The sequence below is a fragment of the Miniopterus natalensis genome, chromosome 9, assembly GCF_054644295.1.
Source record: "Miniopterus natalensis isolate mMinNat1 chromosome 9, mMinNat1.hap1, whole genome shotgun sequence".
NCBI classification, from domain to species: Eukaryota; Metazoa; Chordata; class Mammalia; order Chiroptera; family Miniopteridae; genus Miniopterus; species Miniopterus natalensis.
The window spans coordinates 27,554,365-27,625,844 of NC_142089.1; the positions used below are offsets into that span (position 1 = coordinate 27,554,365).

The 71,480-nt window shown below is 43.7% G+C and overlaps 2 protein-coding genes, 1 long non-coding RNA gene and 1 pseudogene across 3 annotated transcripts; 2 read left to right on the top strand and 2 right to left on the bottom strand.

Moving 5' to 3' along the window:
- The first annotated feature begins 2,342 nt into the window (after positions 1 to 2,342).
- CMPK1 (cytidine/uridine monophosphate kinase 1) lies at positions 2,343 to 34,949 on the top strand. The gene is made up of 6 exons (XM_016199302.2): positions 2,343 to 2,567; positions 26,260 to 26,406; positions 29,812 to 29,964; positions 31,224 to 31,300; positions 31,546 to 31,642; positions 32,731 to 34,949. Exons 1-6 carry the CDS (start codon positions 2,397 to 2,399, stop codon positions 32,770 to 32,772), a joined length of 687 nt encoding a protein of 228 aa, XP_016054788.2. The 5' UTR covers positions 2,343 to 2,396; the 3' UTR covers positions 32,773 to 34,949.
- On the bottom strand, positions 14,142 to 20,164 carry LOC148092423 (histone deacetylase complex subunit SAP18 pseudogene; annotated as a pseudogene).
- A 24,965-nt stretch (positions 34,950 to 59,914) lies between the features above and the next one.
- On the top strand, positions 59,915 to 60,808 carry FOXE3 (forkhead box E3). The gene has a single exon (XM_087820856.1). It carries the CDS (start codon positions 59,915 to 59,917, stop codon positions 60,806 to 60,808), a length of 894 nt encoding a protein of 297 aa, XP_087676982.1.
- An 8,038-nt stretch (positions 60,809 to 68,846) lies between these two features.
- LOC107526780 (uncharacterized) lies at positions 68,847 to 70,612 on the bottom strand. Its single transcript, XR_001602223.2, has 2 exons — positions 70,202 to 70,612; positions 68,847 to 69,120 (listed from the first exon to the last, which is right to left on the bottom strand). It is a non-coding gene; the product is annotated as an uncharacterized LOC107526780 (long non-coding RNA).
- Positions 70,613 to 71,480: the final 868 nt, after the last annotated feature.

A 71,480-nucleotide genomic window follows, 5' to 3' on the forward strand; every position in this document is an offset into this window, starting at 1 on the left:
AGGGAAGAGCTCTTGGGGGTGATGCAGAAATTGTGAATCCCAGCCTGACCTGGGGACTGGCTTATGGTAGTTTGTGCACATGACTCACCATGTCTATACATACTGGATTACAATCCTTTCTTTTTTCCTGAATCTTTTTTTTTTTTTTTGGTGATGGAATGCCTAGTTGATTCTGTTTTTTCGTTTTTTGTGTTTGTTTTTTTAATCCTCACCTGAGAATATTTTTTTCCACTGCTTTTCAGAGGGAGTGGAAGAGAGAGAGAGAAACATAAATATATGAGAGAGACATCGATTGGTTGCCTCCCACTTGCTCCTGACCAGAAACAAACCCAGGACCCTGCAGTCCTCAGGCCTATCCTCTCACCACTGAGCCAAACCAGCCAGGGCATGATTCTGTTTTATAGTTGACAAACTCAAACACCAAATGAGTTCGTAATATTGCTCAGAAGTCCTACTGCTTAGTTTTCTTTAGAAAAACCAATTTTCCCCACTCTCAAAGATGTCCATTTCATACCTTCTCTCTTCTCAAACATCCGACTCCCTTCCTCTTACCCTCAGCTGATATTGCCTTTTCTTTACTGAGAAAATAAAGTTACCAAACAGGAATGCTTCCTTACCTTCAAATTTTCCTGTAACTGTACCTTTCTTGTAACTCCTATTGTAAACGAACTTCTTGGTCTCTGAGACGTTTTAAGTAACCTAAGGCCCTTCATGTGCCCTTTGGAACCCATCTGATTTTTCTTCTCAAGGGGTTACCTCTCTTGCTTTCTTTCATATCAATCTTAGTAACTTAAATACAAACTCTAGTACAGCATTGCTCAATAGAACTTTTTGTGATGATGGAAATGTTCTGTATGTGCACTGTCCAGTACAACTGAGCACTTGAAATGTGGTTAGTATGACTGATGAACTGAATTTTTAATTGTATTTAATGTAGTTAATTTAAATAGCCTTATGTAGCTAGTGGGGGCTACCCTATTAGATATTATCACTCCTAATGTCATCCCAAATAAACTAAGCCTTTACCCCTTATTCACTCTATTGTCTTCAGTTCCTCACCTCCTAGCCACTCCTCTTTCAATCTACCTTCAAATTAAACTACCTTGCCAAATCCAATCTTTTTGTACGCATTTCCTTTTAACACAGTGTTGACCACTGTGTCACCAAAATCCCACCCCAAGTAGTCTGGGGAAACACATCACATCCTTTTTTTTTTCTTTTTTTTAAATAAAGGGAGCCCAAGGTGAATGATAAGAGAGTAAGAGAAAATTTCACATTTGTATATATTTTTATTGATTTCCAGAGAGAGAGGAAGGGAGAGGGAGAGAGAAACATGGATGCAACAGCGAGGTGGGTTGGCTGGGCCGCACCCGCCCCTCACCAGGAGGGGGGCAGAGGGCATGGAGCCCGGCAAGTGCCCGTCGAAGCTGAACCAGCCCCCCCCCCCCATGACACCCAACCAACCGAGCCACACTGGCCGGGGCTGCGAGGCTACATTTTCATGGTTTCCCTCCTACCTTTCTGGCTCTTCCTTTTCAGGCTCCTCCTCCTCTCCAACTTGTAAAGGTCTGTGTTCGTCAAGAATCGTTCCCTCGGCTCTTTTTCTTCTCCCTTGAGATTTTTCCTTCATGCACGGGGCAGAGAAATGGAGTTATAGTTAAAGAGCGTCCCAGTGCAACTAGAATGTAACCCAACTCCTTTCCATAGCTCAAGGGCCTGGACGACCTGCCGCCGTTCTCTCACTTGTCTTCTCTAACAAGCAATTTCAGGGGGTTCGCACTCGCTTTTCCGTTTTTGTGGGACACTCTATCTAGTCTTTGCCTGGTTTTGCTTTCCAATCCTTACGTCGGGCTTAAATGTCACCTCTTCAGATGTCTTCTCTGGCTATTTTACCCAAATTATTCATCCCTTGATATGCCTTCAAATCTCATTACTATTTGTATTTATTTTTTTCTTTGTTTGTCGCTATTTGTATTTATTTACTTATTCGTGCGTTGACTTGTTCAGGTCGGCGGCCTCCCCACTGGAATTTAAACTCCCCGGGAACAAAGGCAACAGGTTCTGCTCTCGAGCGTGTCGCCTCAGACCAAGCACAGGCCTGACCCAGGGATGCGCAGGAGGAACCGACACGTGGAACCAACGAAAGAGCGGGCAGAGGAGCGGGGAGGAGAAGGGGCCCAGCCCTGCCCGGCCCAGCCCAGGGGGGCACCCAAGAGTCCCAGCCCCGCCAGCAGTGAAGCCCCTCCCCTTCCGGCTACGGCGCGCACGCCCCGGCAGCCAAGGAGGCGGGGCCGTGGCTAGCGCTGGCTCGGCCCGCCCCCTTCCCTCCGCTCCGCCCTGCGCCTCAGCGGGCCAGGCTGCTGTCAGCTTCCTTAGCGCCGGTCGATACGCTGTGTATGCTGAGCCGCTGCGTCCGCCCGCTGCTGCACGTCCTGGGCCTTCGTTTCCCGTTCGTGATCCGCCGGTCGCTTTTCCTCCGCCCTCAGCGCCTCATGAAGCCGCTGGTCGTGTTCGTTCTTGGCGGTCCCGGCGCCGGCAAAGGGACCCAGTGCGCCCGCATCGTCGAGGTGAGGCCCGGGCAGCTAGAAGTCTTCAGGGCTTGACCGGACACCCGGTAGGCTTGTTCCTTCGCGCCCGAAGATCCGCGCCCCCCGGAGCCGCGGCGCTGCGGACTACGAGTCCCGGCGACCGTCGCGCATCCGCCTGGCGGTGGTTGGGGGTCCGCCGGCGCGCAGCACGTCGGGACTGGTAGTTCACCTCCGCCCGCCTTGGGGGCGCGGGGAATGGAAGGGGCTGCTTGGGGTCGCTTTGTTCCTGCGCCCCTCTTATATTTTGGGACCAAGTTCGTCTCGAGAGTGGGCTGGGAGAGGAACCCCGGGAGGGTCAGCATCCGGGGGCCCTCAGCGCGCAGAGGTCAGCATGTCTCTGGGAGTGGAGCAAGTGAATGCAGCAGGAGCGCGGATTTGGCTAGAGGCGGCGTGCGCCCACAGAGGCTTGCCTGGAGGAGAGACCGGTTTTTCTACTCTGCCCCTTCCCGTGGGCTCTCTAAACTAAGAACCCTCAACTAACCAACCTTTACCCTAGAAAGCAGTCCTGGCGGACAGGCTGTTACGTTAGATTTTCCGTGATCTGCCAAAAGCACATTCTGGCCCTTTGAATTGGCAGTACCAATCCTGACGCCCAGCCTGAGATCGTGTAGGGAAAGCGACGGGGCCCAGTACTGAGATCAAGCTTCAACCTCAGGCCCTGCTACCAACTCACGCTTTGCCCATGGCCAAGTCACTTCCTCTCGCTGAGTCTCAGTTGCTCTCTCTAGCACATAAGAGTCGTACACCTAGTTTTAAAGTCACTATAAAATACCTCCCAACTCTGAAATTGTGTTACTTTTTTTTTTTTTTTTTTGCTTCAAGTGGTGATAAGGTTACCATTTCAATTCTGTTAACAATTTTCGAACAGATACGTGGTTACCTGCAGTGACAGTGAGAAATACTTATTGCAGAGTATGGGGAATACTTGGGAGAGAAGAAAAACAAGCTATGTAGAAACAGAAGAGGCTACCAGAGATGCTGTGGAACACCCAAACAGTCCCTGTGAAACTCGGTGACCATCAAAAGTTTTGACCCAGAACTTCTAAAATAATTCCCTCCTCTGTTGCATGATGTGGCTTATTTTTCGCATTGGGCCTTTACTCCTCTCCTTCTGTGTTCATACAATTCACTTCTGTCCTATATTTTATTCTCTAAAGAACATCCAGATTAAGTCGGATGGTAACATCTACTTCATTATATATTCTACAGGTGTATTTATCATTATTGATTATTTTTAGGAATAAAAGTGGAACTAATTAAACCAAAAAATACATAAATATTTTTTGTCCCATTTTTGTTGGTTCTTTTCACTGTTTAGAAGACAAGTGGACAATGGATGATTTCAAGTTTTTGTTTTATGTATGAAATGACTCATATGTAAATAGTATGAAAGAGGAAGGAGCAACGACTTTAAAATCAAACAGATGTGGGTTCAAACCCTAACTGCCATTTACAGTTTCTTTAGTTCCAGAGAAGTTACTTTTAGCTCAAGTTTCTCTGTAAAAGGGAGAAATAATATCTATCTAGAATGGTATTCATGAATACTAAGTGAAGTAAAATCTCTGGCACACATAGATGCAAATAATTTTTTTCTCAATATTAGCCTTCCTGTACTTAATTTATGAGATTGGTTATTTTTACTTTGTAGTTGCGTTACTTTTTAAAAATTAGCTTATGACCGTTATATTTGAATGCATTTCAATATTTTGTTTCTGAATCCTAAAGTGGCTTTAAATGTCCACACCCAAACTAATAGTACCTGTGTTACTGCACTGGATTAAAAATAATCTCCACATTCTGTAACTAGTATTTATTATCATCTCTGGTCAGTAAGGGCTGATGATATTTTAAACATGTTAATTAGTATTATAAGATTTCTCTGATGAGATATGTTTTATAATCTTATTCCTTAAGATTGCAGCAATTATATGAACTTAAACTTTTAAACTGTCATCTTTCATGAAAATAGTTACTCTTGATTCCAATTACCATAAACATTAAGTTGATATCTATAAATTCCAAATAGTTTATAATTTAGTAATTACTATCCTCCAGTTGACTAAATAAACAATGGAATATCTATGGTCAATTAAATCAGAGGGTTATTTTTCTTTCTTTTTTTTATGAGTCCCTTGTATTTTGATTCAATATTTTATTATACAGGCAAACATTAGCTGAATCCCAAAAGATTGTAATTTTTGGAACTGAATTTTTTCCTGAGGGAAAAAGCATTATAAACAGGGTTAAATTTCCCAACTGTCATGCCAATGCTAATTTAGTTCACAGAAGCCCTGAAATGTGGCTGAAATAGAATTCTTTCTTTGGGAAAAGTACATTGATTTCCAACTCGGGCTGCCAGAGTACATTTTAGGGCCCTGGCTACTGATACAGTATCTTCTGAAAGTGTTCTGACCTGGGAAGGAAAGGTTTGAGGGGTTTAGTTTTGACTTTGCCCATTTATTTGGTCTTTTTCAGTTTTGTTTTATTTTCTAACTAACTGTTTCTATTTTCTGTGTCCTCTCATACCCATTTTGTTTTTGAAAATTAGCCATTTTTAAAATCAGTGCATTTCTTTTACTTAGTGTTCGGGGTAGGGTTGTTGTGGAATAACTTGTTACTAAACAATCATGGGGATACTGCCTTATTTTTGAATTTTTAAAATGAAACATTATTTATATTGTTTTGACTCAAGAAAAATCATGGTGCCATAACCTAAACTTGTCTTTGAAAATAAGAACTACAGTTTTGCATGTGTTAGCTGGAAGAGATGTTTAAACCAACTCTCTTTAAAAGATGATGAACATTTTGCTTACATAAACACATTATGGTAAAGTTTATATCCATGCCAAATTGCTTTCTATAGCACCCCAAAGACATTCTTATCTTCTGTGTCATAATGTCCAAGCTTTGCAGGTAACTCATACTTTGGCAACCCTACGTACTATCCTTAGAATGTTTGGGGTGATACTGACTTTAAGCATGTAGAAATCAGAAACTTGATTTTACTTATCTTTGTGTCTCAATGTTGAACATTGTGCCTGGCACATAGTACATGCTTAATAAGTGTTCTTTGAACATTTTTAGAAGATACTAGTTTGTACTAAAGATGTAAAAAATTTTTAAATTTGATCCCCAGGGGGCGCCCAAGTAGCAGTTAACTCTCCCAATTTCAGGATAGAAGGGTTTGAAGGAGACCTAGTTCTGTCTTAACTCAAGTTTCTTGTGTAACACTTTTGTTTACTCTCAGTGAATAAATGGTATGGTTGTGAAAATCTGAGCATTCTAAAATTTCCAAGCTCCTGATTACAAATCCCTGAAGCAGATTACCATTCATAGAAGAAACTAGATAGGAAAATCCACTGGACAGTAAGCTGAAGAATAAGCCTTCCTCCTTTTGCTGGGGTAAAGTGGAATAAGATAGGCTTTTTGTTTTGTTTTGTTTGTTTTGCTTTGTTTTAAGGAAGTTTAAATCATCTGTGATAAAGATAGTTCACAGAATTCTTGACTTCTGAAGCACCACCTTTTCATTTAAAGAGGTTTTAGCATAGGATTTTTTTGTTAAGAACTTGGAGGGAAGACTGTATTCAGATGTTACTACCCTTCCTTTTGAAATCTTCCTCATTTTTTTTTTCCTTTCTGTTTTATGTTACAAAAGTTACATACTAGTTGGGAAAAGTTAATCTCTAATCTGAGGTCACTAGTATTAACAGTCTGGTATTAACTGCTTCCCTGTCTCTTAATATTCTTACAAATAAAAATTCAAATATTTATTGTTTTTATCTCCAGGTGAGATTATTCTGTTTTCTACAGAATGTATTAAGGATATCTTTTCAGGTCTTTATATATAGATTTAATTCATTCTTATTAGTAGGTGCAGAATATTCTATAAATTGGACATTACATAGGATAGTTGTGCCATTCCCCTATTAATAAACATTCGGGATAGTTTCCAGGAATTATTTTGCTGTTGCAAACAGTGCTTCAGTGAACTTCCTTGTAAATGTAACATTGCATATGGATACTTTATTTTTGTCAATAAGGTTCCTAAAAGTAGGTGTGACCCGAAAAGTTGTGGTTGGCTTTAGTGCAAAATAATTCACATATCACTGAGGCACATCTTGGAGTGACTCATTCTGAACCCTTACATAGGATTGCTGAGTCAGGTGCATTTTTAATTTTAATTGATAACTATCAGATTACTTTTCAAAAACATGTACTTGTCATATTTATATCAGCAGTGTATTGATTCTTTACCAGCACTGGATGATTATCATTTTTATTTTTGCAAATTTGTAAATTTTTTTCTAAAGTTTTTCTGAGTAAATTTCTTGTTTTTTCCAAGAAGCTTATTAAGGTGAAATGGCATAAGTAGTCTTTTTTTTTTTTTTTTAATTCTCTGTATTTGTCATCTATTTAGAAAACATTTTTTTGAGAGCTAGACTCTGTGATAGTTGCTGAGATGAATGAGGCATAGGCCCTGCTATCAGAAGTTTATAGTAAGTGGGAAGACAAGGAATTTAATCAGTGACTACTACAGGATAGAGTGGTAACTCCTATGATAGAAATATACCAGATATACCATTTAGATGAGGGACATTATCAATTACAGTCGAGCGGGTTATGGAAGTCTTCCCAAGGCAGGTGATATGTATGAGCTCAATTTTGAAAGACAGTAGGAAAGAAGCAACTGGGAGATGTGAGGGAGTGGAGAACACTTAAAGCACAGTTACCCTTGCACAGGGTAATTGGAGGTTTCATTTCTGAGAAAAGCCTAAGGAGAGTAAAGTGCTATTGAAAAATGAAAAAAAAAGGAAAAAAGTGCATTGACACAGAAATACTTCCTGAATGCAAACTGTGCTGTATCTGTGTGCAGGGATATAGGTTTCTAGGGGCTCTCAATTTAGAGTGGAAATAGACACACAGTTAAATAGAATTTCATGAGAAAAGATATGAAAGATTTTTGCAAATATTAAAGTTTAACATTAAATTGTTTTAAAACATTTTATCTTTTAGTTTTGCTTTCCTAACTAGATTGTAACGTCCTCAAGAGTCGGGACCCTGTCTTTCCTGTCTTTTACTCCTCCTACTGCATGGTGTTTGAAATGCCTACTCATCCTTCAGATCTTAGCTTAATATAGAAATTCCCAAACACTAAAGATTCCCTTAGCGTCTCAGTAAATTTTTTCACAACCACTCTAATCCAAAAGAAATACTGTACCTAATAGTTATATTTATTAAATAATTAGCTTCAAACAATACTTAATAAGTATTAAGAAAATACTTAATAAGTGTGTTAGAACAATTTAGTAGCTGTTTGAAGAAATAATACATATAGTTTAAAAGAAAAAGTGGCAGTTTTCTTTCCATAATTATTTACTAATGGGATATAAATGCCTATTGGGCACTGCAGTTTCTCATATCTTGGAATCAGATTGGACACTTCATCCTCATTTCCTTTTCCTTTTCCACAATTTTCATGCAGTACTTGTTTTTATCACAGCAGCTGTCCACCAAAAAATCAGCATCACAAAGATGTATCTTCAAAAAGAATGTGCCATGATCTGAAACTGAAACTGAACTACCCTGAGCTGCTAGTTCACATGATATCTAACAGACATCAAATATTGCTATTCCCATTAGAAATTTAAACCCAGGGTACTCTCGTGAATTTGCTGCTGTACTCCAGGCACTTTGGCATACAGCTCAGGAACCATGAGCAAAAGTTTCCTCTGAAACCAGCCCTCACATGTTTAGACTAGGTCAGATTTCTCTACTGTATGCTTCCAGAGCATTTCACTCATATCTAATCCATTTGTAATTCTGTGGCCTTTTATAATAGTTACCAGTTTTTAATTCTATTGTCCTTTATTATATCAGTTTGTAATTCACCTTTATTTTTTATAATTATTTTATTGTCTCCCTGCAATATTATGATTTATAAGAAAAAAATATATTTAGTCATTAAGACGACCAAAATATATTTGTGATATACAGTCATACACCACATAATGACGTTTCAGTCAACAACATATCACATATATGATGTTGGTCCCATAATACTATTTATTGGGAGCTGATAAGTTCCTATTGCCTGGTGATGAAGCTGTCATGTTTGTGGTGATTCTGGTCTAAACAAACCTGGGCTGCCAGTCGTATGAAAGTATAGCACATACAATTACCCGTATAGTACATTATACTTGGTAATGAAAATAAACAACTATGCTACTGGTTTATGTATTTACTATACTATACTATACTATGCTATACTTTTTATTGTTATTTTAGAGTCTATTCATATAAAAAAAGTTTGCAATAAAACTACGCGGTGTTATTCCAGCAGCAGCCTCCCACATCTCCTGTTTGCTGCATTTCTTGGTTATGTCATTTTGTCTTGTGCTTGATTTAATCTCATGTTTTGCAAATTTAGTGTAGCCTAAATGTACAGTGTTTATAAAGTCTACAGTAGTCTACAATAATGTCCTTGGCCTTCACACTCACCGACTCACCATAGCAACTTCCAGTATATTAATGATTGTCTTTCTGAATTGAAACTAAGAGCTTTAGAGAAGTTGCTCTAGTAGAAGGACTTTTAGACCAGGTTAGAGAGAAAAGGTGGAGACGGGTGAACTGTTTTATTCTTCGTGTTATGTTGGTCCGATCACACTGACTCTCATTAACCTTAAAGCTAATACTTTTAGCCCAGTTGCCATATGAAAATATATTTGCTCTAACATTTCAGTTGCTTTAACCTGACAAATCAAGAACATTTTTACAGACTGAACATGTGATAAGAGCATTTAGAACTTAATAGAGAACAGGTGTAACTGGACATATTTATTGTTTGCTGACAGTGTTATGTTGCTTGGTGAACGAAGCTAACAAAACATCACATTGGTAAAGGAAAAAGCACCTGTTGTTAACTACAATTCTCAGAAACTTTCACTTTAAGGGACTGTGTTCCGTGAAACATATGCTCCATGCCTGGTTTCCGTCAGTCTTCTCCAGAAGACCCATAAGTTGGTTCCATTCATCATTAGGCTATATTGTATTCTCTGTCAAGAAGCAATTAAATATGCCTAACATGGGGCACTGAAAAGACTGCTTCCCTGCCCTCTTTCTGTTTGGAACTTCCATAACGTATTAGTCATTGATGTTTGCTATGGAAATCGTTGTGTTTAATTTTACGTGTTGGACTTAAGATTTAGGTCTAGGTAGATAATAACATGAATTTCTGTTTTCTCGGTGTCTGCTGGGAGTACAGACAGCCCAGATGATGTTTTGATTATGTAATTGGGAATTGACTTAATGGTTGATTGAGGTTTTTAAATAGTGGAAAATCTTATTTGCTACTTAATGATTATTGAGTGAGACAAGTGGAAAGTAGAAATGGTGTCAGAAGTGGAGAATGACAGAATGAAGCAAGGAGGGTTGGAATCTGGCCGAATGGTGGGTCAAATATGCCTGACTCTTTGTGTATGGATAAAGTTCCGCATCTCATCTCCATGCCAGGATACAACAAAATGATGAAGCCCCTCAAGTCTGAATCTCCTTTTTAGTTTCCACCATCTAATTCTGTATTCAAAGGCCAAAGTAGCTTGAAGGCAAAAGACTCCATCTCTGTATCTGTCATTTAGGAATTACCTCAGGGACCCACTGTGGAATAATAGAGCCACTGAGAGTCAGGAGACCTGGTTTCAAGTGCCAGTTTCCTCTGCACTAACTAGCAAGTCAGCTTATCTCAATTTCCCCTTTTGTAAAATGAGGGATATGGAAGTAGGTGGTCTTGCCAGCCCTAAAACAGACCTGTATCTTAGGCTTCAGTGTTATATACCATGTAACCCAATATAGTCCCACTCAAGAGGCAGATTATCCAATCACTATGAATATGTACCTTCTTTGCCGTTCTGTGTTATATGAATGAGAGCAATAAGGAGTTGTATTTGTAAATTCCTGCTGTATTTCATGTTTTCATAGAACTTCAGAATGATAGCAAAGAATGTGTAAAAGCAGGAGAAGAAATAAGCTTTTTGAAATGGAACAATTGTGTATGTATGTTTTTTTATTTTAATTAAAACGATTTAAGAAATGGGATGTTAGGGCCAACTTTCTTACAATATAATATAGTATTAGAAAGAATGTAGACTTTGAAGTCAGATGTTTGTTTGAATCTTAGTCTACGACCAAGACTACACTTCTTAACTTCTGATTCTGTATCTTCATTTGTAAAGTAATGATAATAGTGCCTACTCCACTGGGCTGTTAGAAAGATGAAATGAGATAATGCTTCTACAGTGTTTAGCACAGTATATGGCATTCAGTAAGTGTGTACATGGTAACATTTTTTTTTTAGAACAGATCTATAGGAAAGAATTCAAAGAGTAATTTGGATAAGTAGTTTTGAGGAGCATTATATTCCCATTGTTTACTACAGCATAAGGAAATGATTACCCACACTAAACAGTTTACAGATTTTTAAAAATCTGCATAGTATTTTCTAGTGTATTGAATGTGAAAGATTTTTCTGCTTAAAATGTTTGTAGTTATCTTAAATTTAAGAATTTTAGAAAGGACAAGTGGATTTAAGGAGAAGTTTATAGTATAAATGCTAATTATATTTAAAATGGGTTACTAGATGCCAAATGGACCTAATGACTTAATGGTCAGGTAAATATCATAAGCTAGTACTGTATATATACCTTAATTGTCCTGTTTTTAAAAATGTGTATATTTTTTATTTTGCTTCTTTTTTGTTATATAAATAGTATACATACATTATAGAAAAATTAGAAAGAAGAGTATAAAAACTACTAGTAATTTTGTCATCCAGAGAAATCCACCAATAATCAGTATTTTGGGGTTTAGTCTTCCAGACATTTTTTTTAGTAGACTCATACTTTTTGAAAACCTGCTTTTCACTTATAAAATTGTAAACATATGATCATGTTAATAAATGTTTTACCATATAATCTATATAACAATGCCATAATTTATAGATTAGGTACATTATTTAATTCTGTGTTTTGGAAATTTTGTGGTTTTTGATTTTTCAGAAATTGTGTTCTGTGTTTTTTAAAAAAATAACTTGAGGTGTTAGCTGGGTTGCTCAGTTGGTTAGAGCATCATCTGTATGCACCAAGGTTGCAGGTTCCATCCCTGGTCAGGACACATACAAGAATCAACCAATGAATGCATAAGTAAGTGGAACAACAAATCGGTGTTTCTCTTTTTCTCTCTTTCCCTCTCCATCTCCCTCTCTCCCTTCTCTCTCTCTAAAAATCAATCAATAAAAAAAATTAAAAATGAAAAACAAACAAACTTGATTGACATATAGCAATTCATATAAGATACAGTTCACCCATTTAAAGTATGATTTAATGATTTGGTATATTACATTAATTTTTAAAAATTGTGGCAAAATAAAACATGAAATTGCCATTTTAACCATTTTAAATGTACACTTCAGTGACATTAATAGTATTAAAACGTTGTACAGCCATCACCACTATTTCTAAAATTTTTCATCACCCCAGACAGAAACTCTGTACCATTAAGCAATAACTCCCCATTCCTCTCTTCCCCAGCCCCTAGTAATCTCTAATCTACTTTCTACTTCTATGATTTTGCTTATTTCTGGTACTTCATGTGAGTGGAGTCAAATAGTATTTTTCCTTTTGTGTCTGACTTATTTCACTTGGCATAATGTTTTTAAGATTCATCATGTTAGCATGTGTTGGAGATTCATTCCTTTTTATGGCTGAGCAATGTTTCATTGCATGTATATATCACATTTTGCTTATCTACTCATCTGTTATTGGAAAAGGGCTACTTACACCTTTTGGCTATTGTGAATTATGTTGCAATGAATATTGGCATGTAAGCATGTTTTCAGTTCTTTTGGGTAATAGCCAGGAGTGGAATTGTTGGATCATATGATAATTCTGTTTAACCTTTTGAGGAACTGCCTGACTTCCAAAGTGGCCCCACCATCTTACATTCCCACCTGTAGGTATACGGTATGAGGGTTCCAATTTCTCTAAGTACTGGCCAACATTTATCTGTTTGTTTTTTTACTAGCCATTCCAGGAGGTGTGAAGTGGTATCTTATGATGTTGAGCAAATTTCTTGTACTTACTAATCATTTGTGTATCTTCTTTGAAGAAATGCCTAATAGGATCCTTTGTCCTACCCCCAGAATATTGCATTTAAAAAACTGTCTTTGCCCATTTTATTATTGGGTTATTTATATTTTTATTATTGTTGTAGAGTTGTTTATATATTTTAGATAGAAGTCCCTTATCCAGATATATGATTTACAAATATTTTCTCCCGTCCTGTGGATTGTCTCTTCATTTTCTTGGTAGTGTCCTTGGAAACAGAGTTTTTAATCTTGATAAGGTCTTACATCTGGTATATTAGGACATAGTATGCTTTTGTCCTTTGCCAAATCAGTACCAACAGGAATCCCCAGTTTGGGGTGTGGTGAAGAAGGAAACTTTATTCAGTGCAAACAGCTCAATTGTGATACAGCACAGATGTGAAAACAGCACAGCTGTGGAACAGCTCAATAGTGTTAAACCTTAGGACCCAGTACTGCTGTGAGGCGGCCCTGGGGCCAGGCCCCTCTCTGGCTAGACAGCTCTGCTCTGCTCGGGCAGACATCTTTAGGGAAACACAATCTTCAGTCTTTGGGGGAAGTCCCAGCCAGAGGGGAGCTGACTTATATAGACAGAAGTCCCCACCCCTGGTCCCTGATTGGCCTGTCCTTATGCAAATGAGGACCCAGGTCGTCATAGTTTGATGGGTTGGTGAAGATGCTCAGATGGCTGAAACACAGTGGGGGAAGGCTGTTTAGTGAAGGAGGTGGGCAGCTTAGTGCAGGCTTCTCCCTGAAGTAAGTAGGGTTTGTGTGAGAGCCTTCTGTGTAGAAATGGCTGGGAGGCTCTGGTTTTGTTTTTGTTTTTAAACTCAGCCACCAGGAGCCTGTCACAGTAGGTATTCTCATTATCAGTCCACACTGTCTATTGCCTGTGGGGCAGAGATCAGAAAACTGCCAAAGAGGTTTGTTAAGTGTCTGTATTATGCCTGGTACTGAGAGTTGGGATTGGAAGAGAGAAGGGTTAGTGGTGGATGGCAAGGAAGAGTGTAACAGATTCTTATTACTTCCTTGACTGATTCCAGAGCATAATTTGGTTTAAGTCAGACTAGTGGGGAGGGAGAAGATGCCTATTTTGCAGAATGGTTTCCAGCGTTCTTCTTGTTGTATAATTATGACAAAGGAAAATTTTTTTTTCCATAAAATTTCCCTATAAATTTAGCACTTTTTAAGATATTTCCCTTACTTAAAAGGTAGGCTGTAATCAACAACCAGGAGTCCCTTATAATATTCTGCTCTATGTTATATAAATTGGTGCAGTTATCTGTGGTCAACATTAAATTCCAGGCTAGGCTAAGATTTGAAGCCATCAAAAATATACCTTCTTATAGATTGAGCAAAATGCATTCATAAAGGTAAATTTTATACCAAAATTTAAAAAAATGTGTACTACTTTTTTTTTATATAGTCAATAACATTTTATATGGCCTCCCTGGCCCTGAAGGAGGTGGTGCTCCATTTGGAGGGGTGATTGCTATGTCCCGATAATCTCCTATCTGAAACTTCCGTGACTACAGGGTCATGGAATCCTCAGTCCTCTTTCTCCCGGACATGGTGCTGCCAATCTCCTTTACTCGATAACCAGGTCTTTTAATATCTGTAAAAACAATTAAAAAATTGAAGTGTGTGCCCTTTCTAGCTTCTGGGTAGACTTCTTGTACTAAACTAGTCAGTTCTTTGAAGGTTGCATCCATCCAGGTGTAGATCTGTAGCTTGCTAGATGGCACGTTCCCATGGGAGAACTCATTCATGCGGTGGTGGTGCCCATTGTTGGTGGTAAAGAGGCACAGCAGCAGTGGGCATGTCTTCTCCCCATTGGCTTCTCTGGCTCCTTCTTAATTTCCTCCTGGGTGACGTGTGACTCCCAGTATGTAATACCTTTTAAAGCCAAATAATGATTTTTCTCACACTTTCTTCTATTAGCACAGGTTGCTGTACTAAAAATGAAGATAATTCTTTGTTGTCTAAAGAAGATCAGTTTTCTCTAAAATATTGAGAGAGATTGCTTGACACAATAAAGTTCTTGAAAGTGCTCCAAGGGGTTATTCTGGAGACTAGAAGTAGTGTGGATATATTGTCTTTGCCATGGAGGTAGCATTTCCAGAACATCTTGCTTATAATTTTGAACTCTACCGTCTAGAGCAGGGCTTCATTGAAATATGTTTCCTTTTAAATCTTTGCTGCTGCGCCTTTTGGATCCTCTCAATTGAGTCTCTAAATTTCCATCTGTTTCTAACCTATAAAACTGGACTGTTTTCTGTCTCCTAGAACTCTTGACTTCATGCCCATGCAGTGTGTTTTTGTGTTGCTATATTATACTTTTGTTTCTCTTTTGTTTAAGGAATGGATCACTTTCCAGAGAAATTTTTATCCAAACATTTGAATTGATTTTTGCTGCTATTCTCTGCAATTGTTTTGTTTTACATGTTTTACATTTTAAATAAGTTTTTGATTGTGCAGGTACTGTTTCCCTTTTTTCTTGAAATCAGATGATGATTTTTTAAAAAGTCCTTGCCTGAGGCTATGTTACTGATTTTTATTTTTATTTTTTTTTTAAGAGAGAGAGGAAGGGTAAGAGAGAGAGGAAGAGAAACATTGATTTGTTGCGTCCTGTATGAGCCCCGACCGGGGATCGAACCTGTAACCTAGGTATGTGCCCTGTCAGGAATCAAACCTGCAACCTTTTGATGCACAGGATAGTGCTCCAGCTGATCCACCTGGCCAGGGCAATGGTGCTTTTTATATAGGGATTTTTTATCCTTAATGTGAGGCTACTTTGAATTTCGTTTTGCTGTTCTCAGGATTTGATATTAATAAAACATTTAAATCATTAATCTTGCTTTGTCGTATTTGCCACTTAGAGATGTGTGAATAGTATATATCCCTTTCTTTAAAAAATTAAAGCTTTAAAAAGTTTATATGTGTGTTGTAAGAGATTCGAACAGTGCAAATGTTCGTAAGGTGAAAAATGAAAGTTCTCCTTAATCATAATCACTTACCATTATTTTGTATGTGCCTTTCTGATCCTACATAGATATAATGCCTGAGCATGTGTGTATACACACGTTGCCTATTGTTTTGTGACTTGCCTTTTTTTTTTCTCTGAACAATTTATCTTGGATAGCCTTCCATGTCAGAACATACAGATAGTTCTACTTCATTCATAATGTATACAGTAATCTGTCTATTTAGCCACTCATATATTGGTGGACATTTAGATTTCTGTTTACAAATGATGCTGATGTGAACATTCATGTACAGATGTCTGTGCACACGTGCAATTATTTCAGTAGCACAACTCCTAGAAATGGAATTACTGAGCCAAAGGGTATGCAAACTTTAATTTCAGTAGACACTGCCAAATTGCCCTCTAAAAAGGCTGAGGAGATGCTGTTCCTCCCCCCTACCCCCCGCCTCGGGCCCTCATCCTTGCCATAGCCAGATATAACATTCTTTTTTATTTTAACCAATCTGATGGGTGGAAAATGGAATCACATTGATTTAATTTGCATTTTTATGATTAGTAGTAAGGTTGAGCCATCTGTTCCTTTTTTTCTCTTATGTGAATTGTCTGTTCTTATCCTTTGCCCATTTTTGTATTGAGCTTTGTTCTTTATTTGTTAGTAGGATCTCTTTATATATAATGTATATTACCCTGTCACCTTCATATGGTGAAAACATTTTCTTCCAGGCTGTCATTTGTCATTTGGTTATGTTTATGATATTGTCCTTTGTTCAGAAGTTTTTATTATTTATGTGTTCAAACATAAATTTTAGCTGCTTTGGTTCTTATTTCTAGAATGCCTTTCCCTATCTCAAGACTGTTTTTATCTAATGCTGTCATAGAATTTTGTTACTTGTAGTGTGTTGTCATAGAACTTTAATTCACCTGGAATTTAGTTTTGCATATGGTATGATGCAGGGATCTAATTTGATTTTTTAAAAATATTTTGTATTGATTTTTAGAGAGAGAGGAAGGAAGAGGGGGAGAGAGGAAGAAATATCAATGTGAGAGCCAAACACTGATCAGCTGCCTCCTGCATGCCCCTGTAACCTGGCATGTGTCCTGACCTGGAATCAACCGGCAACCTTTTGGTGCACAGGATGATGACCAGCCAACTGAGCCATACTGGCCAGGGCTCTAATTTGATTTTTTAATCATATGAGTAGCCAGTTGAACAAGTATCATTTATTAAACATTTCATCTTTTTTCCTATTAATTTTTAGATGTTGACTCTATCACTTACTGAAGTCCCATTTATACTTGGGTCTGTTTCTGAACTATGTTGAGTTTCATTGTTCTATTTTTATACCAGTGTCACACTTTTTTTTCTTTTCTTTTTTTTTAATCCTTACGCAAGGATTTTTTTTTCATTGCTTTTCAGAGAGAGTAGGAGGGGACAGACAACGATGTGAGAGAGACACATCAACTGGTTGCCTCCCGCACTCACCCTGACACGGGCTAGGGATTGAGCCTGCAACCGAGGTACATGCTCTTGGCTGGAATTGAACCCAGGACCCTTCAGTCCTTGAGCCAACACTCTAACCACTGAACCAAACCAGCTAGGGTCACTTTTAGTTACTATAGCTTTATAATATTTTATAAATTGTTACAAAATAATTTACATTTTATAACAGTGGGACAGGTTCCTTTTTGTAGTCATTAATATTCTTTTTAGTTTTTGCCATTCTCTCATATTTACTCTCTCTTATAAACTTGAGAATCAACTTAGGAAGTTTCAGTTTTAAAAAATCCCAGTCTAGTTTTGATTGATGTTGAAATAAATATAATTTGTGGAAAATTTAAATGTTCACAGTATTGAATCTTTCCATTCAGAAACACAGAATGCCTTTTTATGATACTGGTTTAAGGATTTCTAGTTTCTTCATACAGTTCTTACACATTAGTTTTAGGTTTATCCCTAAATTTAAGTCTTTATTGCTGTTTAGAAAAGCTTAGGTATAATTGACTTGAACAGGATCTTTTAAAAGTATATTTTCTAATTAGTCATTCTTAGTTGGGAAAGCTATTGATCTGTTTGTTTATAAGAAGGTAGAAAGCAAGGTGAATTTTCTCGTAAATTTTTTAATGTACTCAAATACATTTGTGATACCAATTATTATACTCGTTCTATAGTTACTCTTTGACATTATTCTGTTCTTGTACATATTTCACTTGCTATTGAGCCCGTTAGGTGGTTCCTTTATTGGTATGTAATTTGTAGTTTAGCCACTGATTATTTTGGACTTTGCTCCAGGACTAACCTATATGAGTTGGACTCCTCCCTGACCTATCTGAGCTCCCTCACATTAGGTGTTGAATCTACTAGCACAGACCACACTTTTAGGAGTATGTTCTTCAGGAGATGCTTCTTGCTCTAACAGCTAATGGTGATATTTACTATTTAGTATAGATATTATTTCTGGTAGTATAGGTATTTTTATTTTATAAATATGAAACATATCTAACAAAGGTTAAATAAATTTCCCGGTATCACATTGGGTTGTGACAAAATTTAGTTATAAAACTTTATCTCTTAACTTCTAGTTCTGTGTTATGAGTATATGACTATGCAAGGTTATGTTCTCTAGATCTGTGTTGAATTCTGTTTGTTTATCTAAAAGCATTTTTGCATTCATTTGATAATTTTACAGATGCTCAAATGTCATGTTTGCACATATTATTGAATTCAGATTTTGGTGTTCTTTGCATGTTTTTCTCAAGTGCTGATTTGTAAATCCAAATAAATTCTAGTTCTTAAAGAGAACCTAAGCTATTAAAAATGTTGTGGTTATTTTGTGATGAGGCTCTTTACAAATTGAATTCTCAAGTAGTTATTTCTCTTTGGGTAACTTTCTTTTGGTATTCCCTGGGTAAATGATACTCTTATTTTAATGTTATTTACCTTTTGAAAATAAGAAAAAAAGCACAGTAGAGTCTGCTTAGTGTTTAAAAAACCTTTTTCATAATGTGAAAGTGCAGAGGCTAGAGCTACAGCTGAGCACTTTGATGTATGTCCTTTGAGTGTTCTCACAGTAACTGAATTAACTGATTTCCAGGCTTTGAGACCACCTGTAACAATATTTGGGTTGTAGTGATATGAGCATGTAGCTTGTAGGCTCTGCAGTGACTCTGAGTAAAAATTGATCATTTAATTAACAAGATCAGATGAGTGTTTCCTAAGAATCACAAGACCTCTGTCCCTATCCATGTTGGAAGTTTTCAAATTATTGCCTCTAAACTCTTGGAATCCCTGGAGGTTTCTGAGCCAGGACTTCATCTTTGGCCATTTTCTGTCCCCTTCTGGCATAGAGAATGTAGACTGATTCAGAAGGGCTGAAATAAAAGAAATAAAAATTCTGGAAGTGATCAACTGGGATGGAATTGGAACGTGACCATTTCAATTCATAGTTACTATAGGGGCCTTTTGGTATGTAGATCAGATACCAAAATCCTCAATTATCTGAGAAAGCTTCTACAAAATATTAGAGAGATATCCAGGCCTACACAAATGAGGAAACAGCCTTTTTGGTGGCTTCTAACTCATCCTTGATTTAAGTTTTATTTATTGCTATGTCTTCTTGCCACTGCCTCTGAAGAATCAGCTTCTTCCCCAGGCAGACAGTGCTGGTAAAGACTGAATTCCATAGCAAAAGTTATGCATATATGAAGAATCGCCTTTATTAATTAATGGTGGGGTTCAAGTCACTTTATATATGCAAGTCACTAATACATCCTTTGTGAGTATAACCTTTTTACCTTCCCTGAATCAGCACATTGCCTGGCACCTTCTAGACAATAAATATTTATGGATTTAAAATAAGTTCCAAGCATTGCCCGAATTAAGGCTTTCTTATACGAAGAGCAAAACATTGAAGAGAATGAAGTAGTGCTGAAATTGTCTGCAGTTTAATTGATTTATTTCCCTCCTCTTTTCTCCTTTACAGGATGTAAGCTTTTAAAATATCACTCTTTAATTAGAGGAAGAAGTATGCTTCATGTTAATTTGGAGTCTGCCTGCTGAAGCTTTTTGCTTAAGAAAAGATTTAGCTGGACTTATAACTTCCATAGTTTATATTAATATGTAGATTTGCAATTAAATAGGCATGGTCAAATGCAGTGCACACATTTGGAAATACAATGAGGGCAGACTAAAAATGAGATGGAAAATCTGCTAGCAATTTAAGTCAAATATTACACTTAAGTTTTTCTCCCACGGCATAGTCTTTTTTTTTTAAATAATGTTAACCTTTCTTTAATGTTGATTATAGGAAAAACCTTTTTCTAACCCTCTAAACAGTTGACCGGTTTTAAGTACTATCTATACACTGTATAGTTGTCCTTGCAAAGAAAAAAAGTAAGTTCCCTAAGACTGGCAGATACTGTTCCTGGAATGTCCTTACCAGACATTTCATTTAGCATAATTGGAAAAAGTTCTATTGGAAATGCCTTTGAAATAATGATAGTCTACATGAATTGTTGCTGGGATGTTGTAGGCCCTAAAGCTGTTGTTTACAACAAGTACCAAACTGGTGAGTCTTGGATGGCTATGAATAGTACCTGCAGCATTTCCAGGTGTTCTGCTAAAGTGGCTTTGTTGACAGTACATAACCAGAATTTAGATTTTAAGGTGTGCTAATCTTACAGGGACTACAAAATAAACTCAGTCTTAAATGCTTCATAGATGTGTCAACTATTTCAAGGACATCCAGTAATTTTAACTCAATCAGTTGCTTAATTCTTTTAAATTTATTTAAAAAAAACTTTTATTGAACTTACAAGGTGACATTGGTTAATAAAATTATGTAGGTTTCAGGTGTACAATTCTATAATACATTATCTATATATTGTACTGTGTGTTCACCACCCCAAGTCAAGTCTGCTTTCATCACCATTTATCCGCCCTTTACTATCTTCTACCTCCCCCCACCCCCTTCCCTCTGGGAATCACCATACTGTTGTCTGTGTCTGTGAGGTTTTTTTTCATTTGCTTAATCCCTTCGTCTTTTTCACCCAGCCCCCCAGTCTGTTCTCTGTATCTCTGAGTTCATTTCCATTTCCATTTTGTTTTACTTTGTTCATTAGATTCCACATATAAGTAAAATCATATGGTACTTTCTTTCTCTGACTCGCTTGTTTCACCTAGCATAATACTCTCCAGGTCCACTGATGCTGTTGCAAAAGGTAAGATTTCCTTTTTTACCCCCAAGTAGTATTCCACTGTGTAAATATCCCACAGCTTTTTTATCTACTCATCTGCTGATGGGCACTTGGGCCGCTTCCAGATATTTGCTATTGTAAATAATGCTGCCAGGAACATAGGGGCACATATATTCTTTCAAGTTAGTGTTTCAAGTTTCTTCAGGTATATTCCCAGAATTGGAATCACTGGGTCATAAGGCAGTTCCATTTTTAACTTTTGCGGTAACTCCATACTGCTTTCCACAGTGGCTGCACCAGTCTCATTTTCACCAACAGTGCACAAGGGCTCCCTTTTCTCCACATCCTCGCCAGCACTTGTTGATTGTTGATTTATTGATGATGGCCATTCCGAGTGTGAGGCGATACCTCATTGTGGTTTTAATTTTCATTTCTCAGATGATTAGTGACATTGAGCATCTTTTTATATGTCTACTGGTCACCTGTATGTCCTCTTTGGAGAAGTGTCTTTTCAAGTCCTTTGCCCATTTTTTAATTGGATTGTTTGGTTTTTTGGTGTTGAGTTTTATAAGTGCTTTTAAATTTTGAGTAGTAACTCCTTATCAGATGTATCATTGGCAAATATGTTCTACAATTCAGTGGGTTATCTTTTCATTTTGTTGATGGTTTACTTTGCTGTACAAAAACTTTTTAGTTTGATATAGTCCCATTTGTTTATTTTTTCTTGTTTCCTTTGTCAAATGTGATATATCGGAAAACATATTGCTACTAGAAATGTCCAAGATTTTACTGCCTATGTTTTCTTCTAGGATTTTTATGGTCTTGAGTCTAACATTAAATCTTTAATCCATTTTGAGTTTATTCTTGTGTATGGTGTAAGAAGGTGGTCTAGTTTAATTTTTTTGCACATATCTGTCCAATTTTCCCAGCACCATTTAGTGACTGGACTATATTTAGGTTTTTCCTATAATCACCATTAAAGAAAGGTTAACATTATTTAAATAAATTTTTAAAAAGACTATGCAGTGGGAGAAAAACTTAAGTGTAATATTTGACTTAAGTTGTATGTTTTTGCCCCCTTTGTCAAGTATTAATTGACCATAAACACATGAGTTCATTTATGAGCTCTCTATTCTGTCCCATTGATCTATAAGTCTGTTTTTATACCAGTACCAGGCTGTTTTGATTACTATGGCCTTGTAGTATAGTTTGATATCAGGTAGTGTGATTCCTCCAATTTCTTCTTTCTCAAGATTGTTATGCTATTCCGGGTCTTTTGTGGTTCCATAAAAATTTTTGGAATATTTATTCTAGTTCTGTGATATATACCATTGAATGTATCTGGATAGGAACTGCATTGACTCTATGGATTTCTTTGGGGAGTATGGACATTTTAATGATGTTACTTCTTTCTCTCCATAAACACTGTATACGCTTCCACTTATTTGTATCTTCTTCAGTTTCTTTCTTTAGTGTCTTATAATTTTCTGAGTACAGCTCTTTTACATCCTTGGTTAAATTTATGCCTAACTTTTTTTTTTTATGCAGTTGTAAATGGGATTGTTTTCTTAGTTTCCCTTTCTGGTAGTTTATTTTGTAATCTGCTACTGGTTTCTAGATATTTATTTTGTAATCTGCTATTTTACTGAACTCATTTATCAGTTCTAGTAGTTTTTTGGTGTAATCTTTAGGGTTGTCTATATACAGTATCATGTCATATACAAATATTGACAGATTTACTTCTTCCTTCTGGTTTGTTTTAAAAATATATTTGTATGTAATATCTCTGTTATGCTCCCTCTATGTAATACAAGGCTCAGTAGCAGTCCAGTGGCACTTTCTGATTGGCACACTAGCAGGAGGAGGTGCCTGGCATCTGGATCTCTTCTTGCTTTCAAGGACTTGCCATTTACCTTGAACTCTTTATTCGTTGTTGTTTTTGTTCACATAGATCCACATTAGCTAAATTTAGAAAGAAGGAAAGACAATTGCTAGGAAGTGAGAGAAATTGATCAAGATGATTTGAAATTTTATACCATTATCACTTTTTTATATTATTTTAAATTTTATACCGTTATTTGTCAACATTTGCCTAGTTGTCATAATATAGAATGCCATTTTGTACTTACGGAGAACATGGTGCTTTTTTTCTCCCTCCAAATCTTAGTGTATGGTTCGTAAAAGTTGAGTTGTTTTTCAGCGTGTTAAAGGAGAAAAAGTAAAACATTAAGACTGTTACTCTAAATGAATTACTTATACATTTGTCTCTAGAAAACTATTTTTAGTTGAATAGTAGCTTGCAAGTAATTATAGTTTATAGTATTTATAACCTGCTGTGGTTTTGAATGTTGCTCTTAAGACTAGTTAGTGACCCATTAGGTTTTAATTGCTAGGAAGTTTCAGAGAATGTGAAAAAGTTTTGTTTAAGCCTAAGAAATATCCATTCTTGCTTTCCTCAAAGTTGGCATCAGTGATTTCTTAATGACAGCTGAATGCTTTGAAAACATGCTCTTTAAAGTGTAGCTATTAGTAAAATACCATAATAACTAGTATGTAAATGATAGTTGCTTTTTTGTTGTAGGAACTGTGGTAAGGGGACAGCTACTGCAAAATCCTTAATAAAAATATAGTATAAAAAAGTAACTGGTAAGTGGAAGATCTTATTTTATTTTTTAAATATATCTTTATTGATTTCAGAGAGGAAAGGAGAGGGAGAGAGAGAGAGAAACATCAATGATAAGAGAGTCATTGATCGGCTGCCTCCTGCACACCCTGACTGGGGATTGAGCCCGCAACCGGGCATGTGCCCTGACTGGGAATCGAACCCCGATTGCCTGGATCCTAGGTCGACGCTCAACCGCTGAGCCACGCCCGGCCGGGCAAGTGGGAGATTTTAAAAAATGGAATGTGGATGAGAAGTAGAAAGACATGTGTAGGCTTAATATGTTATATTTATTTAATTTCCTTGGACTTTGCAGGTAAGGTGTTCTCTCTTTTGACAGACTAATTATTTTTTAAAATATCACTGGTACCTCTACAGTTTGCAGTGAGTTTCACTAAAAAAGTGGTATGCCCAAACCCATTTTAATGCAACAACATAAAGCTTGCAAATTTGAGTCCTGCAATGTTAGGAAACTGTATATGGACTAATTTCTAAATTACTAGCTGGGCTCTAAACGTCTGTGTTTTTCGTATAGCAGAGGCAGCCCATACACAGCAATTGTATTGGTGTTTCACTTAGCACTTGCCATTGTTTAGCACTGTTTGTCTCCACATCTATTCAGTGTTACCATCTGCTGTAATCTCTAGACCAGATGAGAGCAGCCGGCAAGCATAGACTTCCAAGCAGGAGCCAAAGTAAGCAGTGGGAAACGAAGCTGCTATAAAAGTTTGTGGACAGTGTATGCAAAATGCTTTTTGAAAGTTGTACATAATAAATGGGAAAGTACGTAACACCTCATTTTTTATAAAGTCCTTTCTACATCCATCTTTCAAAAGTTTGCTTATACTTGGTGAACAAAGTAGGCATTTAAAAATGGTGTGGTGTGGAAATAACTTTAAAATAACAGTTTACATAATTAAATATTTTCTCTACATGATAGGGATATTTTAAAAGACCTATTACAACAACTAAATACACTTTCGGTCATTTCTTTTAATGGAAGGAGTTATATGACTAAAAGAGACATGAAAGATACAGTTTTTGTTTATTAGCACCAAACTTCATGCCCAGTTTTAGTCAGCAAATAAACTGTTTAGAATTTGTTTACCTTTGCTGACTACCTTACTGTTAACTTACTTTAATAAGCAAAAACAAGTTTAACCAACAATTTTTTGAAATAGAAAAGGGGTAAAGAACATACGGCCTCTGCAATCCAAAATAAGAAAAACTCACCACAGCCTGGGTAATTGAAAGAGTTAGTTTTTGTAAAATGTGCAATTGAAACCTCTACTTTAAAAGGGGGGGTGGGAGTGTGGGCTGTTTCAAATATTAACACGGAAATTAAAGGTAAGATTTAAGTTATAAATATTTATTGTATACTATACAGATAGGATAAAAACCCACTTAGGGAATCTGAAGAACTTAGGATGATGTGATTGTTGTAACTGAACATTGAATGTATTTCTGAGTGTTTGAAAGTAAAAACATTTGAAAAGTAGATTCTCTGGTTCTTTTGATTTAACCAAAGAGAATGTGCAAGTTCATGCAGAGAAAGCTTTTCAGTATTCGAGGGATCTCTTAGGGCTATGTTGCTTCCTCACCCTGACCTTGGGCAAATGGCAGAACAGTGCCATAGCATCTCACATGACTTAGCTCAGCTACCCTATACTGTAACCTGTGACCTGATAGAGCATTTGTAAGTACTTAATAAAAATGACTAATCACAGTCCTAATACCAAACTTAATGACCTTTCATAGATAGGAATATATATTATCTCACTTAAGCGCCTTGATTAGTTTTTCTATCAAAACCATTCAAGTGAATATATATACACATATTATAATATAAAAATGGTGTGTGTGTGTGTGTGTGTGTGTGTATAAAATGTAAAAATACTTCCAGATTATTTAAGATAAATATTTTCATAATGGCAAAGAGGTAATTGATGGCTTTTATCCCCTACTGTGTGTCAGACTCTCTGATATGCAATTTCCATATATTACCTCAATCATCCCACTAACTTATAAAATAGGTAACTGTATTCCCATTTTAATGAAACCTCTCTAGAAAGGTAGGAAATGGACTTTTGAGAGTAATAAGGAAGATACTGGTCTCGGTGGAGAGACAGTGATACTCTCCAGAGTGGTCAGGAAAGCTAATTTTGTGTAGGAACTGGGATTTGTGCTGTTTACTGAGAAGGGGAACAAAACAGAAGAATGGGGTTTGTGTAAATGCTGATGAGTTCAGTTTAGACATGCTGAGTTTAAGGAAGGGAAGCAGATTTTATAGAATGTGGGTAAGGTTTTTGGGTTTTGTTTTGTTTTTTTGTCTTGAATCTTATAGATATTTGTTAGGCACTTCTTTGAATGTTAATAACATTTAAACATTGATTGTGTTTGTGAAGGAATATAATGAGATATGGTAATGCCTTGAATAATTAAATAAATTTTGGGAGGATTTCATGGTTTGTGAACATTATAGCTACCATGCCCTATGTAGGTAAAGTATATTTTTTTAAGCAAACTGAGAGATTGCATGAAATCTCTCTTAAAATTTTAAATTATTTAGTATACAAGCAAAGCTTTTTATTGTAAGAAAAATAGAATATAGAAATTAAAACTAAGGGAAAAAACCAGCAGTCCTACTGGGTTGAATGTACTCTGATCCCCCTCCCCCATGTGTTGTTTCTTTCAGAAATATGGCTACACACACCTTTCTGCAGGAGAACTTCTTCGTGATGAAAGGAAAAACCCAGATTCACAGTATGGTGAACTCATTGAAAAGTACATTAAAGATGGAAAGATTGTGCCAGTTGAGATAACCATCAGTTTGTTAAAGAGGGTAAGGAGTGTGAATGCCAACCAGTTTAAATCAGCAAGGAAATGAGAAATTCAATCTACCTTTTCTTTGAGTAATGAAAAAAATCAGAGTATTGAATTTCTTGCATGTAAAAGATGCTCATGGTGTTTAAGAATGGAAATTCCACTTTCACTTGAGAAGAAATTGGACAGTAGCAAGTATTCTCTACCGTGGTCTAGGATCAGCTACGGCTCAACTTAACATTCATATGTGTGCATTTAACAGTTCCTTTAACATTTCTGTTTCTTTTTCTCTTTCTCCCCCTCTTCCTCCCCCTCCTCCTCCTCTCCCTCCTTTTCCCCCTCCTCCTCTCCCTCTTCTGTTCTTTCACAAACTCCCTCCCTCCCTCCCTCCCTTGACCTTCCTATTGTTGCCGTTCTCTCAGTCTTGATATCTCCTTTTCTGGTGCATGCATCAACATCTTGAGTATGAAATGCTAAGACTAACAGCCGTAAAACTAAAATATGTCCCACCTGAAAAACATATACCTTGCATTTTCATGATAACTCTCCACTATGGGTTCCCAAGACTGTAGTCATTAACGGATATTTTCACATAAAAGAAACAGTAAAGGAGAAATGCAAGAATGGGATCAGTGAGAAATAGTTAAAGCCGGGTGGAAAAGAGATATGTGAGCATCTGGATGGAACCAGAAAAACTTGAGGATGAAGAGCAGCTCATTCACACACATTCTTACCCCTTGTCTCAGAGACTAGAGTAACCTGCTTCCGTTGCAGGGTAAATAAATCTCCTTATTCTCTGGGTGCAATGCCCTTTTTCCACTTTATAGCTAAGCATTGTGAAAGACTAGTCTACATTTTTTACTTTTTCACTTTTTACTCTTAACCCTTAGCAGTCAGGTTCTATGTCCATCTACATTGAAACTATTCTTGCTGGTGTTACCAATAATTTGTATCAAATCTAGGGGGTATTTTTAGTCATTTTTCTTGTAGCATTTAACTGCTTAATGTCTTTTTGCAACTCGCTCCTTTGTTCTCTGTGACACCATTTTTCTTGATTCTCTCCTACTTCAGTGACTCCTATTTCCTAAGTCTCCTTTGATAGCTCTTCTACAAGTTTCCTAAACCATATACTTCTAAGGGTTTCATCCTGGGTTCTATCATTTTATATATTTCTTGCTGGGTGGTTTTAGCCACGCCCAAGGCTTTCAATGTCAAATGATGCCAAATCTAGCTCTCACACATTTTCCCCCTTCAGACCTATGTTTCTAACTAAATGCCAGGCATCCATCTGAATGTGTCTAAAAATCACCATGTCACCATCTTACAAGTGTCTCAAAATCACCATGTCAGAGACTGAATATATCATCTGAAATGTGATTGCCTTTATTTCCTCTCCTGGTAAATGGTTCTGTCAGCCCATCTACCCAGCTGCCCAAGCTAGAAATCTGGGTGTCATGCTGTATTTTCCACTGTCCCCACTTTCCCAGATTCACTCGGTGAGCAGATCCTTCCATTATCTTTCTCTGTTATCACTGTCACTTAGTCTAGATCCCCTTTTCTTCTTGACTATCACTAGACCCTCTTCATTAGTCTTTTTGCCTTAAACTTCCTTGTCCCCTTCTAATTCATCCTTCATGGTGCAGTCAGGGTGGTGGTGGTTGTTTTTAAAAGATGATGTGAGCGTGTTCTAGAATTCCTCAGTGGTCCTGTATTACTTCCAGAATAAAAACCATATCGCTTTGTGTGACATAACAAATTCTTCATTAATCTTGCTCCTATATACTTTCTAGTCATATCTCCTACCACTTTCTACACATATCCTAAGATTTAGTTGTACTAGCCCCTTCAGACATATCAAAACTGTTATGCTTTCTCATTTCTGAGCCTTTACACCTCTAGTTTACACCACTTGAAGTACTTGGACCCGTCCCCCTGCCATTTCACTATTCAGAATTCAGCTCCGCTGCCACCTCTTGGGTAAAGCTTCCCAGTTTCCCAGGTAGTTTGTACTTCCTTCTTTGTTTTATCATAGTAATCTTTAATACCTTATCATAGAACTTAGCACTTTTAATTACGTATTTGTTACCCACTGGACTGTGAGCTCCCCAAGGGCCATGACTTTACTTTTCATGTTCCCTGATAGTTGGCCTCAAAAAAATGTGTGTTGAGTGAGTAGAATACTGATGTATCTCTTCAGATATCTTCCACTACCGTACTTGGGGTAGAAATGCTATAGCAGGGGTCCAAAAGAATTCTGTGGAAGTTTTGTGAATATTGGAGAAGCTAGATGCTGGGATAAAGCCAACCCTCAGATAAAGTAATCAGGGGTCCTCACAGCCATTGCTCTCGAGGAACTAGAAAACAGATTGAGCACTTCACGGGACTGGATGTTAGTTTGCTTTGGAATAGAGGCTCCTCGGGAGTTTGACTAAGTCATGCATGTGTGCTTATCCCATGGGGATTGGTAGTGGTAAGGATTTGGAGATTAGAGCTCTGCATCTCCCATTCACATATTCCCATGCTCTACCCAAATTCAGACTTTGGAAGAAGATGGTGAAATGTGCTCTTCTTGCTGTCTTTCTCTGAATGTATTGTTTTCTTTGCTGCCGGTGTTTGGGGGTAGACAGTGGCATTTAGGTTTAAATAGCTTCAGTTTAAAAAAAAAAGGATATTGACTCCTACACTAATCATTAATGCTAGCAGTCTCTTTATATTTTTCCAAAGCTTTTTGCAATTGGACTTGAATTATTACAGAGAATCTGAGTGCCTTTAGCGGCAGCATACTTCTCACCACAACAGAGTGACTTGGGAAGAGGAAAGGGGAGTCAGGATAGGGTCTCTAGTGGCTGAAGCAAAGATATCGATTAATACTTATTTTTCTCTTTTTGCTGTTTATAACTTTGTGAATGTGTATGTGAAAGTAATACATGCGTCCTGCAGAAAATTTAGAAACTATAAAAAAATTGTGTGTTTATATGCATAAAATGGGGGAAGGGTACATACCCATAATTCTACCAGCTTGAGGCAACCATGTTAATATAATGGATCTTTTTCTTTTTTAAAACTGTTTTTATTGATTTTTTTTTTTTTTAAGAGAGGAGGGAGAGGGAGAGAGAGAAACATTAATGTGAGAGCGAAAATTGGCTGCCTCCTGTACACCCCCTACTGGGGACCGAGCCTGCAACCCGGGCATGTGCCCTGACCTTTCTAGTGACCTCTCAGTGCATGGGATGATGCTTAATAAACTGAGCCACATCGACCAGGGCGGATCATTTTCTTTAAGTCTTTGTTTCTATGCATCCTTCATGTTTTACTTATGACTTAAGGAATAATAGTAAAAGAATCACCAGTATATCCACTACCCTGCTTAAGAAATTGCGTTTTGTTAATGTAGTGTTGACCCTAACTCTTCCTTTTCCTTTAGGAAATGGATCAGACAATGGCAGCCAATGCTCAAAAGAATAAATTCTTGATTGATGGGTTTCCAAGAAATCAAGACAACCTTCAAGGCTGGAATAAGACCATGGATGGGAAGGCAGATGTATCTTTTGTTCTGTTTTTTGATTGTAATAATGAGGTAATGAACATCTTCATCTGCCCATATGGGCTTTAAGCAACTTCATGTCAACTATTGAGAAATACAAAGTGACTTTTTACTTATATTTACATTTTATATTGGCAGCAGTATTTTTTTGAATTGGAACATTGGATGGACAGAACAGCACTGTCTTGCTGTTGGTGTATTAAATACTTATCAGCAGCCTTGTGGACCTAAAATTTGCTTTATTTTTTAAATAAGGAGAATTTGTTTCACTTTGTTTTTAAGTAAAAATTGACTTGTACAATAATGTTAGGTAATGAAGCTGCCCTATTACTTCTTAGGTATGCACTATTATCAGAGAATATCTTGCCTTAGGATGGTTGTTTACTGGAAAAGAAGCACACATTTTGGAGAATTTGGGAAAACTTTCTATTTTAAGGAAATATTTAAGATAGCCTGATTTGTCTTCATAGAGTAAAACGATCTTGGGGGGAAAAAAGCAGGAAAGCGTTCTTTTTCTTTCTGGCACTTCTAATAGCATACTTAGACATACCTTTGAATAACTAAATTAATTTCTTGGAGTCATTTAATTAAAAGGCCTGACTGTTTCACGCCTGTAAAGTTCATTAAATTAATGCCAACAGCCTGAAAGAATAAGAATCTGAAGTACTGCCTTGAAGGAAGTTGCTGGTTGAATTGCAAATGTGCCTCTGGTGGAGCCTTCTTGCTGAAGCCTTTGAGTTGTTTTAAAATGTAACTCTCTTCTTCCAACCCCCAAAAATATGTTTTCACTTATTCTTCAAAGTTAACTTTAGAATGTTACCACAGCTTTATAACTAAGGAATGTTTATTCATGATTAACAAGGGATACTTTATTCAAATGCAAATATGTTGATTCTTAAGTATTTGGATATTTATGGAATTATTGAAAAGTAAGCAAAAATGGAACAAAGTCAGAGGCATGTAATTCATACCTAATAAGTTAATAATATATCCTAGATGGAACCATACACATATAGATCTTCTTTTTATTGCGGTTTGAAAAAAATACACAGGAAAACCTGAGTCATGAATTAATTCTTATTATGCTCTGTACTTATTTAACCTAGTTTATATAAATTGAACCACATGTTTAAATTTAAAAGGACTTTACATGATGATTAATGAATTAGACACATTTGGTTTAATGCAGGTCTTTTTTAACTCTTCAAACTTTATTTTCTTTTCAGGTTAAAAGAATGGCAAATTCATCTCTTTCCTTTTTAAAATAACTTTTTATTTATTTCTCTTTTTAGATCTGTATTGAGCGATGTCTTGAGAGGGGAAAGAGTAGTGGTAGGAGTGATGACAACAGAGAGAGCTTGGAAAAGAGGTACTTTGCACTTTTTATACAAAAAGCCACCTCAGCCTCAGTTTGGAACTTGAGTAGCACGTTAAGTACTTGTCTCATTTTGGTCCAGGAAAGAAAATGTCATGCTTAAATAACGGGAAATGGCTTATCTAAGAAGATGCTAAGGGAGTCAGTTGGGTCAAATCCAGTGTTGTCCTTGATCTAGCCTGTAAGATGGGGAGAATGGATGGTTACTTAGAACCTTGCAATATTTGCCTTTTTTGCAGAATTCAAACCTATCTTCAGTCAACAAAGCCAGTTATTGACTTATATGAAGAAATGGGGAAAGTCAAGAAAATAGATGCTTCTAAATCTGTTGATGAAGTGAGTATCCCTATCCTGCCTTTGAAAAAAAGAAAAAAGTCGAGTAAAACTAACAGAGGGCGTAGGCAGGAGGAAAAAAATACTGTGACAGAATAGTTTGCTCCTCAAGACACTGGAGACTAAATGAAAAATTGGGCTTTTTCTTCTTGAAGAGAGTCTAAGATGCATTTATAGCTTCAGACTTGTTCTTCATAAGAAATGGGTGGTTTATGAATGCCAAACCTTATTTCTCAAACACTGGAAAATTGGCATTTGAGACTATAGTTTGGACCATGAGCATTTTAAAAAAAATTGTAATATCACCGACAAGTCACCTGGCTCAGGAGCCCCAGGCTGCCTTCATCCCTACTATCACAGAGCACATAGCTGGGGCGGGGGGCATAGCGGGGGTAAACGGTGATGGACGGAGACTTGACTTGGGGTGGTGGGCACACAATACATTGTGCAGATGTTGTAGAATTGTGCACCTGAAACTGGTAGAGTTTTGTGAACCAGTGTTGTCACCCCAATAAATTCAATAAAAAGGAAAAAAATCACAGAGCTCCAGAGATACAGGGTTTCTGTGGCTCAGTGCTGCTCTCTTCCTTCATAAGTCAGCTGTCTCTCAACTGTGGTTTGCAGGCCTTCAGTGCCCAGCAACTGTTTCTAGTGCCTTTTAGTGCACCCAGTATTTCCCCAATTTCCTGGAACTTCTTCTCTGGAAGGTTTTTATTATATAGTCATTTTTGGTTTTTTATCCATTGCCACTTTCTGCAGCGGTGAGGTAATATCTCAGAGAACTTAAGTGTTTTAGAATCAGAACTAGGAAGATAAGTCACTTGCATTTTATCAGTTTTTGGTAGCTGATTAAGAAGTTTTGTATTGTCCCCAAAACACTAATAAAATTGCATGCAACATGTTCACAATTTTATATGTATTATTTATAATATTATATTACTGTCTAAAGTAAAACAGATGAAACTAAGAAGGTCATAATATGTTTTTTAATGATCTGTTTTGGAAGTTAATATAAAATTGATGTATTTTAAGCCATATGGTATTTTAACAATATCTGCTTTTAAAATGATTACTGTCTTTTTCCTTTACAGGTTTTTGATGAAGTTGTGAAGATTTTTGACAAAGAAGGCTAACTCTAAACCTGAAAGCATCCTTGAAATCATGCTTGTATTGCTTTGATAGCTGCTATTACAATCCCTTTTTAAGGCAATTTTAATCTTTCATAACTACATCACAGTTAGTGGCCAGAAAGTATGTAGTAAGACAAATTAAATTTTTTATCTTTAATTTTTTTTTGTCACAAGAGTAGACAGTGAATTTGGGTCTAACTTCATCTTAGCTATGGTGCTCACAAAACAAAGAAGGGCATTAGCTAGTTCTTTGTTTTTATTCGGTAAGAATATCCCTTTTGTAGTTGTACCTTTTGTGAGCAAAACTGCTTAGTATATGTATATCCCTTTAATAATTACGGTGTGTCAGGATTAGGGATTCCTCACTTTCTCTTTTTCTCATAGGTTTTAAATTTCCAACCTGTTAAGTGAATTTGTGGACCAAATTCCAAAGGAACTTTTTGTGTAGTTAGTTCTTGCACAATGTGTTTGGTAAACAAACTCATAAAATGAATTGCTAGAAATATTTTAGTATTTATCCAGTAACTGACCATATCCTATAGAAAGGTAAGAAAACTTAGGCTACATTTTAGTTTTACTACAACTTGTACACAGTTGTGTGACAGGGCATAGTTTTTGCTTCCAGGGATTGGGATGGGGGTACTGGGGGTTCAGAGCCTGGCAGAATTGTCAGCTTTATTCTGACATAAATCTGAGGGTAAAGGGCAAGGAGCACATCTAATAACATGTGTTCCTTATGCTCTATTATATAGTGTTATTAATGATTAAGTTGATCTCAACAAAATTCCTAGCATTGCAACTTTGAAATGCATGCACTAGATTTATGGTAAAATGGGGGTTTTGGGTTTGTTTTCTAGACTAAATATAAGGTTAGTATAAAGTAGAAGGAATCTAATGGTTAAATTTCTCATTTGTATTTTATTTTCTTGAATTTTTTTTCATAGTTATTTGTTTAAGAAGATTTAAAAATCACTGCACTTTGGTCAGAAAAATAAATATATCTTATAAATGTTTGATTCCCTTCCTGGCTACTTTTATTCAGTAAATTCTTTTTTTGGCATCATGTTGAAGCATGGAAAGGTACAGAATAAAAAAGAAGGCTGTAGAGCCCAAAGAAATTTTTTCTTAAATCTATTCTTCCTTTAAACATCTCTGAGGAATTTTCTCCTTTCTTTTTTTCTGCCATCACCAGTGCCAAGTGGTATTCAGCGGTTCTTACTATGAGACTTATTAAAATGTTTCTTATCTTCACCTTTTTGACTTTGTATAATTATTAATATAATTAAATTTTTATATTTAGAACAATTGGGAATAGTGAGGACAATTTGTGGATATTCTTATACGGGGCCGGGCAGAAGTAGTTTATAGCTGTTCATATGGAAAAAGACATGCAGGTCATCATTATTACAATAGCTTTATTAGCTTCCACAGACACTCACAACTGTAAACCTACTTTTGCCCACCTCTGTATTGTAATAGATTTATTTATTTCTATGTGTTATGAAATTCACTTATCAATGATGAATTTACAATGTATTTGCCATTATAAAAACAAAGTATCCATAAGTACTCTAACATATCAGCCACCAAAATTCATATTGACATCTTGGTTTCTTGGAAGAGGTTGAAAGAATTCTTATCTAGTAGGTCGGTCCAGCCAGGACAGAGGGTTTATGGGCATTTAACCAAATGGCTATAGTGCAAAGCAGGGGCGAAGACTTAAGGGTTGAGTGATTCCTACTCACAGGCGTGAAGGAGCCCGTCAGATGCGGACCTCAATAAATATTTACATTGGTATTGTGGAAGCAGCCGTAACTTAAGGATTTTAAAGATTGGTGAGACTAGGTGCTTTGCTTCCTTTCATCAGATATCTTTCTGTGGCATTTGAGAACAAGAACCAAGAAACGTAATAATTACTAAATTATGCTTTTTGTTTGCTTTTTAAGTAGAAAAACGTAGCAATATCAAGTTTAGGAACTGATTGAGATACACCTGACTTCACTAGTTAGGTCATTCTGCTTGTTAAAGATATGTCACCAATAAGTTTTTGACTGTCTTGGAAGACCCCAGTGGAAGCCTTGCTATTAAAAAAAATGAATTAATTAACATTATTTCCATTCAGTGATGTTGGATATATATGAATTATTTGTGAATAATCTCAATAAATTTTGTGCTATGGCCTTTGTTGTTTGCTGGTTCAGATTTCTGTTCTCAAGCATATGGAAGATTTAACATGTGCGTCCTCACATAGCAAAAGCAGAGTTCAGGATCCGGGAGAGTTTTCTGCTCTGTGTATTGTTTGTGAGTCTTGGATTAAGCCGAAAGCATGACTGCCCCACTCCTTCAAGAAGTAAACTGGATTGAGGCACAAGCAGCCTATTTCATTGCCAGCTTGCAGCGTCAATTCCTTGTCTCCCTGAGGGGGAAATTCGTAGCAGGCAAGCAGTGTGTCTCAGGATGCGGGGTTTTCTGTGGGTTTGTGGCTTTGTCCATGTAATTTAAGTGGTGGTCTGACATTTCAGTGGTCCCTGGAGATAATAGTGGCTGAAAGTATTGGCCAGCTAGGTTAGCATCTTTTCCCTGGAGGTTTAGTCTTTCCTCTTCAAACACATAGTAATTGCACAAGCCATAGTGCTACAAACACATTCTTTGCCTTCCAGGAACTTTCTAAAACTAACACCAATGCGGACAGACCTTCAGAGGCCTTGTGTCGGCTAACGCCAGTCATTCTTACACAGCCTACTGCGCTTCTCCCCAGCCTGCGTGCACGCTTCAGCTAAATTAAGTACTCCTTCATTGTAAGTAGTTTTTTTAATGAAAGAAGGGAAGCTCATTTCTTGCGTACCAAAGGGAAAAGGTAAAAATGGCCCTAATCTATCCTGTTTTTCCATCCTCCCGGACCCCAGTGTAAGTGTTCCCTTGGATCCAGGCCTGCTTTCCTTTGAACGGGTATGGTTGCCGTGACTGCGATGTTAGTTCCGGACCTCGGTTACGTTCTGCAGGTCACCGTCTTTCCTGGTGAGAGCTGGAGAACTAATTGAATTTCTGACTACCACCCTATACCCTGTCAGCCACACCAGCTGCAGGCTATCTGCTCAGACTTGTGTGGGATCCTTGCTGTCCCTCTTCATTAGAGCAGAACCTGCTTCTTTTGGGTCCCTTTTTCCCAGAGAGGCTTTCCTTTCATGACTGTCCTTATAAGACCCTGACGTAAAACAAGAGGGCTTAATTATTTTAAACTATTTAGGGAGGCGGGGTTACTGATCAACATTTCTCCAGATGAGGTTCTTTTAGCCACAGAAACTTTTTTTCTATTTATGACACATTTTCATGTAACTGCAACTTCCTAACACTGGTCTTTGACGCCCTAACCAACCAGAGGAAAAGCATCTGCAGAGGTACCACTACATTCCAGCCCTAAAGGTAGATAATTGAAGCAAACTTTAAGAACTGTCTTCTGCACAGTGGAATCAAGCCATTAAGCAGCAGACCATAGACACAGTAGATGTAGTCTCATTTGTTTGAGTAACCCCATTTAAAAAGAGTAAAATTGGAATAAAGCCATGTATGTGAGCTTTAAGGAATGCTCATGTACTGTCTGTTAGAAGGCTTCTTGGAAGAAATACACTCTCAGTAGCTGCTTCTGAAAAATTTAGGGGAAAAAAATGATAGTCGACTCAAGGTGGACTTCCAAGAAAAGCCTTGAATTGCATGTTTCCTTGCTGGTTTGTAAACCCTTGCAGCCCTTTGAGTACTGGGTGGAACTGGCCCTCTCCCAGCCACCTGGCTCTAAGGGCTTCCAGAGCCAGCGGGGAAAGCCGTTGAGTTAGTTCAGCAGTTAGTACTTGGAAGCACAAAGCTGTTGGGCATGGCTCACCCTAGGTTTATTATTTTTATACAGTAAGTCCTCAACAACTTTAAGTATAATGAAATCCACTTTAACATAGGCTAATTGATAGAAACGAGTCAAGTTCCAACGTTATAACTAAATGACACTGAATGAAACACTATTCGAGGAGCTGCCGTGGAGGAACATTGCCACAGTGGCTCCAAAGCAGCTTCGAGAACTTGGCCAGGGTATCTTTGCTTGTGACGAGGCTGCATCACAATGGCCTATGAAAATGTAAACCTTTTTTCTTTTTCATTGCCAGTTAACATGCACAATCGGCACTTCCATTATTATATCCTCACTGGGATAGTGGTCAAGATGGACACACTGGAGTTTTAGATTGAGTCAAAATAGTCCCACTTCAAAACAACCGAGTCAGAACAGCTGCATCAAAATGCCCCTTGTTTTGAATGTTTTGAGTGTCAGAATGCAGACTGTATTTCTTCCTCTGTTTTAGGGTCTTAGGTCCGGATCAGCGCTGTTGAGGGAAAGAAGAAAACTACTGGACTTGAGGCTGGTGCTACTGTGTGTTAATGGAAGATTCGGAAATTTAGGGGATGGGAGGAGGGGAAGGAGAATAAAACCACTTGAATAGGGAAACAGAAATTGGTTCGGTCCAGTTTTATGTCATACATGATGGCTGTTGGAAGAGCTCACTTAATTCTACCCGTAGTCACTCCCACCAAACACCACTTCTTAGTCTGTCCAAAAGTCTCCATGATCATGGACCACATTCCCATTTCTCTCCATGGGTATTTTATTGACGAAAATGAGTTTCAGGAATGTGACACCTTAACACTATCTTCATTTATCCTTAACTTGTGGTTTGTGTAATTTTATAGCTGTTTCTGAGTTTAGGTGGTGTATTTGACTTAAGAGAGTAGCTGTTTAGAGTCATCAGCTAAATCATTGTTTTATACGATGACACAGATTATGGCCAATTGCTGAAGTAATAGCTAGGTGCATAGAGAAGGCATTCACAGCCTGTAATTACATTCATGCAAGGATCTGCCATCTTAATTTAGCTGACTGGTCATGTTAGCAAGCGAAATTTCAGAGGTGCTAACCCTTGCGACTGAGATCGGAGAGTTTGTTACAGAAAACTACATCTTCCTTAGGCAGTGTTTGAGACAGATTTATTAGGGACACAACCATGAGTAATACACAGCCTTGCCCTCAACATGTTTACTAGTTAAGCTCAAATCTAGCTTTCTTAACTGCATTGTGTTTCTGTATATTGCTTTTAATGTTTTAATGCAAGCTTTTTTACATTTGTGATCTCAGTTTCCCCAACAAGGCGGGTTAATATGATGATTTTCCTGTTTCATGGATAATTAAACTGAGGCCCAAGGTGTCTAAGTCAGTTGGCCCAGCTGCATACTTCAGCTAAATGAAGTACGCCTTGATTCTAAGCATTTTTTGTTTGTTTGTTTGTTTGTTTGTTTGTTTAAATAAAAGAAAGGTCTTTACAGCTAGTTAGTTGTGAATCTAGAACTGGAACCCAGGTCTCCACGCCTTACCAGATCTGTCTCCTGTCTTTCTAACAGCCCATGCTGCCTGCCCATAATGAAGCCCAATTTTAGGTGACTTCTAATACCCACCACCCTTCCTCAACCACTAGCTTACTGCCCTTGTTTATTTTCTCTGCTGCACACACGTGCGATTTGTGAGGTTGCTTTGCTTACTTATTGCTGCTTTCCTCTGCTACATGATAAGTGCCAGGACAGCAAAAATGTCTGTCTTCATCTCCGTTCCCCAGTGCTTGCGCATAGTAGGCACTCAGTATTTGTTGAAAAAAATAAACTGAAAAGGAAAATTGTTTTTGTCACTGTAGCTAGAGTTTGCATCATTGAACTTCAGCTCCCAATTGGGTGGGTTTGCAGCCTCCTCAGGATCCTGTTCTCTTTCCCCCTGAAGACTGGAAGCGGATTACAGTACTAGGGGTGGGAAACCAGATGAGTTTTTGACCCCATGAGCCTCCCGCTACTTTCAGCACACAGATCGTAGAGAGATTTAAAGCGTGTCTATCTTGGAAGGAAGGCAAGGAAAGATTGAGACCAGAAAACAATGTTTTGGTGAAAATCTCACCCAGCTATCCATAGTTTAGTTGATAGATTTTTGACCTAACGTACCTCTATCTTAATGTTACTGTGCTATGACACAGAAAACCTCTGCTTTATGAACACTTTTGATAGCTCCTGGTTCATTTTACAGATCTGTAAGCTCTTAGTGTACATTTCTGCTGGAAGCCTTCTAAGACTACAGTGCACACCCAGCACTTTCACTGACTATTTATTGAATTGTGAAAGGATGAAGTGACAAGCGTTCTCCTCTGTGGTTATGCATTATATATATATTTTAAAAATATTCCCTTTTTTATTTCAGAGGAAGGGAGAGGGAGAGAGAGACAGGAACATTATGATGAGAGTCATTTATTGGCTGCCTCCTGCGCACCCCCTACTGGGGATGGAGCCCGCAACCCGGGCATGTGCCCTGATCGGGAATGGAACGTTATCCCCTGGATTCTAGGTCGATGCTCAACTGCTGAGCCACGCTCGCCGGGTGCATTGTAGTTCTTGATCAATGGAGTCTTTGGAAAAGAGGTTTCAGAGATTTTAGTTTATAGTTCTCCAGTCTCTTAAAGACCTGCATAGAGTAGATTCTTAATAAATTTTATTGTTAATACATTGTCTATACATTTTACTGGATCTTAAAAGAAAGAGCCCTCTAGATAGTCAGAAGCAGAACAAGGCCTAGCACCCAGCTCCTCTTTCCTCCAGCTCAGTTCCCAACACCGCATGCTTCTGCCTCCATCATTCCTAAGAAACACTTGGAAAAGTGTCAGTCAGTATGCTGAGCATGTATTTGGAACCACATTAAGAAACAGACCAACCAGTGTTTCTGGCCCCATCCCCAGAAGTTCTAACTTAATTTTTTTTTTTTTAAATGTATCTTTATTGATTTCAGAGAGAGAGAAACATCAATGATGAGAGAGTCATTGATCGGCTGCCTCCTGCACACCCCTGACTGGGGATCGAGCCCCCAACGCAGGCATGTGCCCTGACCAGGAATTGAACTGCCGTCTCCTGGATCCCAGGTCGATGTTCAACTGCTGAGTCCATGCCCAGCTGGGCCTAACTTAGTTTTAAAAGCTCCCCAGGTGAATCTAAACCAGTGGTTCCGCAACTTTCAGGTGTATAGGAATCATTTGGAAGGCTTGTTAAACCCAGATTGCTGGGCTCACCCCCAGAGTTTCTGGTGCAGTAGATCTTGGGTGTGGCCCAAGAATGTGCATGTCTTATAAAGTTCCAGGTGATGCTGATATTGATACTTTGAGAACCACTGTACTAAGCAAAGTGACCAGAGCAGGTATTTGGAAACTTCCAGCCTTGTGACTTTACGGGCAAAGGACCAAGTCTTCTTGCCTAGCATAGAGTAAGTAGATCCTTAGTGTTTGATAAACTGGTAAATTGGTAACAACAAACAGGAAAGCTCACTAATCAAACAGTTGCCTCGTCTTCATCCTTGAAGCTCATGGGTTGAGGAGGGAGAAGTACTGCAAGGAGATCACAGATGTTCTCCCACTAATGAGGTGGTTAGGGAGTATACCAGCTTGACGTAGTAGGGCTGATTTCATCTCACTTGGCAGCTGCCACTGTCTTAAAAGATGAGAGCCCAGGGGCCATCATCAATCTCCAGACCTCTGAAGGGAGATGGAGTACATGTGGACAGTGTGGGCTTGAGAGCAGAGCTAGGACGGTGGAATAATGCAAGAAATACCTTCTAAAGGTAGAGCCTCCAATAGTGAATTGGGGTGCTTCGGTGTGTGACGAGCCCCATTACTGCAGGCGTGCAAGCCGAGCCTGGACGCCTACTTGGCAGGATGCTTGAAAGTCCTCTAGCCCTGGGATTCTCTGGTTTGGCACCATCCTGCTCTAGTTGTCGCTATCTAAGTCTGAAGTCTACCTGGAACCCCACATTCTCTGGGCCCTCTCATAACCCAGGACACAGAACAGATCCCTGTCCATTGAAGTGGGAGGAAAGGCCAAGGAACATCACGAGAATCTGTGCCTTCCCATACGAACCCAAATACTGAGAAATTTCCTTAAGCTTCTATTTTTGCCTCCTGGGTGCCCTCCCCAGTGCCTGGGATAGGCAAAGTTTGCTGGTGGCCATGCTGCTGATGGTCAGGAGGTGCCTGGTTTGTACCGGAGGAGGGGAGTGGTGGCCCTCCTCTACCAGGAGGGGATGGGGGCCCATGTGCCAAACAATGGGAGATAGGATGGGGGAATATGTTAAGTAACAGGCAAAGGAATGTGGGGTTATCGTGTCTGTTTAGCTGGGTCCAGACTAGAATGCTGGGTAACTGCTGGGCTGGATGAGTCAGTTTGACAAAGGCTTCTCAGATTTGGGAGGCCATTCTACTTCCCCCTCTTCATTCTCTTTCTCTTCCTCACTGTAAGCTGTCCCTTGAGTTCTATTCTGAACCCTTAATGTTTTTTCCATCTCACTGAGGACAGTTTGCAAACCCTCCCTGGCTTGGCCTGGATGGGACTGGGCCCAGGGCCGGCTCAGGCAAGCTGGGGAAAGGAGGTGGCTCCCAGCAATAAGCAACCCACAGAATTGTGTCTGTTATTTAAGAAAAGTTTCTGGGTTTTCGGCTAATTGCAAAAATACATAATGGATGCTTTTCGCATCTGCTAGTTATTCTGGAACAGGCCTGCATCCAAGAGCAAACTTTAAACAAACAATAAGATTATGATGCTTAACTATTTCAATGTGTAACAGAAAAGAAAGCCAAGGCCCCAAAAGTTACATTAACACACATGCACTCAGACACAAGCAATCACACCAGTAGATACATGTGCATACAAACATCTAGATGTACATGTTGGCACCAGTGCGCACAAATGCTTGCTTGCGTACCAGCACCAGTACACACATACATGCACAACTCCCACACGTGTGCAGTCACTGGCTCCAATATACATATCTCAGACACAGAAATGCACATACACACATTGATATATATGTATATACACTTACACAGTTCAGTCACACAACCCCAGGCACACGCATTCTCACAAATTATTTTTACTGCAACCAGTGGTCCTCCTGGGTGGGAGGGTAGGAGAGTGGTAAAGGGAGCTTTCAATTCAGGGGATCCCTGTGTCTGGGTAGAATTGGGTGCAGTTACTCAGTATGGCCACCAAGGGGCGCCCAAGATCCATCCTGTATCCGCCTTTCCGGGCTTACGCGGGCCGGCGGATGGTTTCTGCGCTCAGGAGCGTGCTCCTTCCCGTCCTGGATCCCCGCAGAGAACTGGAAGGCTCTTTGCTCCCAGCCCAACCTTCTCCGATCCGCTGCACTCATTCTCACCTTTTCCCTCTCCCAAACCACTGGAACAACCACAACTCTCCTCCCTCCCAGCTGAATGCTTACTTCAGAGCCCCCGCTCAGTCCTGAGACTGCTCCTTGGAGAACTGGCTCTGTCCGGTCTTGATTATAATGTGGCCTCTACAGAATGCTTCCCTTCCAGGAGCAGCTGTCAAAATCCCACCTATTTTTCAGAGTCTACTTCAGCACCTCCCAGAGATGGACTGCAAAAATTAACAATGTGGTAAGTATCTAATGAAGGAGTTAATGCCCAACTGAGCATTTCACTCCGCCTTCCCCACTCACCCCAGCTGCAGAGGCCTCCCACCCCTCCGCACCTTCCTCCCAACTTTTCCATGTGTGGTTCTATGAAACAGATCCTGGCTTCAAAACACAAGCTAGGACAGAAAGACCCAAGATGTCACGCATGAAGTGCATCCCTTTCCCATCCCTGACTGACAGGTAGCTATCCTAGGACCAGAGAACTCACCCCTCCCTGAGCACTCCTCTTCACTGGGTGCTCAGACTTCCAGCAAGTTCCTCTGTGCTCCTTCTCCATAAACATTTTCAGAGCTCCTTCGTGACAGGGGTGGTGGCAGGCTCTGAACAGACAAGACTTCTGCCCTTCAAATAGCTAACAGTCGGTGAGGGCATTTGGTGAGGGCATTTAACCAGAGCAGCAAGCGGGGGAGAGCGCAGCAAGTACAAAGCACAGGGGAGGGAGGGGTGAACTTCCCAGAGGAGTGAGGCGGGAGTCAGGGAAACATTTACAGAGGGGGTGAGAGCTGAACAGAGACTCAGGAATGAGTAAGGCCAATCATTGCAGTTCTGTTTGTTGCATGTTTACTGTGTTCGTGACTGCTAATCCTCATAGAGGAAAAATTCTAAGCCAGGTCTGCCTGTCTGCAGTCTGACAGCTTAACCACTAGGCCAAAACACCTCTTATGACATAAACAAAATAAGAGTTTGGGGGCAGGCTCGGTGGGGGGGAGATGCCAGGTGTATTAGTTTTCTATTGTATAACAAGTCATCGCAAACTTTGCAACTTTAAACAACATCCACATGTTAGTTACCTCACAGTTGTGTTGGTCAGAAGTCTGGGTTCTCTGCTCACAAAGCTGAAATCAAGACATCAGCCGGGCCTGGCTCTCATCTGGAGGCTTAGGAAAGAATCCACTTCCAACCTCATCCGCACTGTTGGCAGAATTCAGTTCCTTGGGATTGCAGGACTGATGGTCACGCTGCTGTGGTCAGCGGGGCCTGGTCTGCAGCGGAGGAGAGGAGGGGTGTATTCCAGGCCACTAGCATTAGCGGGGCGCTCTTGGTGCGAGAGGCTGGGCTCAGGTCCGTCTCACATGTCCCCCTCACCTTTTTCCAGACAACGAAGGCAGAGAGAATCTCCCTCATGCTTGGAATCTCTGACTTCCTTGCTGTCACCAGCCGGACAATCGAGTCTTCTGTGCTTCGTTTATAGGTGCACCCCAAAAGTTAGAAACTAATAAATTGTGTTTTTCATGTAATTTTGTTAGTATCATTCACTGCAGAGCTGGTAGGTACTAGGCTGCATTTCCTTTCTTATGACACTTTCTTTTCCCCAGTTCCCGCCCTTATCTTTCCCTCGTGTTTATATCCAGCCTTTCTTTCATCCAGGCCCCTCGCCCCAGAGCCCTCTTTCCAAGGCCCTCTGCTCTCTCCAGTCTGGTCTGCTAGTGTCCAACCTGCTGCACAGCCGCCACCCTGACTTCTTTTCACAGCTTTCTGTGTGGCATCCTCGCTTTTCTGAGACTCACGTTTTTCTCTTTCGTGATTTATTTCCGTTTGTCCAGGGCACACCCTCCAAGTGCCCACTTAAGGAAGGGTGCACGGGACGTCAGTATCCTCACTCCTTCTATGTCTCCACGTGCCCTTGTTCTATCCTTGTAATGGATGGCTCAGCCTAGGTGGAATTCTACATTGAAAACTATGTTCTCACTCTGGCGTGTGTGGCTCAGTGGTTAGCACGTCGGCCCACACACCGCAGGGTCGCAGGTTCGATTCCTGGTCAAGGGCACATGCCTGGGTTGCGGGTTCGCTCCCCAACCCCCTGGTCGGGGCATATGTGGGAGGCAACCAGTCAATGTGTCTCTCTCACATCCATGTTTCTCTCTCCCCCCCATTCCCTTCCACTCTCTGAAAAGCAATGGAAAAAATATCCTCAGGTGAGAATAACAAAAAAAGAAAAAAGAAGAAAGAAAGGAAGAAAGAAAGGAAGCTGTGTTCTCTCAGCACTTTGAAGCATTTCTCCAGTGACTTCCAGCATCCAGCTTTGCTGCCAAGAATTTGAAGGCATTCCAGTGCCCATCCCTTTGTGACCTGTTTTTCTTTCTTTTCTTTTTTTCTCCCCTTTGAAAGCTTTTAGATCCCTTCTTTCTCCCTGTGTTAAAAAATGTCAGGATATTGTACTCGAGTGTGGGTCATTTTTTCCTTTCATTTTGGGGCACATACTGAACTCCTTTAACATGAAGACTTAATGAATTTTGTTTATGGGGAGTTTTCTTATGTAACATTTAAATAATTCTCTATTTTTAAGCTGTGTTTGCTGAATTCACAGTTGTTGGATTTTTAACTTCCTTTATGTCTCTCATATTTTCTCTCATATTTTCTACCTCATCTTTTTATTTCACTCTCTGAGAAATTTTCTTCAGTTTAAAACATTCTGTTATCTATTAATTTTTAAAGCATATATACAGGGTATCCTGAAAAATGTATACACACTTTGAATAATTGTAAAGGCAGTGTTTATTAAGTGGAATGTATTTTAATACATTCCATTTTCAAAATGTAACAATCAGCTGTTAAGTATGTATACATTTTTTGGGACACCCTGTATATATATATATACACACACACACACATATATATATACACACACACACATATATGTATACACAAATATATATGTGTATGTACACATATACATGTACATATATTTATTTAAAATTTCAAGAGCTCTCTCTTGTTCTCTGATGGTTTCTTTTTTCTTCATACCATCCAGTGGTTTTTTTTTTTTTTTTTTTAAATATATCTTTATTGATTTTAGAGAGAGGGAGGGAGAGGGAGGGAGAGATAGAAACATCAACGATGAGACAGTCATTGATTGGCTGCCTCCTGCACGCTCCCTACTGGAGATCGAGCCCTCAACCTGGGCATGTGCCCCGAATAGGAATCGAACCACAGTCTCCTGGATCATAGGTCGATGCCCAACCACTGAGCCACACCTGGCCAGGCCTATCCAGTTTTTATTGACTCTCTGTGAGGATGTTAATAGAATAGAAACATTTTTTTTAGTTATTTTCTGTTTTGTTGTTGTTTGTTTGTTTTGCATTATTTCCATTTCCTCTGAGGTCATTTTGTTTGTTTGTCTTACTCTCTTTCAGTTGGAGGCTTTCCTCAAATGTTTGGTAATCTGTGTCCATTTACATCTAAGGATGAAGAACTGAAAAGCTTGCAGATTAGCTAGTGTGCCTCAGGTTGATGAGGCTTCACTATAGCAGGGGACTTCCTTCCCCCTCCCACCCCAAGGCCAGAACATGAAGGTCTTTCTTCTGGGGACATTAGATTTCTCTGGGAAGCCCCTGACCTCTCACTTGACGAGCAGACCCTGGTCTCTCGGTGCTCTGTGCCCAGGGAGGGGGAGAGACTCTCCAACATTCAGATTTTCAGTTATCCCTGTTTTTAAGCTCTGCGTCTTGCTGGTTCCGCCAAGGATTCCTCTCGGCTCTTCCTTTCTTGTCTCTGCCCATGCAACACAAGGGCTTTCTCTGCCTGCTACAGCAGTTACCACTCCCCCATCTGCTTTCTATTGTTCTGAAATTTGTTGTTAGCATCTTGTCTACTGAGGTAATTTCACCCATTATCTTTATGGCTGTGGGTTTATATCTCTTTTATTCCTCAGAAGTCATTTTAGAAGGCTCTCAAGAGAAAGGGGGATTAGACAAGCAGTCAGTTTATCATCTGCAGTGACATGTCAGCCTAAGCACTTTCCGCTCTCCGTCTCCTTACCACCCTGGCCCAACCGTGTCATCCTCAAAGTGTACCTCTGAACGCCCGTGTTCACTCCCTGCTCCTCCTGTAGTCCCAGGCACCTCTTCCTCACCTTTCTAGGCAGGACAGTCCTTTCCCCTGAAGGCGCATGTCAGGCGAGGACTTCTAGGAACACGGTCCGACTGGTTCAAAGCTGAGAAAGGAAGCGTGAATAGTGAGATTTCAGTTCTAGGGCGGTCTGGGGAAGCTGTATCTCAGACATGAGCACAGTTCTTATATGTTTTAAGGCCCCCAAATGACACCACATTACTCACTGGTGATAATAGCACGAGAGTGACTCTCCAAGGCTGAGACAGGCCAGCTGTGCTAGAGAGGCTGCTGCCACCCCACCCCACCCCACCCCACCCCCTCTGTCCCCAGGCCTGGGCATGAAGCCTGTGATCGCTGAGGGGCCATTGCTGCCCCTGACCTATGAGACTGTAAATACTGTTTGCCCTGGAGGTGGCCCTGCATCCCAGGCCTCCATGGGACAGACCTACTGGACCTGGGTGATAGCCCTAAGACTGGCCCGCCTGGTGTGCCCGAGTCCTGGAGGGCTCCGCCTAGGATCCCCAGCCAACAGGATGCGACCAACCATCCTGGTTTGCTCACTACTGAGGCTCTTCGGAGGATGTGAGGTTTCAGTGCTAAAACTGGAAAGTCCTGGGGAAATGGGGAGGATGAGTCACCCTACCAGCAGATGACTGTTCCTCTGCCCCCTCCTCCCAGCCCCCTCTCTTCATGCAGGTTTCCGTAGAGGAAGGTTTGGGGCCTCGCTGACTGTTCTAAGCTGATTGCCCAGGATCCTAACCAGGCTCCTCTCGCCAGCTCCCAGATTATAGGCTCACTCCCACTCTCTCCCCATCGCTCCTCCGCAGCCTCTCTCACAGGGCCCCTCAGCTCTGCTTGTGCACCAGAAATGAAAGGTGGCGCCTCCAGAGGCAGCTACGTCCCTCACAAAGTGCTTTCCTGACACTTCCCCTCAATGGCCCCAGCCATGACCTGGGGAATCACACAGATCACCTTGGGTTCCTCTTCCTCACATCAGCAACATGATAAAATACTGATGATAAATAACACTTACAGACCACTTTACTATGTGTTGGGTCTCGTGCTGAGCTCTTACTATGTATCATCTCATTTCATCCTCAGAACGACCTTAGAGACAGGCATTATTCCCATTTTATAAATGAGGAGATGAAGAGGCGAACTTGCTCAGCGTCGTTGCTAGTAGAATTGCTGGACTAGAACTCAAACCCACGAGCATCTGATCCGCAGTCTGAGAATTTTAAACGGACTTGAAATGCCCCATTTAAGTCCCACCTCCTCCAGAAAGTCTTTCACAGAAAATCTAACTCAGTGGTTTAGCCCTTTAAAAGACATTACATGTTTACTTGAGAAGTCCAGGGGGGTAGTCCCGAGGCTGGTGCAATGGCTCACAGGTAACAAGGACCGTGACTCGCGCCTCCTACCTCCTCAGCGGCCTCACGGTGCAGGTATAGTGGGTCACACTTTCCAAAGATGGATGGTATGGCATCTCCCATGCTGTTTTCTCTTCTGCAATGTGACCTCCCCATTCACTGATCAAGGGGGAGAGTCCAACGCTCTTCCCCTTGAATCTTGGCTGGCCTTAGTGACTTGTGTAACCAGTAAAATGTGGTGGCAATTCGAACTTTCAAGGTTAGGTCATAAACCTTGTAGCATCTGCCTGGGCCTTTTAAAATGCTTAGTGCTTAAACACTTGCCCTGAAAAACCAGCTACTATGCTGCAGGGCACCCAAGCCCCATGGAGAGGACACGTCCTAGTCAAGGGCCCTAGCTGAGCTCCCACGGGACATCCAGGATCAACTGCCAGCTGTGTGAGTGAGCCATCCAGGACATTCCACCCAGTCAAGACTTTATTTTTATTTATTTATTTTTTAAAATAGATCTTTATTGATTTCAGAGAGAGGAAGGGAGAGGGAGAGAGAGACAGAAACATCAATGATGAGTCATTGATCAGCTGCCTCCTGCACGCCCCCCACTGGGGATCGAGCCCACAACCCAGGCATGTGCCCTGACCGGGAATTGAACCCTGATCGCCTGCATCCTAGGTCGATGCTCAACCACTGAGCTACACCCAGCTGGGCCCAGTCAAGACTTTAGATGGCTCCTGCCCCAGCTTCCACCAGGCTATAACCGTGTAAGAGAGCTTAAGTAAAAATCATCTAGTTGAGCCCAGTCAACCTACAGAATGGTGAGAGATAAGAACAAGTTGTTTTATGATGCTGAATTTGGGGGGTGATTTGTTACATGGCAATAGGTAACTCGACCAGTTGGCTTTCTTCCTCTAGCATGTTGCCTCAAGGTACAAGATGGATGCCTCAGCTCCAGCCATCATGCAAACAACCACATCTACAAGCAGAAGTGAGGGAGTGAGTATGGAGCAAAGGCTTTCTCCTCGAGTGGCTTGAAAGGGGAGGAGAATCTTACCAAGAAGTCCCCCAGCAGAATCCCCCATGTGTTTCATTGGCCAGAACTGGGTCAGGTAGCCTCTCCCAACCACTAGAGAGGCTGGGTACACTCTCTTTAGTGAGAGATAAGCAAGAGAAAAGGAGGCAGGGAGTGACTGTTGGGTGGACAACCAACAATGTCTGCTATACTTGTTGCCGTGGTGGTTGTTCTAGGGGAACAAAGAATCAGGTGGGAAAATGACCCCATGCTAAAGAAGGAGGCTTCACTGCTCCTTTCAGAAGCGAAGCTGCCTCAGTGGGAACAACTTTATTGAAAGCTCCCTCTTTCAACAGGAAGCATAGTGTAACGGCTGGAGTCTTGCTCTGGGAGGCAGGACCTGGGGCTACTGCTTGCTAATGCTGTCATATTGATGGGTCATCTCCCCATTCTGTGCCTCAGTTTTATCATCTGTATGATGAAAAGATTCCTTCTAACTCCTTCAGGCTAGGAGAAGCCAGGGAAGAAGGGAAGTGCTGGATGCTTAATGTGCATAGAGGCTGAGCATCGCCCAAGTCAAGCTCAGCACAGCCTGCCTCTAGCCACAGATGCTGGGATTTGCCAAACAAACCCTAATCACTTAATGAGGAATGAAAATGGTGTCTGGTTCCTCCACTTAATTGCCCCTTTGAAAACAACATATAGTAATCACCATAATCGCCTCATAAAAACCAGAGAATTTGATGACTGACATGCCTCATTTCTGGGAGGAATTAGAGGCAAAATTAAAGCGAGGAATTCCTGGCCTTCCTTAGCCTTGGCTCCCTGGAATCCAGGACTTTGCCCACAGAGAGCCTGCCACCTTGGACAGCCTCCTGGCTCCAGCCAGACAGTGCTCCACTGCCAATGTTTCCTAGCAGACGTGCTCCCTGGGCCTCCTCTGTCTTTGGTACTGCCTGAGGAGGTAGACCAGATATATCAGGAAGGCCTGCCACCCTTAAGAGTTGGATGGAGGCCCTGCAGAAGCACATAGGAACTTTTCTGAGTTCACTTGCAAGATCTGAGCTAAAGGTCCAGGAGGAGATGTCAGGGGACACACAAGCTGTCCCTGGCCTATGGGAAGCCACAGCTCATAGGTTCTCCTAAAGCCATCCAGTCTTGACCTACAAGGGGTGTTCTGACCTCTGGAACATTTACTAAGATACCCTGACAGCAAAAAGACTCCCACTTGGCTCAGCAGGCATCTGTTCTCTTTCATTTCCTCATAATGACACAGAATCAGAGTGTCAAGGTTAGAAGCATCCTCTGGATTTGCCCCTCTAGCTTCTCACCTTGATAGCGATTCCCCCCTCTTCCCTCTCACTCTCCTCTACTCATTCACTCAAAAATATCTCTTAAATCCCTAATGTGTGTCAGAAACAACAATTCTTTTTTTTTTTTTTTTAAATATATCTTTATTGATTTGAGAGAGAGGAAGAGAAAGGGGGAGAAAGATAGAAACATCAATAATGAGAGAGTCATTGATCGGCTGTCTCTTGCACGTCCCCAACTGGGGATCGAGCCTGCAACCCGGGCATCGAGCCCTGAGTGGGAATCGAACCACGATCTCCTGGATCCTAGGTCGATGCTCAACCACTGAGCCATGCCCGGCTGGGCCAGAAACATCAATTCTTACTACAGTAGCCAGACTGGTCCTTTTCAAACCTAAATCTCCGTCACTTTCCAATGGCCTCCAAACCAAAGGGAAGGCCAATGCCCTCCGGGGTCCTGCAGGGCTCTGTGCCCTGCCCCTTGCTCACTCTGCCCCACCCACCCTGGCCTCCTCGCTGTTTCCGCAAAATGCCAGGGAACCTCCTGCCTTGTGGAGAAAGTGAAAGTGAATCTGATATGAAGAGGATATATGAGTACTTGGTTCCAGATATTTCTAAATCCAATTTCATCCTTGCCATGATTTATGAGCCAACTTCCTCCCTCATTTCCCTTACATTAAAGTTGGTGTTCTGTCACTTGCAGCCAATGACCCCTGATAATACCTTCTCCCTTCCTTCACTAAGCCTCTGCAACCGGCCCCCTTCATCTCTGATGCTTTATTACCATAGTCATCAATTTATTCATCCTGTCAATTAGTCAGCACCCATTGGGCATCTGTTCTGTTCCTGGCCCTTGGTTGGATACTGGGACTGTTGCTTGAGGAAATAATTCACATTTCCATGTCTCAAGACTCACAGAGTTAGACATTCAGTACTGAGTCTGGTAGACGGCTGTGACTGAGGGAAGCATAGGAGCTGTAGGAAGTCAGAGGAGGAGATGTATCCCTGTTTGGAAGGCTTCCTGGAGGAGGAGGCCCAAGGTGAGTTTTTCAGATGGGGGTGGGGGTGGAGAGTGGACAAAGGACACTTCAGGCAGAAGAACCTACTTTGTAAGGGTCCAAAGGAGAATGAAAGAAAGCAGCAGCCTGGAGGCAGAGGAGAGGGACACAGGAGATGAACTTATTTGTATTTTCCACCCATGTAACTTCTGGAAGGGGGGGAGCACTCATTTTTTAAGTGTGGAAAGTCCCCAGGGTGGAGTCTCTGAGCAGGGATGAAAAGCAGTGACATTTTACCACAGTAAAGCACTGGAGCGATAATTCTTCCCCCATAAGCTACCCCACCGGTCCTCGGTCCCACCAGAAAAGCCCTGCTCACAGTCGCATCCAGCAGCTGGTCCCAAGTCTGTCGGATCCATCTAAAAATAGGAAGGCAGGGAGTCTAACACCAAGCAGACGGCAGAGAAGCAGCCCAGGCAGGCCTGGGAGGAGCAGAAATATCCCCCCGTCGTAGGAAACATACTCATTACGTTCTGAGCAAAGGCGGTTCACAATGCACCCTGGAGAAAATATGCAGTTATTGCCCCCAAACATGCCAAAGCCCTGCTAATGACTGCACGCCTGCTCGGGAGGCTTAAACCGTTCCAGATGCTGCTTCTTGCCTCTGGGAGAGCTCTCCCTTCTTCCAGCCTGAAGAGCTCTGGGCTCTCCGACCTGCCCAAGTCTCCCTCCCCTTAACCCCTCCCCAATTGTCCCCACCCTGAGAATCATCCAAGGTAGCAGAACATAAATTGAACATTTGGTGGGAGGTGACTAAAGAATGAAAGCCTCCTCTCCCGGTTCTCTAAGGGAGAAACTGAGGCTGGAGCTGGTCAAGATGATTGCCCAGGTCCCCCAGCCAGACAACCCTTCGCAGGGTGTTATTTCCTGGTCTCTGCTTGGGGAACTTCTCAGATGGGAACCCGTGCTTCTTACTGTGAAAATACTTGGTCTTTTCTAACTACCCCTCTATGTGTTCGGGGATTCCTGTGCCTGGATCCACAAGCAATGAGTCCCAGGCCTTCAAGGAGCTGAGAGCCGGTGAGCAGGCAGACACCTATGAGCGTATACAAGGCAGAGAAGAGTGCTTTCTGCAGAAACTGCCCTGTTCAGTTGCCTCCAGTCTGGGCTGCCAGCCTCCTCTCTCCTCTCTTTGTAGCAGACATTGCTCAGGGTCCTTTACCTCCTTCCTAAGGGAACCCAGTTTTCCCGGGATCCACTCTCTTCCACACAGCAACCTGCCTCATGGGAAAGTGACCCACTCCCAGTCCCTGGAGTAAGCAGGTTCTGATTAGTCCTGGTCAAACCAGTAAGACTTTCCTCCTTGCCAGTGACTGGTTTAGGAATGAGAAAGCGACCCGATTCTGGCCAACATTGGGGAGGGAAGGGGAGCTTTCCTGTCCTAAGAAATTTAGGCATGGGAAGAGACACCTGTCTGCTGGATACCTGGCACTCAGGTGTTGTAGTTCTGGGTGCTGTAAGAATCTTGTCACCAGCCTGAAGATGAAGCCAATCTGTGAGGGACAGCACAGCCAGGAGGACCACTGAGAAAGGGAGCCAGAGGCCTAACCACATCCTGCCTCTGACCTTCTTGTCAGGGAGAAAATATATTTCCCTACATCCTAACTCACTTTGAGTTGAGGTTTTCTGTTACGTGAAGCCAAAAACAGCCTAAATGATAAGGCCCTTCCGGTCCACCGTCCACATTGCCAACGCAGCGGCTATTATAAAACAGGAATCTCATCACATCACTTCCTGACTCCAGCCCATCAGTGGCTACTTTTAGCAGTTAGGACAAAGGCTTTATTTCATGTCTCTTCTCCCTGCACAACACCTCCACCTTCCTAGACAAATGTGAGCCACTGAGAACAGGACCTTGGTCTTCATCACTGCTCCCTGGGGCCGAGCAGAGAGTTGGCTACAGAGCAGGTGCTTAGAAATACTGTGGGATAAATGCAGAGAAAGAGGAGCTGCGGGCAAAGCCTACGCTCCACCTTTGGCTCTGCACTGACTTGCCTGGGGACTTTAGGCAAGTCACTCCCCTTTCTGGACCTCAATACCCGAAACCGTAAGAAGGCACATTGGACTAAAGCAGCAGCTGAAGAAAGGGAGTGAAAATACCCCTTGGCTACTCTGTGTGACAGTACTTGCGCTTTTGGGATCCACTAATGGCTTAAAAACAGAAACGACTGCAAAGCGTTGAAATGTGGGCACTTACCAGTCACAGCAGCATCAATAACCACTCGAAAGACATTCATATCTGTGTGTGAGACACGCTGTGCTTCCTCTTTACACACAGCCCTGGGTGCCACGTGGCTCTCAGATGCCTGGCCTTTGCTAAGGGGCCTGTGGGGCCGGTTGGGATTCACTGGCCCGGATGATCTCGGGGTTCTTCAGGCAAGAGGGGCTGATGGGTCTAACAAGGGCCGCAGGAGTTGTACGAGTCGCTCAAGATCACGCAGAAAACGAGCGGTGGATTCCAGGGCGCTCTCTGCCAGCCTGGGCTCCCTGGGCTCAGCCAGCCTGTCTGCAGCGGCAGCCCCCCAGCCTTCCTGGAGATGAGAAGCGGGGAGGTCCAAGAGCCCCGAGGCTGCCTGGAGTGCAGACGAGGCGGACGGCAGTGCGGCGCGCTGACAGCCCCACACGACACGGAACACGCTTCCGATGCTGGCATGCGGTTTGGGAGCGGCTGGAATGACACCCTCAGGGCTGAGCCGACATCCTCTGAGTCTGGGCCCTGCTAAGGCCAGGACCACACGGGCGGTCTCGCTCTGGGTCGCAGGGCTGAGCAGAGAGGCAGGGAGGGCAGGAGGCAGACTCCGAGCTGGAATCAGGCACAGGGACCTTTTGTCTTTCCAGACACGCGGGTATTTGTTAGCTCTTTCATTCGTTCATTCGTTCGTTCATTCAGCAAGGTAGTCAGTCAGTCACTCAACAAATGCTCAGAGGCGCGCAGCTCGCAGCCTGGCATAGGGCCCAAGGATGAGCTGGGCACAGAGGGAGGCAACCCAGAACGTGCTGAAATCTCTGGGTGCGCTCGGGCCAGAGGCGCCGGGGGCTTTTTGCCTGGGGAAAGAAGGAGAAATTGGGAAATGTTTTCTAAGAATAAAGTGGTTATTTTCTGCGAGCTGTTCTCAAGGGCCCAGGAGGAGCACACCAGACAGGTCAGGGAAGACTGGAGCTTCTGGCAGAGGGGCGGGTGAGAGGAGGGGCAGAGTTCCTCCTCTGCATCTGGATGGGAAACCCTCAGGGTTTTTGTTCGCTGGTTTGTTATTTGTTTGACAATGTGGAGGTGCAATCTTTCAGAGGTTCAGATGGACTTCTTGTTAATGAAGATCTTAGGAATCAAGGGGCTGATAGGAAAAATAAATGAGACTGTATTTGTATATAGAGATGGCAAAGCGGGTTGTGCTCATGTGGGTTAGCAAAGGCTCCGAGTGGGAGAGGACCTGGCCTTGGGCTGAAAGCAGCTCTGTATAGACTGTGTGTGTTCCAGGGGGAGCCGGGCCCAGGGGGGTGGTGAGAAATGAGGCAGGCGGGGCTGCAGGCCGTGTGGCGCCTGCCAGCCATGTTAATGACCCGGCTGACTCCTGAGATGATGCGGAGCCACTGAAGGTGCTTAAGTGGCCGTAAGGTCATGCTAGCTGCTGAGTAGAGAAGGAATCAGAGCGGGAGGCAGTGAGCCAGCCAGGAGGCGGCTGCAGTGGGCAGTGTGAGTACCAATACTGGCCTGAACGAGGACTGAGACAGGGGACAAGAGGAGAGTGGATCTGAGAGAAATTTCTGAGAAATGACAGGTCTCAGGTGACTGGACATGGTCGGAGAGAAAGGAGTGGAGAATGATGGCCAGTTCTTGGACTTGAGACAGAGTCGGTGTTTAAGCCATTCTCTCAGATGGACGGCTGGGGGTTTCTCTCTGTTCTGGTCTGCAGTGAATGGGACCGAAGGGACCAGGGCCCCCCTCTACTCTCTCAGCCTCCAGCCTCTTCCCTCGCTACCTATCTGCTTCCACACTGATCTAAACTAGTGTCACCATGTCATTCCCCTGCTGAAGTGTTTTCAAAGGCTCCCTATTGTGTCTAGAAAGATCTGAGCTCCTTAGGTGGGCAAATAAAGTCACTTACAATCTAGCTTCTTTGTCTCGTTTCCTTGACCCTCTACATTAGCCACGGTGAATAGTAATAGTAACAACAACAACACAACAGCCTACACTTACACAGCATTGGCATGTGCCTGGCAGCGTCCTAAGAACTTTACATATATTAGCTCATTCTTAGTGGAAAAACACTGGAAGTCTCACACTTCCCAGAATGGACCATATCCTCTCTTGCCTTCAGACCTTTGCACCTGCAGTTTTCTTGTCCTGGTGTCCAACTGTCCTTCCAGCTGTCTGACACAGATTTATTGACCATCAGCTTGTGTCAGGGACTATACTAAGTGAGACATAGTGCCTGAGTCTAGTGTGGAGACAGGACACATGAAGAGTCAATAAGGTAAGTGCAGTGACGGAGATGTGATGGGAGCACAGAGAAGGAGCCCCTAATGCGGCCTGGCCTCTGCCCCACCTGACCAGCTGAAGCTCTAACCCTCCAGGAAGTCTTCCTGGCTGCACCAGACTGGGTGAGGTTCCTCTTCTGGGCCTCTGCAAGTTGCTTCTCTGCCCATATTACACACTGACCACCCAGAATGGGGAGTGACTGTGTGGCTGCCCCCTCCTGAGCACAGTGAAGGCAGAGAACAATCTGACTTATCACTGACCACATCCAGGGTGATCTGGACACAGATCCTTAGGATCTGCTGAATGGAAGCTCTTGAGGAATGAAGAGTCACAAGGAAGGCCATCCTCTTTCTGGGTTGTTCCCTGATGCTCTCCCCAGAGTCAGGGCTACCCTTGTCCCTCTTTTTGAGCCCAGCTCAGGCCCCTGGGCCCAGAGGGTGCTCCCTCCACAGGAGTCAGGCCCTGCAGATAAGGCTGGGGCTGCTGCTTTCATCCCTAGCTCAGGAGCAGCCTGGTTAGAAAAGGCCACACCAGGATGGTGCCCAGCATCTCCCAAGCCAGGCTGGAACTGTCCACCCCAGGCTTCTGAGGAAGGAGCAATATCTTGGTCAGCTCTAGTTGTGGAGGTAAGAGGGAGGGGTCCTGCAGCAGCCCTCAGGGTCCCTGGGTGGCAGGGGGTAGGATGGGCGTTTTCTCTGAGATTTCCTTTCTTTCCTGAGCCCCTTCTGCAGCCTTGGGGCTATGGGATAAGTAGATGTTGTGATGTGTGTTTTTTTTTAAAGAATAAATGACTATGCAGCAGTCCAAAACTAGAGGAATATTCTTCAATATTCCAGAAAGCCTTATGGGCCTGGCAATAACTCAGGCTGGCCCTTTTGCCCTTTGTTGGGTTAACACAGCTCTTTCTCCCCAGAGCTCTGGAGGGGAAATCACAGGGCCCTCCTAGAGGGGCTGCAAATCTCAGGGTAGAGACCTGAACCGACTTTCAGCCTAAGCCCCTTCTCCCAGGCAGAGTGGTTGGGAGGCTCTGGCTCCCAGCCTCTGCTCCTTGCCTGGAAGTGCATCTTGGCTGTGGTGCCTCTGCTGAGGTGGGGCTGGGGGCAGGGAGCCTTGGGGGCCAATGCTAACAGCTTTGCACAGGGTGGGAATTTCCACTCCTATCTAGGGAGCCATCAATGCTGTGTGCCCTGACCTGGGCCTTTGGCCTCCAAAGGGCAGTGGGAAGGCCGGCCCCAGGGCCAATCCCTGGCCATTAATCCCTCCTGCCAGTCCGAATATCCACCCAGCATGGTCAGACAAAGGACTGCCCAGCCCAGCCACCGTGTTCCTCCCGCCCCAGGGGCTCCACTCAGACACTGGGCCGCCTGGAATCCAGGCCCGTGAGAAAGGAGCCGCCTTCACTGGCTGTCTTATGCCCGGATGCTCAGCCACATCCCATCCGGCCCAGGGCCTGTGAAAAGAGGGCCCAGCCACGCTGAAAACACGGATTAGCCCTTGGGCTACCCTGACACTGGCCTGCTTGGCTCTGGGAAGCAGGCCCAATGGAGGGGGCCAGGCAGGCACAGAGAATTGGTGAAGTCTGGGTTCTCACCCCTTTGGCCCAGCTCCCTGCCCCCACCCTCCTCAGGATTAGCACAGCCAACGGCATATTCAGTGTCATTTATTGAACATATACTATGTTCCAGGCTCTGGACATGAACCAGGAAATTGAAAGTACAAGAAAATCAGTCTGCCATGGAGATAGTAAGTGTTCCTCCACCCCTAGTTTGGAGATGTGAGACAGAGGCTGTGGTAGGGGGCTTCAGAGGGGACTGAATTCAGCCCTAGAAAGGGGGGAAAGATGGTAGCTCTTGGTCTGTGCCTGAGTCTAACCGCAGCATTGTGGAAAATACACAGGCTCTGCAATCACTTCTCTGGCTCTGCCTCTCTCCCTCCCCTCCTGGTTTAATTCTGGATCTCCTATTACCAAGTGCCAGCGTGGGCCAGACCTTTTGTACATGATCTCATTTAAATCTCATAACAATGCTGAGGGTTCATTCGTGTCCCCACTTGGCAGGTGAGGACACTGCAGCTCAAATGAGCAACTGGCCCCAGGTCACTCAGCTCTGGGAGCAGGATCCCATTGCTGCAGTTGCCTGTCTGCCTTCTTTCTGTGTGACAGCATGTCTTGTGTCCAGTACGGCCTGTGCTCAAGCAGTAGAACACAAGGTGGAGAGGGTATGAAGTGGGACGTGTTCATGTATAAACCGGCTGACTCTTCACTGTTGTGGGGTGGGGGACTGGCTTTAGACCTCCCAGTGTGATCTCTTTCCTCTCTGCTTGTACAGCCCCCTCTGCCCCCTCTGCCCACCTCTCTCACAGCCATAATTGTCTGTCCCTCTCTCCACCAGACTGTGAGTCTCTTCACCTCTCTTCCCTGAGTGCTGGCAAAGGGCCTGGCACACAAGTGTTCAGTGAATGATGTGGGCTAAGCTGAGGCAGAACTGAAGGAGGGATGGGTTTGGAGTCCATGTGGAATTGACAGGACTTGAAGATTGCTTGGATGTGGGGGTGATGGGGGAGGGGGGAGCCCAAGACAATATCCATATTTCTGATCTGGGTGGTGAGGGGTAAGGGGTCCATTTGGTGAAATCTGGAATACAGAGGGGAAGCAGGTTGGGGCTGGGGATATGCTAGGTTGAGGGTGATGTGCAGTGGACATTTGGAATATGCTGACCTGGAGGTCAGGACAGAGGCTAAGCATGAAGTTTGCAGCTAGAGCTGTGAGGGCTGGAAGAAAGCTAGAGTAAGTTAGTTCTACAGTCCCGGCTTTAAAATATGATGCTCTTAGAAGAGTCATGGTGCTGGTGCTCTGAACTCTGGGTTTAATTCCAGCTCTGCTACTAGCTGTGTGGAGCGAGGTAAGTCACTCAACCTCTCAGAGCTTTAGTGCCCTCATCTGCAAAATGGGTAACAGTGCCTACCACACAAGATGTTCACACTTAAGTGTGTAATGGGTATAACCTGTCCACCACGTACAAAATGCTCAGTAATGACGGCTGCTATATTATCAGCTGAGACTGGAGCTGAGAGAGGGGACCCTTGAGATTAAGTGTGGATTTTGAAGCCCTAAGCCATAGGCCCGAGTACCTAGAGGCATTTCACATCAGGGCTGGAACTGGGGTGAGGCACCTAGGGGCCCACATTTAAGGAGGCCCGGGCTCTCAAGTACTGGCCCTGCACTTGCACCACCCTCAGAGTGAGTGTCCCCTTAAATTGAGGCCTTGGGAATGCCACGTGCCTGACCTTCCCCCAGCCCTGCTCCCTTGATCTTGCCTCTACCCAAGCCAAGCCTCTTTAAGACAAGGCCCCTTTACCCTTTGGTTTCTGCCAAGCCAGGGCTGCTGGCTCTCCTCTCATTTTAGAGAGGTTTCCTGAAATAGGCTCAGGGTAGTATCACCTGGGGAAGGTGGTGGTGGGTGGCACTTCCCAGAATGAGTTTTTAATAAAGACTGCTAAGATCCACCCCCCAACCCCCCAGGCAGTCCCACTGAGACGTGAGTGTAGCATTTCTGTGCCAATAAGTAGCTCTCTCAGACCTCCAGTCTGTGGAAGCTCTTGGGGTCTGTCTCTCTGTGACCAGTACCTGCTCCTTGGAACTTTGGGCTGTGCAGGCCTGTGTTCTGTGCATCTTCCCAGTGTGCACACTGTGTGTGTGTGTGTGCAATGGAGGAGCCCTTTTTCTAGAACAGAAGGGACATGGAGAAGAGGCAGCCAGAAAAGCAACTCCAAGTTACAGATTTCCAGGGCCCTCCATTTAAAGCAGTCTTCTGCCACTTTTCAAAGGATGCTCACAAGTGTCCCGGATGGGACAGGGTTGTGGGGGAGACAGGAGAAAGAGGGGCTTTGACCATGGAGCCACCAAACATCCGTCCCGCCCGCCACCCCCAGCCAGCTTCCCCCCTCTGCCTTCCCCTCCCCACCCTGCCCTTCTCCATTGCCTAACGTCCGAGCGTGGGCCTGACACTCCCCTGACCAGCACAGGTTAGGACCCTGGAGGCTGGCAAGCCGGCCCTGGACGGCTCTCATCTCTGCCCAGGCTGGGGCTGGAAGGACAGGGAGGAGGCCAGGAAACAAGGGTGGAGGGGACGGGACTCAGCTGGGAGACGCACCACGGGGAGGGGCGCAGAGCGTGAATGGGTGGACTTGTGACTGGCACTGACCCCAAAGCGAGGAGGTGGAGGGAGATCTTAAAGGAAGGGGAGCTGATGAATTCAGGGGGACTGACCCAGTGGGGATGCGGCCGGGATGAGGCTGGGTCTAGAAAAGACTGACCCAAAGCAAGGAGACCAAGGGAGGGGCAAAGAGGGCAGGGGCCTGGGGACGCGGTGAGGGGGTGAGGGAGGCAAAGTAGGGGGAGGCGCGGGCCGGCGGGGAAGGTCCGAGCTCCGGCCGGAGTCGGGCGGGGGAGGGGAGCGGCGTCCATATAAGGCGGGTCGGCGGCCCCGCTCTCCGCGAGCGGCGCGCGCCCGGCGGCGGTCTCCCCGCGACTGCGCGCGGCGCCATGGAGCCCCCCGCCGCCTTCCCCGCCTTCCCCGCCCCGCCCTCCGTCGCGCCGTCGGGGCCGCCGCCGCCGCCGCTCGCGGGAGCCGAGGCCCGGCCGGAGCCCGAGGAGGCGGCCGCGGGCCGCGAGGAGCCGGAGCCCGCGCCGGGCCCGGGCCGGCGGCGGCGGCGGCCCCTGCCGCGCGGGAAGCCGCCCTACTCGTACATCGCGCTCATCGCCATGGCGCTGGCTCACGCCCCCGGCCGCCGCCTCACGCTGGCCGCCATCTACCGCTTCATCACCGAGCGCTTCGCCTTCTACCGCGACAGCCCGCGCAAGTGGCAGAACAGCATCCGCCACAACCTCACGCTCAACGACTGCTTCGTCAAGGTGCCCCGCGAGCCGGGCAACCCGGGCAAGGGCAACTACTGGACGCTGGACCCCGCGGCCGCCGACATGTTCGACAACGGCAGCTTCCTGCGGCGCCGCAAGCGCTTCAAGCGCGCCCCGCCGCCCTTCCCCGCGCCCCCGCAGCCGGGGCCCTACGCGCCCTTCCCCGCGGGCCCCGGGCTGCTCGCGCCCCCCGTCCCCGCGCCCGCGCCGCCCGCGCGCCTCTTCGGCGTCGACAGCCCGGTGAGCCTGCCGCCCGAGCTGGCGGGGCTGGGCGCCCCCGAGCCGCCCCGCTGCGCCCCGCTCGACGCCGCCTTCCCGCCCTGCGCGGCCGCCGCCTCCCCGCCGCTCTACGCGCCCGACCGCCTGGGGCTGCCCGCCGCGCGCCCCGCCCCCGCCCCCGCCCCGGCCGAGCCGCTGCTGGGCTGGGGGCCGCCGGGCGCGCTCGGCGCCCTCGGCGCCCTCGGCCCCGGGGAGGCCTACCCGAAGCCGCCGGGCTACGCGGGACTGGAGCGCTACCTGTGAGCCCTCCCCCGCCGGCAGGGGTCGCCCGGGGTCCTCTCGCCGCCGGGACTGGGGCGCGGAGCTCCCCATCTTTGCCCCTGGGACTGAGCACACGTTACCTCTTTCCATGGGTAGAATCCCACCATCTCTCCACCGGATTGATCCCCCCACCCCAATGCGTGAGCCCCTCATTTCTTATCCTTTCACTGTGAGCCCCTGTCTGTGCGCTTCCCCAGCTCTGTTGTTGGTCCCACGTCCCCAGGCCGATCACCATCCGTGAGTCTCCACCCCAGGTTTCTGGTGAATTCCAAGCCTTCAGAATCCAGGCCTCCCGTCTCAAGCCGCCTCCCTGACTGGCTCCTTATTTCTTCAACCTTCCCTCTTGTTTATACAATAGAGTTGAGACGCCCGGGTTCATGACTCCCTCGCTCACTTCTCTTTATTTCCCACAAATTTGACCCCCACCCCCACTTACCTGCCTGTCCTCAGTTTCTTACTGGGAGAGTGCTCCCCTCCTTCCACACACACTCACCTGGCCGCGCTGGTCCAGGCCCTGGGGACTGTTCTTGGAGATTTCCGAGACAAGCAGCACCAGGGGCTCTGAAAGGGGACTTAGTGGGCTACCCACCATCCGGAAGATTTAGGACTGATTCATTAGATTAGTAGTTTTTAAATTAAAGCTGATTTTATTTGATTAAAAAGAAAGAGGAAAGCTTTCTCTGGGCTCTGTGTGCTGGCTGGTGATTTGGGGGAGTGGTCTGGGGTGAGCTTTGTTCAGGATCTTTGGTTGTCATATAGTGTGAGCCTCTTGTGAAGCATCAGGCAGAGGTTCATGAAGTAGGATTAGGGTGGGATTAACCATAGCCGTGCACATAGTAGGCCTGGTAAATGCCATCACCTGCTGCATCCCAGAGGGTGAGAAGGGTGTGCACATGAGTATATTTGGCCAGTGAGTTTGTCTGCTGTGTGTGATTACTTCCAGCTTCCATGGATAAAGAGGCATTGGCCGCTCCTTCAAGTACTTATTGAATGTGCCAAGTACTGTGCTAGGATTTGGGAATAAATACATTGTGAAACAAATGGGCAAGATCGCTGCTTCGTGGTGCTTAGGGACCAGTGGGGAAGAGACATTACCAATCACTCCTCAGAGAAATAAGTGCTCTAGATCCTTGGACTCAAAGTGCAGTCCAGGGACCTTCACCAGCTCCTGGGATGAAATGTGTCACCTTGGTAGAAATGCAGAATCCCAGGCTCCACTTCAGACCCACGGAATCATCAGATTCTGCATCTTAACAAAATTTGCCCGAGATTAGTATGCACAGTATTCTGGAGAAAAGGCACTGGGCCAAGGCTGGGGGTTCACGTTAAAAAGCTCTCTATTTAAAGAGCCCCCACACATGCTTCTGGAGCTGTGCCCTGCACCATCCGCTATGCCCCTTGTCTTACCTCCTTTGCTAAATTGGGAGCTGGGGCAGTAGGGACCTGAGCTGATTCCTGACTGTCCCCAGCACCAAGGACAGGGCAGCATTGAGCAGAGACTCAGAGGTAGGTTGTTGTGTGAGTTGGCCTTTGCTCTTGTCCTACTCCCTGGTGCTGACCCAAATGCTAAGCATCAGGCTTCCCTAAACTCCTCTGTGCCAGGGATTCCAGTCTAGTAGGGTCTAGATTAGAGGTGGGAAAAGGTGGGGAGGGGATCGGTGTGCCTTGAGCCCAGAGTGAACCTGATTTGCATGTTGAACATGCCTGATGCACCTCTCTTAGATACAAGAGTTTAAAGCTCATGTGGGGGTGCAGGGTGAGAGTGGAAAGCGGCAGCTCATGGAGGAGAAAGATGCAGGAAAGCTGAGAAGGTAGGGAGGATCATCTTTGGAGGTAGGGCAGTAGGCCTGACAGTCTGGTATGAAACACCCTGGTTAGACTTCTTCCCCAGCTGTTAACCTCTTTGAGCAAGAGTCAGATCACATTTGCCTGATGCATAGCAGCTCTTCACTTAATATTTGTTGAAAGACTCGCTGCCTGAATGACTCCCTAGTGTCTTTTGGGCCTGACTTACTGAAAAACGACTGGGTTGACAGTACTCTGGCACATTCTTATCCATTCTCACCTGCAGTCCTCACTTGCAATGTCTCCATTTGTCTAATGAGAAAATTACCCCTCCCTGGGGCCCAGCAGGTAGCCAAGATTCAACCTGGTTCTCTAAGGAGTTCCACAAAGATCAAAGATCAACCAGTTCCACAAAGATCAAAATGCAAACCTTTTTCTGCTCCAAATGGTGTTACAGCCTCTCTTCCCACCTCAAAGTGCCTCTTGATAACTTTCTTCCAAATCCAAGAAGTTTCCAGGGAGGGAGAGGACTGTTCTCACTCTGCTGAAGTCGGGAAGTGCTTCGTGAGCTCTGAATTTCATTCTTGCCACTGCCATCCCGCAGGTCTCAGTTCCTGGGATCTTGGAACAATGCTGACTGGATGAGGTGGGAAGTGTGTGCATGGAAATGCTAGAAAGGTCACTGCTGAACTGGAAAGTCAGATTTTATTTTGAAATGTCTCTTTAATTTCCTTTCATTCAACAGCATGGAGGGCTCACCATGTGCCAGCCATGGGTACAAAGAAAGGTAAGAATTCCATATCTTCCTTTCTGTTGGTTTCTTTGTTTCAGTCCAGGTCAATTTTGGGGGAAATTTTGCACATCTGCATTTAAGATGATTATTTTAGCGTGAGAAGCTAAGTGTGCACTGTGACGATAAAACGGTTGAGTTAAAGCTGTGCTTTTTTAGCCTTAAGTTCTTCAGGGGTGGGGGCTGAGGAAGAGGGGAATGGGAGGTTGTTTCTGGGTTCAGTTTGCACTAACTCCTAGGGAGGTGGGAAGGTGGCTTGGTGGGAAACGAGGGCTTAGAGGATGAAGGCAGGGGAATGGTTCTGAGCTCCTTCTAGGAGTGAGCTGTGGGGCTGCTTCCTGATTTGGGGGGCGGGGCTCGGAGCACTGGAAGGATGACTTTGGGCCCAGGATGGTGCTGAGCTGGTTAGCGGGCCTGCTGGAAAGAGGCCACATGGCCCTGCTCGTGGGAAGTTGAGTACACAGGAAAGTGACATCCTTGGCAGGGACTCGGGAAGCATAACAACAGAGAGATTTCTCCAGGCAATTTTGAGAGCTATGGGCTTCACCTGGAAGGCAGAAGGGAAAAGAAGTAACATGGAGCACTCTCCACCATAGTGACTGGGTCGGTTTTAAGCCCCTGTGAAGTACCTCTTTGGGAGACCCTGGAAGTATGAGGTGGGGGCAGGGGATGATTTTGCAAGGTACAGGAGGCTAAACAGTCCCCCTTTAAAAGGAAAACAGTCTGTGGACTTCCAACATTTACTTTAACTTTTAAAAATTATAATGTCATTTAGTATGGGCAGATATAAAATCCTTAGACTTGTATCTCTTAGGCAACCATAAAACAGAATTTTTATAAATTAAATTCAAACAGCTACAAAATAAAAATTTAAATTCATAACATTAATAAAATATAAAATATTATTTTACTGAAACCAAATCACTTGCACCTTGACTGTGACCCTGATTGCTTCATCTCAGGTGTTCTGGGTTTGATGTGCCTTGGGCCATGTGACAAGTAAATTCACCCACCACTTTTTTTTCATTTGAATGAACTGCCCACATTCCTTCAGACAGTGAGCCGTGCCTACAACTGGCCCAAACACAGAAGATACTTGTAAAGCCCACATTGTTTTTTGCCTTATCTCAAGATTAAAGCAGCACTACTTGATAACAAATGCAAATGAAGACTCTAAATATCTGTATTCTGGTATTTATGGTATTGGGAGGCTATCTAAATGATCCAGGATGTGCTCATGTGAATGCGTTTTAAGATTTTTATTGCAATGAATGTACAACATTCACAGGTGTTCATAAGTTCCTACATTCTTGGATTAAGCACTTGAAAAGAGCATCTAAATAACTTAAATTAGAAATTGAAATTACAGACTATTTATAAATTAATAAAGGTGAGAACAGTACATATTAAAATCCATAGGATGTGCTCAGAGGACATTTCATAGCTCCAAATATGCTCTTAGAGGGGATCTGAGGTAGGGCGGAGACATGGATTAAAAGGCTACTGCAGGATCCAAGGACAAAAGGGTGGTGGCTTGGAAAGGTAGCAGAGGTGGTAGAGAAAAGTAGATATCCAAAGGTAGGGGGACAATCCATCAGTGGCTAAAATCCTCCTACTTCCACGGAGATTACAAACTTTCTTGTTTAATCATTGCCTCAGGTCGCTGACCCTGAAAGCTTGGGGGTGGCCATTTGGCTGGTAGAAACCCTGGTCTGACTTGACTGATTTAAGGAGTAACCTATCTCAAAAGACCTATTAGTACAGAGCAAACAGAAAATACTATCTAGAGACCATTCCTCCACCAAAGAGCACCTAGGCTGGCTGGTTTTACCCGTGAATTCTGTCCAATCATCAAGAGACCGATTTTCCTAGTTATACAAATTGTTGCAGAACCCAGAAAAAAAAAAGTCATCCCAATTCTGTGTACTTAATTACATTATCAAAACCGGATAGGGGTTTGCGCAAACAAAATCTAGCCACTCTCATAGAAGATGCAGAGTTCCTCAATGAAATATCAGCAAATTGAATCTGGCGGTATATTACAAAGAGGCATGATCAGATGCCGTTTACTCCTGGAATGCAGGGTGGCATCAGAATTATTAGCTCCATCTTACAGATGATGAAATTGGGGTTCATAAAGGCTAAGTGACTAACCCAGGTCAAGCTGCAAAAGGACTGATTCTGAACTTGATCCAAGTCCTCCTGACTCTAGTCATTCTCCTTCTCTGAGGAGTCCAGGGAGGTAGAAACTTGGATAGAGAGCTCCAGGCACCAATAAAATTCCTCAGATTATTTCAATATTCCCCACCCACTCACACCCACAGTCTGGATCTGGAAAGTTACCTTTCCAAGCCAAGGGACAGGTTTTGGTTTCCTTTTCCTTTCAGTTTTCCTCTTCCTGCCCCTTCCATGCTTCCCCCCTCCCTCCCCTTCTCCTGGACTCTTCTCCCTTCCTCTCTCCTCAATTTTGTGGAGACAAAAGCGCCACCTATCGGCCACCTTGTATGCACCTGATTTGATCTGGAAACCAGTGGAATGAAGCCAGGATCCTTTTGGATGGTTTTTGGGTCTAGGGGTGGCTTCTAGTGACTGAAAGGTGGGGAACCCAAATGTTTGGTGTGGGAGAGGAAAACTGGCTGCCTCTTCCACCTCCCCTGGGAAGCCCTCCCAGATCTTCGGTCCTTCCCTTCTCCCCCTCAATCTTCTTGGAAGCCCTTGGTAGCCTTCCCTGTAGAGGAGCTGGGAATGGGGGTGGGTGGTCCTAGCTCTACTCTTTAAGAGGCAAGTAGAGGAAAGCATGCTTGGCTGGGGTCAGGAAACCTGAGATCTAGTCCCTGGTCAAACTTAGGCAAGGCCTTTCCTCTCTCTGTCCTTCACAGCAATTCACAACTCTCTCCAAGTTCCTAGATTGTGCCTCTTCCCCAGCTGAGACTCAGAGATGCATCAGACACTGCCCCTGCTCAGAGGAGTCAAATATCGGTGGGTGACAATATAGTGTGCAGAGCGCTGACAAGATGAGGGAGCTATTGGGTCACTTTAGTCACCAGTTTGGGTCTCTGTCTCAGGCTCCTCTGAAACAGAATGTGCCCTGTCCTCTCTGCCTGGGTGGAATGGCCTTTGTAACTGCTAAAGCCATCATGATGGTAGGTGAGGATATACTACCCTGCCTTCCTGGGGACAGGGCCTGTGTCTTCTCTGTCCCCTGTTGCCCTCACTGGGCAGCCTGGCTGGAGCTGGGCATGCCAGGCTTTGGCCTGAGCTACCCCTTGTCTGGAGGCTGGATTTGAGATTTAGGGGGTAGAGCAGAATCAGAGACAAGAGGCCTGGACCCTGCTTGAGAGAGACACAGGCCCCACCTTAAGCATCAGATTGTTTTCCTGAGTTGTGGAGGGGCTGGGGGCTTTATGGGCTTCATGAGGAAGGCTTCCTGGAGGAGGTGAGCTCTGGTTTGGTTTTTGAAGGAAGGGTGCAGAGGGTCTATTGCTCTAGTTCCTATGAAAACCCTTTTCTCTACCCTAATCCCTGTCCAGCCTGGCAGACTGAGAAGGTCTATTTCCAAAGCAATTTAGGTAGTACCAAGAGAGGAGCCAAAGACAGAGGAATGGGAACAGAAGAGGAGTGCAAGGTAGAAAATCTGGGGTCGTAGCAAGCAGACTCCCCTTCTTCCCTGCCTTGAAAGGCAGCAAGTCAAAGCTCACAGATGTCCAATAGTCAGGCTTTCACGGTCCTGCCCTCAACACAATAGCCACTGGTGGTATTTTCAGGTTGGAGCCCATAGAAGTGTTTAGCATGTAGTAATGTTTTTAATTTTGCTTTGCTCACTTAGCCTTATTTATTTGAATGATTGCATTGTTTCTTTTATAGTACTTAATTGCTTAATAGGTAATACATTTACTTGGCTTTAAAAGCATAAGGAAGTATTTAGCAAAAAGTTGCCCATTTACCCCAACAGATAATCAGTTATTAATTTTTTAGTCATCCTATTTTTGTTGCATATGGAAACCAAAACAAATATACATTATTTTCTCATTTACGAACTTATACACACAATTGGAAACATAATGTTTACAAAGTTATATATCTTGATTTTTTTTTCACTCTACAATGTACCTTGGAGCTCTTTCCAGATCAATTCATAAAGAACTTCTTTATTCTATTTTACCCAGCATACTATTCCCATACATAGATGTGCCATTATTTAACCAGCCCTCTGTTGATAGACATTTACATTGTTTCCAACCTATTGTCATTCCCAAGCCAGCAATGAGACCTTGTACATATATTATGTGTGTAGGTTTATTGGCAGGAAAAATTCCTAAAGTGCACTTCCATGCAGCCCTTTTCAGGACACCAAGCCCCCCGTGTGTTCACATTGGCTCTTTTGGCAGCTGTCTTCTTTTATTTCTCAAAGGGACCCTTGGTGACCATAGTCAGAATTTTCAAACCTCACTGCCCTCCTCCCCAGTGGCCTTCACATCAGTCTCTCACCAGGGCCCTTCACCAGGTGTTTTGGCTTCTGGGTGTGGGAAGCCCAGACACTTGCCACCTCCATCCTAGGTGAGTTCTGTGCCCTGTCCAGGGTGATGGCTTTTTCCCTTCTACTTCTAAGCCCTGAGCATCAGTGGCAGGTGTAGGGAGCTAGCTCTTCAGATCTCCACTGTCAGGCCTCCAGGTCTCCTTCCAAATGCTACCATCTTTCCTTCTCCCCATATGGGGACCCAATGTGACTCCCTTCTTCTGATCATAGGGTCATGTTCTAAGATTTGTTCCTTACTGGTCTCAGATTTCCCATTTCATTGCCTCTAATCCCCCAGATCTGAGTGGCCTGAGTGGCCCTAGCTTTGTGGGAGGAAGTGGAGGAGGGAAGATCAAGCAGAGCCCCCAGCGAGAGGCATGCACATGACTAAGGGGGAGCCAAACTCCATGGCTGCAGACAAGGCCCTCGGTAGCCTGGGAACCTCTGGATTGGCCTGCACCTGTGATGTCAGCTAATGTAGCAGATGGCGCCATTTGGGGCTGACCAAGGCTAAGATGACCAGGAGCCTAGACAGGGCAAGGCTGTACAGAAACGTGATGATTATTATTGCTGTGAATGGCAATTGCCCCTACTTGGAATCATAGGTAGGGCACAGTAGTTAAGTGCCCTGATTCTGGAGCCAGACTGTCCGGAACAGGGGATGTACTTCTCACAGGTCAGATGAAGAAACTCATCTGTTTCTGCTGATGATGTAAGCTAGCTTTCTGGGGAGTCTCAGACCCAAGGAAAAAATATGTCACACCATTCATTCATTCATTCATTCATTCATTCATGTGTCTCATACCTACCATTAATTGATACCTACTATGTGTTAGGTTTTCTGCCTGGCAAAAGGTAGTGGTTAATAATGATGATAATGATGATAAGTATTTATTGAGCTCTTTCAAAGTATCAGGCACAGGGCTAAGTACTTTTACCTATTATCTCATTTAATCGTCACAACAACTCAATGTGGTAGGTACAGTTCTTATCCCCATTTTGTAGAAGAGGAAAGATGAGGGTGAAAACAATATAATGACTGTTTTCAAGGAGCTTACAGTGGACAGAGGGTGACAAACTGGAAAACAAATCACGACAACAGAGTGAGTTAAGTCTTTGGGAGCACTGAGGCAGGAGGCCCTCACAGCCTGGCCAGCGTGGGGTAGTGCAGCGGGAAGTAGCACGTAGAGCTTAACGTCTGACCTGGAAGAAGGGTTAGGAGTGAGCCAGGCGGGAGTGAGAGGGAGCCGGAGTTCAGAGGTGAACCGGGGAGAAACAGCACATTGGGTATGAGCGGAGTGCAGGGCCTAGAGGTGAGGCTGGACCTGCAGGCCAGGGCCAGGCTCACCTCCAAGTGGCAGCAGCATTTTTGAGAAGGCCTCGGGGCCTCATGCAAATTACATGCAAATCACCCTTGTAGCTTCTCCCTTAACTTTATAATTTCGAGCACCAGAAGGACTCCTACAGTGGATCTAAGGTCTCAGCAGCACCCTCCTGGTGTGTGTGAGCAACAGAAATTTCTCAGCCCCTCCCTCCCTTCCCAGGGCAGAAGGGAGGCTGGTATTTGCCTGAATTGACACAGTTTCCAGTCTCCAGCTGACCTGCCTATTGATGTAAGACATTCGCGGCCAACCCCTGAAATCTGGAGCCCTTCAAAGTAGCTTGATCTGGGGCTGGGGGTGGAGGAAGGAAGAGCCTGACCTCCCAGTGAAGCTTTGGTCTCTCTTCCTTCCTTACCGCCCTGTCCTGGAGCAGTGATCCCCACCTCTGAACTATCCTCCTGCATTTCCCCTCTCCTATGTCAAAATTCCTCCAACCAGTCCCCTTAAAATGAGCCCCTGCCCCTCCGGCCCCTCCCCCTGCGACTGCCTGGCTCCGGCCCTTGAGTGGACCTATGGTCCAGGAGATCCAGGTTGAATTTCCCGCTCCATCCCCAGCCGGGGGTGTGCAGGAGGCAGCCCGTTGGTGACTCATCATTGGTGTTTCTGTCTCTCCTTCTCCCTGAAATCGATAGGATATATTTTCAAATAATGAGCTCTCCCCAACATCACCTACTTCCCATCCAGGTGACTTGGGAGAGGTGTGGTCTGGGGAAAAGGTGACTAGAGATCTAGTTCCACCTCTGCTACCAACTTGCTGTATGACCTTGGACAAGTCAGCCCACTCTCTGGGTCTCAATTTCCCCAAATGGGAAACAATTTTTGAAAACCTACAGTCCAATTTTAAGATAAATGACTTCAGTCTTATTTTATTGGGAGTGGGGAAGGAAAGAAAAACAGCATACCCAGCATGCAATGCAAAGGGTGAGTGGAGCGGATGGACCGACAGTCTGGAGAAAGGCAAGGCTGGAAGCAGTTCCGCCGTGCAGTGCCGGGTGCGAGCGTTGGAGTCAAGGGTTCAGGCTTTAGGCTCTGAGGAGCTCAGAGCAGGAACAGGGGAAGATGAGTTGGGCTCTGGAGAAGGCTTCCTTCGGAGGAGGCGGGATTTGAGCAGGGTTTTGAAGCATAGGTACAGGTTGGGAAAGGAAACAAGCATGCGCAAAGAAGGCTCAGGAAGTTATGGGTGTCTGGATGATTTTGCCAAAGGTGTGGGGTGGGGCGGGGGAGCCTGGTCCCAGACCTCGCCGTCCGGATCCCGACTGCGTGGATGCGCGGCTCCTCCAGAGGGCGCTGCTCCCCAGGAATACGTGATCGGCATCCGCGAGGCCAGGCCAGGCCAGGGCTCCCGCTGGTCCCTCGCTCCACTCGGTGGGTCTTGGCATCGGCTCCACAGGCCTCGGGCACAGGGCCAGACGAGCCTCATGGGTTCCACCTCTGCTTAGGGATCGGAAAGGCTAAGCGCACGCTTGCGCTTGTTGCATAAGGAGCCAAGTTCGGCCAGCTCTGTACCCTTCTCCCTCCTGCCCTGCTCCTATTCAGGGGTCCAGAAGGACTTGGTTGCCGAGGTTTGCTGCTCCAATAGGCAGCGTGTAATTTGGTCGGAAGGAGGCCGCCGCTGCAGTCGGCCTGGCTGTCCGCGGCGCAGTCCCCGTGCGCTCTCCCCTGCCTCTGTCATCGGCCCAACCACCTGCCCAGGATTGTACCCTCACGGGTCCTTCCCTGCGGGTGTCTCGCTGCGGGCTCGGAGCGGGTTTGCAGTCCCCCAACCGGGTCACGTCGCTTCAAGCCCTGGGGTTAAAGGGAAGCTCTCCAGGGCAGTCCCAGGCACAGAACGTGCGTTCGGGGGGGTGGGGTGGGGTGGGGGGAAACACGGACGGACGGACTCAGGCAGGCGCCGGGTGCTCAGGGAAGTACTCGGGCACTTAGAGCCACTGCTGCCCCGAGGGGCACACCAACAACACACCCGTGGGCAGAGAAACAGACTCTCTGGTCCGGAAACCCCGATGCACTTTGACATCAGGGGCACTAGACCTGAGGCTCCAGCTCCGACACCTGGAAGCGTCCCCGCCTCCCTTGCAGGTCTCTCAAGCATGTGGAACCTGCCCTACTGTGGTCGCTCGAAGCGGGCCCCCAGGTCGGGCGGATTGGGAGCCGCGCTGTTTTCACCATCTCCTGAGCTTGCAG

Bases quoted from the DNA above. Each gene is read 5' to 3' on its own strand.
- CMPK1 (XM_016199302.2), top strand. From the start codon at position 2,397: ATGCTGAGCCGCTGCGTCCGCCCGCTGCTGCACGTCCTGGGCCTTCGT. The intron at 2,568-26,259 runs GTGAGGCCCGGG...TGTTTCTTTCAG, and splicing joins AGTGCGCCCGCATCGTCGAG to AAATATGGCTACACACACCT. The intron at 31,643-32,730 runs GTGAGTATCCCT...TTTCCTTTACAG, and splicing joins CTTCTAAATCTGTTGATGAA to GTTTTTGATGAAGTTGTGAA.
- FOXE3 (XM_087820856.1), top strand. From the start codon at position 59,915: ATGGAGCCCCCCGCCGCCTTCCCCGCCTTCCCCGCCCCGCCCTCCGTC.